Source organism: Balaenoptera ricei, chromosome 1 (genome assembly GCF_028023285.1).
Source record: "Balaenoptera ricei isolate mBalRic1 chromosome 1, mBalRic1.hap2, whole genome shotgun sequence".
Taxonomy (NCBI): domain Eukaryota; kingdom Metazoa; phylum Chordata; class Mammalia; order Artiodactyla; family Balaenopteridae; genus Balaenoptera; species Balaenoptera ricei.
In genome coordinates this window covers 7,198,978-7,259,925 of record NC_082639.1, presented here as the reverse complement: position 1 = coordinate 7,259,925, position 60,948 = coordinate 7,198,978, and the positions used below count along the sequence as shown (strand labels likewise).

The window sequence follows — 60,948 nt, the reverse complement described above, 5'->3', positions numbered from 1 at the left end:
TACCTGCCTTCTGTCTTATTATCTTTCTGTCCTTTATTAAATTTCCTTTACAAATGAGGGGGGGTTTACAACGCTGGTGATTTCTCGTTTCTAGGATTTTTTTTTTTAACCTTAAATTCTAGAGTATTTAAACACCACCAATGCCTCCTGTCAGAATAAAAGAGCACTCCCCTAGGGGTGGGCAGTCAACGGTGCTCCCCGCCCCTCTTCTCCAGTGGTGGAGCCCCGAGAACAGGGCTGCAGACGTGCCACGTTCCACACTCACAGCTGACTCAGGAGGCTGCCCTCCGACACTCTCACAATGGACCTGGGCTTGACTAGGCTGAACTGGGGGACGTACATCCAGGGGCAAGTTAGTTGGTAAACCATTCTTTAAAGCTCTTGCCTTTGGTTCAAACTGGGGATAGAGGATAACTTCTGGAAAAGGTTTATAGTTTAAAATATTTAGTGTCAGGAAGCTGTACTTATTTTTTTAAACTCAGCAGCCGGAAAGCTTAAATGATCAATCTGTGGAAGGTCTGGAGACTAGCTGGGAAGTCTGTCCTGGTCTGCCCTGTGCCATCAAGATGTGGCACTTCCTACCTGTCCCACAGTGCAGGATCTTACAGTCAGATGAGAAAACAACTGTACCTTGACTTGATAGTTTTTCTCTGCGTTTCTAGGCTTATGCTTCACTGAAGTCCTTAGCTACGGTTTACCCTATGGCGGACATAAAAGAGGACACAAAACAAATTTATACTTAAATACCATGATTTAATTTACTGGCTGCTTAATCCTGAATTCTCTTAAGTTAAAACAAAACAAAACAAAAAAACCAACCAAAAGTTGTAATTAACTGTTAACGTTAATGAATTTAAACCTTCCAGAAAGCATGAATCCAAAAGGAAATGTCCAACAGGTGATACAAGCCAGATATTCTACGGCCTTTCCTGTTTCAGTCTCAAACATTCTACACATCAATGGAAAAAAAAAAAATTCTCTAGAGTTTCTCAGTTTTATTCTTCTAGAGCACAATTTTCGGGCCTGTTACTGAGCATGGTCTTCTAACAGGTACACAATTAACTCATAGGTAGACAACACAATGGCAGTATTTGGTATCTGCCGGATGAGCTGGGCAAAGAGTCCTCTATAAAAGGCCAGGTAGCCTTCTTCCCGGAAGACCAGCCGAGCAGTCTGGACAAAAGACTTGTACTTGGTGCCCTCCTCCCGGAGCCGTGTCCTTATGACTTCTGCAGAGAGAAACACACATTTCAGGCTACAGATGAACTGTACTTCCAAGCAATATGTGCCGAGAACGCGAAGCACACAGCTTTATAAACGTTAATGTACAGCTATGGCTCTTTGCCATCTCGGCTCTATTTGGTTGGGGTAGTCACAGAGAGACAATGAAAAGTTCTTTTCAGAACATTTTCTGACTCTGGGAATTGGTCAGTTGTCCCAAGACTGATGTATACATACAAAAGTACCAAATAACTTCTAAGGGTTTAAAAAATAAGCTTAGTTTGAATGGGACTCAATTTTAAGATAGTTTATGGTTTTCTACTCTCAATGAAGTAAACACTGTCATTTCCCTGGAGGTGTATTTGTATTACGTATGGTGACATCTCCAACAAAACTTTCTTCCCATGTACTCCCCAACTTTCTCCCCCCACCAGGATCCTTCTCCACTCCGTCCAGCCTGCTCCTTTTTCAGACCCTTGCCCACCTGGCCCTGCCTCACCCTGGCACGCACAGCATGGCACTTGTGACTGCCTGTCGAGCGGACTTCAGGGCACATGACCCGGGAAGCATCCAACTCCCTCTCTGCAAGCCCGTGGGGCTGCTCGGTGCCCCAGCACATGACGGGGACTCAATGACCTGTGAGAAGTTGACCGTGTGCATTTGTCACAGCTGACAGTGCAGCGGGTGTTTGAAAACAAAACCTGTTTTTCATGGCACAATAAAATAAGCTGTTTTTTTTTTCTTTTTAAAGTAGTTCAGTAGAACATTAGGTCTATTATTAATTCCTTAAAAAGTACACTTACCCAAAGTAGTTTTCCTCAGCACTCCATTCAAAATGGAAGCTGAAATTTTTTTTAAAGCTTGGCTCCTACATAATTTTTTTAAATTGAGGGATTTTAAATAAAATCCAGATTTTTGGCTTCTTTGGAAACATCAGAAGTTCCACAACCCAGGGCCCACATTCCACACAGCCAAGTTTTGGCCACAATCTGCTGGAGCCAAGTAAAGCGGAGTTCCCACTGCCCGCGTGAGCTGCACACATGAGCTGCAGCCAGCTGAGCTGGGCTCAGCTCCCCTGTCACCTGCAGGGCCTTGCACGTCCACCTGAGCTACGGAGGTCGGGATATACTGACACAAACTGATGGCTATTTTCCTGCTCCGGAAGGAAAAGCAAAACCTACCATGGGGGTAAGCGACACAGGAAGCACACCCCTTGGAAAGAGCAGCAGCTGCCATAAGTCCAAAAAAATTTGTGGAATTTTTCTCAGTCCCATTTGTAGAAGAGGCCAAGGGAGCTTCTTTCAGATACTTCTTTAAACTTTCATAAATAGCAAAACAGATGATGGTTTCTGAAATTCCAGCGTACGAGGCAGTTAGTCCCCTGTAGAAACCACGAATGCCTTCCGTCTGGTAAACATAGCGAGCACACTGGAGCGTGTTCATCTGCTTGGAGCCTCTCACTCTGCACAAAGGAGACCAACGAGAGGCCGTTACGACAACACGCTAAGGAGCCCGCCTGCTGCACCGAGTCACAAAGATTAGCTAAAGAGAAATCGCATGGTGGGCGCCACAGTCTTCCCTGGTCTGTGGTTGGCTGAGCCCGGCCTGCTGTGAAGCCAGGCCCATCAGCCCGGACACCCGACAGGCCCACAGGGTGGGACGTGCACCTGTACTGAGTCACAGACTCGTGCTCAGGGTCTTCGATCTACTTCTGGAAAGAGCTATATGGAAGGTGTGCATCACAGAGGAAAATACGACTGCAACAGAATCAAAACAATCCCAATGTCTACACCTGGGGATAGATACGTAAACCGTGGTACATATACTAGATTAAAACAGTTGTGAAGGCAGTCAGATACGGGGAAGTGCTTAAAGTGGAGAGCCGGACAAAATTACACGTAAAGGATAATTGCGATTACTGTACAAATATGCTTTAAGAAAATACTGAAGGAAAACTCCCCAACGTTCCGACAGGGTGGTGAGTGTGAGTATTCTTTCTTACCGTTCTAGTCTCCAAATGGTGTATTTTGATTCCATTATTTCTACATTTGTGAAATTATAAGCACAGAATGGACTACACAGTAACTAAAAAGCCTTGGGCTTGGATGCTCCTACCCCACGACAGGGAGTTTTCATAAACCGCCGGGATGCAAACAGAGTCCCAGGACTGGATAGCGTTCACCCGATGCACGTGGGAGACCCTCCCGTGGGGCAGCAGACCAGGGTTCTGGGTCGCCCCAGCCCCACTCCCTACCTGGAGTGACCTTTGTAACACAAACGCCAAGCACGTCACTCCCCTGCTTAACATCCTCTCATGCAGGGCTTCTCAACCTCGGCACCATCGATATTTGGGGCCAGATCATTCTCCGCTGGGGGCGGTCCTATGCGTTGTAAGATATCTAGCAGCAGCCCTGGCCTCCACCCACTAGATGCCACCTAAGTCGTGAGAGATAAAGACATCTCCAGACATTGCCAAATATCCTCTGATGGAGGACAGACAGGCCCCCTGAACCACTGCTCTAACGGCTCTCTGCTGCCTCAAAATAAAGCCGAGTCCAAACGCCCATTCCTCCCCAGGGCTTTTAAGGATGTGGCCCTCTCTTTTGGCTTCTCCCATCTTATCTCCCTGCACCTCCCTCCTTCTCCAGCACATCTGCATGCAGGACACACCCCTTCTTTCTGCTGCTCAGAATGAACAACGCTTTCTTGCCTCCAGATTTTCTGCACAGCAGATTCCCTGACTGAGGAACCTTCGCACCTGCCGCTGCCCATCGGCTATTCTGTAGATGGGAGGGTGGATGCCACAAGAGTCCCTCCCTGGCTGCACGTCCTGCCCAGACTGCATTAGGGACCCTCCAGGGTCTTGGAGCACCTCAGGCCTCTTATCCCACCAGCCTAGAATTCTCTTTATTTATTTTCTGAAGCTGTGAGCTTCTGGAAGGCAGGGCCCATGTCTTATTCCCTGCTGTTTCTGCTGTGACTAGTTGCACAGGAAGCATGCAACAAATACTCATTGTTGAGGGCTATGTTAACACAGCCCACGCAAACACAGCTTTCAAATGTCCTAAGCACGGGTCATTACCAGCCAGATTTAAAAGAATGCATATAAAGGAAGGCTCTCAGCTGACTCGTGCATTTATCCGCTGCTAAACAGAAGTGACGTTAGGACACTGTGTGCACACCTGGAATTGGGAGTGATTGCCAGAGGTTTCCAGGAGAGGACGCTGGTCTGGAGCTTGCAGGACAAGAAGGGGAAATGGGATTCCTGGCGAGGGGACGGCAGATTCAGGGAGACGGAAGCACGAGAGCACAGGACATTTTTAGAAAATCGCAAAGGACCTTGAACGTTAAGCCGAGGAGTGAGGATTTGACCCTGAGAGTAACTGACATTCATCGAAGGATTCTGAGCAAGCAATCTATTCAAAATGATTAGACCGGATGCATTTTAGAAGGTTCTTTCAGACAGAACGGACTAGGGGGAACACAGAATCAAACACCAATTCAGAGGCTATGGGGGTCATTCAAGAGAAAAACAAGCTAAGGCTGACCCCACCTCCACTTCCAGGGGGCGCTCTTGCTCGCTCTCTCCCGTGCTTTCTTTACTGGGTAGCTTAAGGTTAGACTGGACTAGCTGGAAGTTTCCAGCGCCCCACACAACACTTCTAGGCAACCTAGTAACAGAAGGGTTCTTAGAATCCTATCACAAGGCATCGTTTACCATCTTCACTAACTTGAAATTACAGTAGTTACCAGGATGCTCTTTGATCTTATTTAATGTGTTAAAGAATTATATTACTATATTGCAATTAAAAAAAAAACCCACTGATAATTGTATTTCAATAATCGGTTTTCACTGCTTTTAAAAATATTGTTCTAAAAAGCACCTGTAGGCTTCACCAGAGACTGCCAAGAGAACCCACAGCATGAAAAATCTCAAGAATCCCTGGCTAGTTTCAGCGCAGGAATCTCAGATATCTGCGGGCCTTGGAGATTAGAATGCCCCTTCTGAGACTAGGGGCATTTGCTATTCTGCCCTTCCTGGCATCTTCCCACTTGAAAGAGAGGCCACCTGGAGGAGAGCCCGCAGCACTCCAACTTGGGGGCGGTGGGGTCATCCAGGAGCAGAGACCCACCGACCACCCTGTAGATCAGGGGCCACAACTGAGCGAACTTCCGACACCCCCTTGTGTGTTATTTCTGTTGGCCTTTGTCTCCCCACAAGGCTTGGCAGTATCACCCTCAAGACAATAGGAGTTTCTACATATGCTTATATTCAGGCAAAACAAGGATGGGGATGGCTAAGGACGCGCTACACATCTCACTCCACAGCTGGAACTGGTGGAAGAAAAAAAGCCCTAAGAATTCTGATATTAAGGAAGGAACAATTAACAACTTACTTCCGTTCTAGCTGCATCCGGGTTTTAACCATCCATATAGGATTCATTAAGGAATTTGTGACAAAAGCTGGAAGAAAAAAAGAATAGAAAATGTTATCAGTGAACAGAGTCAATGCTTATTAAAGTTGTCTATTCCATGTGATAAACTTTGAAATCAGGCTTTCAATGGCTTAATAATAAAAACGGACGGTAGGAAGCAGTTATATTTCCATACTACAGATGGAAGCTATAGTCCCCTAAAATGTAACATCTACTGGTATGTAGGACCTAACATATATCTCTCAATTTTCTAGAGCCCTGTCTAGTCCATTCAGCCGCTAGGTGGTGCTGTTGACATTCCTGTCAATGTGATTCCATTGGTAACTATTCTAAAACTCAATGGAAAGGTTCAGGTTCAGAAATAATTTGTTTTAAAAAGTTGCTGATCTAATCCAAAAGGGTACCTGATATATAACTTAAAATAGAAGAAACTAAATCTCCATTTACCTGAATCCAAACTTTGACATTTTAATACCCGACCATTTTAGGAAATCAAAGTTTTAAGACTGATCTGCCTATAGTAACCATTTTTAAAGTAAGTCTTCTCCATCTTAATATTGTTAATCATTCCAGACCAACCAAAAAAGCAGTACTGACCTGACACACAGTGAGTCCTCTGGAATACCTCATCCACAGTCTAAGTAGATTGATTAGATAATAGGACCCTAGATAATGGTTTAAAAATCTCCCTCCACAGATGAACAACAAGGACCTACTGTACAGCACAGGGAACTATATTCAATATCTTATAATGAACCATAATGGAAAAGAAGCTGAAAAAGAATATATATGTGTGTGTGTATATACATAAGAAAGTGAATCACTCTGCTGTACACCTGAAAGTAACAAAACTTTGTAAATCAGCTATACTAGAATTACAAAAAACCCAAAAAGCTGAATGTTACCAGGAAGGAGGAAAAAAAACAAAACAAAAAACAATGACAGAAACATTAGCTCCTTAAAACAGCAAATTAAAGACTTCACTAAAAAAAAAAAAAAATCTCCCTCCAGGTCTGTTTTATCTACCAAGGTTCCTCTAAGTTAATTTTGCAAAAGTTACAAAACTGGGGCACAGCTTTTCGCGTATCGCTAACGCCCTATCGGCCTCGGCAGTGAAGCCTGACCTCCTCTGAACACCACGCACTCCTCTCAGAGCTCCATATTCTGTAAAACACCTTTCTTGTTGTGAAGCAGCTCTGCTAATGTCATTTCCCATTTGGGGTCCAGAAATTATTATCTGTAACTATTCAGATGGATTACTAGTACTTTCATTTGGAGTAACAGGGACAAAACTGATATGTACAACCTGGAGGGTAGAAAGTTTTCATAAAATGCCAATTTAATTCTCTAAAATACCCTTCTATTTAAATAGACATAAAAGTTGCATCGAAAAAGACATAGCCTTCTCTCAGAAATCTACATGTCCATGTTTTTGCCAAGTATTTCCTGGGGAAAAAATCCTTTTGTGAATTTTCTATGGTAGGTGGAATGATTCCCTCAAAAAAGAACAGAAGCTACCTAATCTATCACTGATCCTACTCCAAGAATCCCGCTACAAGCCCTGAGCCCTCATCATACAATCCAACTGTTAAGGACAGAAGTGCCAACTGTACTCAGGGTAGGCTGGACACCGTCGGGAGCCACAGAAAAAGCAGCTCGAATTTTAGAAAATAATGTAATAAAAAGGCATGAAAATACATTAATATTCCTTTAAAAGATACATCACACTAACCAGTAGCATGCATGAGAACATGTCAATTTTGAGGGAGAATAAAAAGCTTCAGGGGTAAAAGAAAACGGAAGCAAGTTATAAACCGCTCTCAAACACTCATGTTTTATCACTTCTAACATAAAGCTTTAGGAAAATGATTTTAGATGCAAACGAAGCAGAGACCTAATTTCTAATTCCTGGAGAAAGCTGTTTGGTACAACACATGCTTTAGGAAAGTGAGCAACTCATCTCCACTCACTACGGTAACATACCTGCAGAGCCAGCTGAGAAAATGTGCACAGTATTGCTATTAGGCACGAAAATGCCATTGAACTGCTCTTTGGCTTTGGAGTAGCATGCAAAGTACACAGCCCTGTTAGAACAAAGAGAGAATGCTATCAAGACGCTGGTTCGACGCTATACAATACGTATGTCCTTCCACAACCCCTGACAAATTTAGCAATGTGGGAAAGAAGTTAACATGTAACCGAAAGCTTGACCTTATCTGTGCTAAAACCAAAACCTGCTGCAGGCATCTTCCGGAAGCTCCTGATTGTCCCTCCAGAAAGTACTCAATGATGATGGACGTGCCCAAAATAACTGAGGAAAATGAGGTTTTGGTAATATACATACAAAGTCCATTTACAGTCTTCATCCTGGATGAATGCCAATCCTTTTAAGCACCAACATATACTATAACTGTTAAAATTTATAATACATTTCTAAAACATACCACACTTGTCCTGCCTTACACCAAAATGAGTATGTCAGATGTACTGTGAACGTTTTTCCTGATGACGCAGGATCACGTAGGAACACGTACGGTGGCACATGCGTTTTCATCACGTGCGCCCTCCACTGACGTGCTCCCAGCCCCAGAAAGGGACTGCTGGGGGTGGCGGGACCCCCACCTTGGCTCTCCGGTCTTCTCTTCTCCGCCTCTGCCTGCTTCCCCACTTCTGTCTCCTCTCCTGTTGGGGCTGGAGAGCAGAGCCTGGCTGTGATTTTCCCTGCTTCTTCACCAGCAATGTCAGGGAAAATGCTTTTTTTCAGCTGGCCCGTGGATCAATTACAGAATGTATTTTTCAACTTAGGATCCTGACTACGTATCATGAATGTGTTATAAAACAGTCTTTCGTTTTTTTCTAGGTCCCAACTGTTCTAAATGGGTGTGGTGGCCAGGACTCTATATCAGACTGACAGAAATTAGCACTGTCCACAAGTAGATCTGACTCCATTTTAAAAATTTACTACATATATGCAGTATGTTTGCCTTCTCTTAATAATGCATACCTCATATAACCTCACAGACTAGTACTTTCTATATCTTCAATAGATTATACACATAAGCTACGGAATTCCAAAGGAACAAAAGGATTTAGTAAGAATCTGCATTTTTTTTTATTGGCGTATAATTGCTTTACAATGTTGTGTTAGTTTCTGCTGTACAATGAAGTAAATCAGCTATATGTATACCTATATCCCCTCCCTCTTGGACCTCTGCATTTTTACAACATCCTCAGGAAATCTGTGTATAAACTGGGGCACTGATATGCAAGTATTCTAGAAGCTTTTAGTCTTCAGTTTGTATAAAACAAAATTCTCATTTTTGTTATAAAGATTAATTTTGCTTAAAGTCTATTCAAGTACTATGTGGATTCACGTAAGTGACCCTTGTCACTGAGCTCCCCCTCCCAGGAGGCAATTTCTAGAAGCAGTTTCTTACCTACTTTTCAGAGATACGCTGCTATGCGCGCGCGCGCGCACACACACACACACACACACACACGCAGACGTTCACTTTCATATCCGCACACGCCTATCCTCTGTATCAGCACTGTCGAAAAAAACTTTCTGCAGAGATGGAAATGTACTATACCTATGATCTCCAACACAGGAGCCACTAGCTACATATGAATGCTAAGTAACTTGAAATGTGGCTGGTGAGACCAAGGAACTGAATTTTTAATTTTAATTGATTTAAGTAGCCCCACATGACCAGGGGCTACTGCACTGGGACAATGCAGCTTGATATATTCAAATAAGCTTTAAAGAGAATTAAACCTTGTAACACAAATAAGAATTTTTTAAATAAAGTAAGCTTGGAAGCCTTTAAAATTGCTTTAGATCAGCGCTTCCAAGTGCATATGAATCACCTGTGGGTCTTGGCAGAATGCAAATTCTGATGTAGGTCTGGGGTGTGGTCTGAGATCGCGTAGTGTTAACAAGCTCCTAGGTGATGCCAATGCTGCTGACCGCACGCCATACTGAGAGCAGCAAACACCCAGAGAGGACACCACGTGACGGGAGCAGAATCATTCTCAACTTAAGAACAAAATAACTAAGAATCTCTTTCTCACGCACACACTGAAAGACACGCCAACAGTTATCACCATTTCTATATGTCAGATGCACTCTGGCAAATCCTCCACAGAAAAAGAAACTAGACATCTAGCGGCATTGCCCCTCGAGTAAGAAAGGACTCAGTGTATTAGATACTGTATGCAGTGAGCTAGCCGAAAGGTTAATGCTTACCTTGATGGTGCAACTCCAACCAAATTTGGACCCAAGCCTCTAAAAAGTGACTTTGGTCCCTCCTTCTCCAAGATCGACCTGAATAACGAGAAAAGATGTAGCTTTAAAATCCTTAGGCAAGGCCTGTGCAAAATGATAAGGGGTCAGCCTTCACATTAGCTCCCTGAATAAAGAACAGAATGTTTACAAAACCCCAGGGTCTTATCTGATTATATTACAATACAAAATCAGAAAACTGATGAATACTGCTTTCATTACTACAGTGAAAAAACATGCTTCAAAATCTCCCTTGTTCAGGCAGGAGCAAGGTGTTCAGGGTTTGCACTACCCACCGACATCCTAGGAAGGCAGAGAGCAGCAAAGGGTCTGAAACAGGAAATGATGTCCTTGTTATGACAAGATTCACTGAGAAACAGGTTGAGAAATTTCCTCGGATGGTATTTCTTTTGGATTTATTCCTTATTTCTAATAATCCTATCTTCTAGATCTTTACCTATTATAGGAGAGCCCTAAACAGGGAAATGAGGGATAGAAAAATCCAGTAATTTTCATGGGACGGATGATTGCTCTTTAAAGCCAAAGCTTAGTATATCAAGTTCAAAGAGAATACTCTGCCTGCTTTTTCTTTAAAAACTTTTAGCTGTGGTAACATATACATAAATTTTCACCATTTTCCATTTTTAAGTGTATAGTTCAGTGGCAAAAAGTACATTCACACTGTTGTACAACCATCACCAGCATCCATCTCCAGAACTTTTTCATCTTCTCAAATAGATTCCAGAGATAGCCTCATCCACTAGAGGGCAGACAGCAGAAGCAAGAACTAAAATCCTGCAGCCTGTGGAACAAAAACCACATTCACAGAAAGATAGACAAGATGAAAAGGCAGAGGGCTATGTACCAGATGAAGGAACAAGATAAAACCCCAGATAAACAACTAAATGAAGTGGAGATAGGCACCCTTCCAGAAAAAGAATTCAGAATAATGATAGTGAAGATGATCCAGGACCTTGGAAAAAGAATGGAGGCGAAGATCGAGAAGATGCAAGAAATGTTTAACAGAGACCTAAAAGAATTAAAGAACAAACAAACAGAGATGAACAGTACAATAACTGAAATGAAAAATACACTAGAAGGAATCAATAGCAGAATAACTGAGGCAGAAGAACGGATAAGTGACCTGGAAGACAGAATGGTGGAATTCACTGCTGCGGAATAGGATAAAGAAAAAAGAATGAAAAGAAATGAAGACAGCCTAAGAGACCTCTGGGACATTAAACACAACAACATTCGCATTATAGGGGTCCCAGAAGGAGAAGAGAGAGAGAGAGGGGCCGGAGAAAATACTTGAAGAGATTATAGTGGAAAACTTCCCTAACATGGGAAAGGAAATAGCCACCCAAGTCCAGGAAGCACAGAGTCCTGTACAGGAGAAACCCAAGGAGAAACACACTGAGACACATAGTAATCAAATTGGCAAAAATTAAAGACAAAGAAAAATTATTGAAAGCAGCCAGGGAAAAACGACAAATAACATACAAGGGAACTCCCATAGGTTAACAGCTGATTTCTCAGCAGAAACTCTACAGGCCAGAAGGGAGTGGCATGACATATTTACAGTGATGAAAGGGAAGAACCTACAACCAAGATTACTCTACCCGGCAAGGATCTCATTCAGATTCGATGAGGAAATCAAAAGCTTTACAGACAAGCAAAAGCTAAAAGAATTCAGCACCACCAAACCAGCTCTACAACAAATGCTAAAGGAACTTCTCTAAGTGGGAAACACAAGAGAAGAAAAGGACCTACAAAAACAAACCCAAAACAATTAAGAAAATGGTAATAGGAACATACATATTGATAATTACCTTAAACGTGAATGGATTAAATGCTCCAACCAAAAGACACAGGCTTGCTGAATGGATACAAAAACAAGACCCATCTATATGCTGAAAAGACAGTCTCTTCAGTAAGTGGTGCTGGGAGAACTGGACAGCCACATGTGAAAGAATGAAATTAGAACACTCCCTAACACCATACACAAAAATAAACTCAAAATGGATTAGAGACCTAAATGTAAGACCAGACACTATAAAACTCTTAGAGGAAAACAGGAAGAACACTCTTTGACATAAATCACAGCAAGATCTTTTTTGATCCACCTCCTAGAGTAATGGAAATAAAAACTAAAATAAACAAGTGGGACCTAATGAAACATAAAAGTTTTGCACAACAAAGGAAACTACAAACAAGACGAAAGGACAACCCTCAGAATGGGAGAATGGGAGAAAATATTTGCAAACGAATCAACGGACAAAGGATTAATCTCCAAAATATATAAACAGCTCATGCAGCTCAATATTAAAAAAACAAACAACCCAATCCAAAAATGGGCAGAAGACCTAAATAGACATATCTCCAAAGAAGACATACAGATGGCCAAGAAGCACATGAAAAGCTGCTCAACATCACTAATTATTAGAGAAATGCAAATCAAAACTACAGTGAGGTATCACCTCACACCAGTTAGAATGGGCATCATCAGAAAATCTACAAACAGCAAATGCTGGAGAGGGTGTAGAGAAAAGGGAACCCTCTTGCACTGTTGGTGGGAATGTAAATTGATACAGCCACTATGGAGAACAGTACGGAGGTTCCTTTAAAAACTAAAAATAGAATTACCATATGACCCAGCAATCCCACTACTGGGCATATACCCAGAGAAAACCATAATTGAAAAAGACACCTGCACCCCAATGTTCACTGCAGCACTATTTACAATAGCCAGGTCATGGAAGCAACCTAAATGTCCATCAACAGACGAATGGATAAAGAAGATGTGGCACATATATACAATGGAATATTACTCAGCCATAGAAAGGAACGACACTGGGTCATTTGTAGAGACGTGGATGGATCTAGAGACTGTCACACAGAGTGAAGTAAGTCAGAAAGAGAAAAACAAATATCGTATATTAACGCATATATGTGGAACCTAGAAAAATGGTACAGATGAACCGGTTTGCAGGGCAGAAATTGAGACACAGATGTAGAGAACAAACGTATGGACACCAAGGGAGGAAAGTGGCGGGGGTGTGATGAATTGGGAGATTGGGATTGACATGTATACACTAATATGTATAAAATGGATAACTAATGAGAACCTGCTGTATTAAAAAAATAAATAAAATAAAATTCAAAAATTCAAACAGATTCCATACCCAGTAACACTAACACTCCATCCCCCCACCCCAGCCCTGGCAACCACCCTTCTACTTTCTGTCTCTACGAATTTGACTGCTCTAGGGATCTCATACAAGTAGAATCCTACAGTATTTGTCCTTTTGTGACTGGCTTCTTTCACTCAGCACAGTGTCATTAAGGTTCATCTATGTTATAGCATGTGTCAGAATTTCCTTCTTTTTAAGGCTAAATTATAAACCCATTATATGGATGCCCCACATGTTGTTCACCCATTTATCCATGGATGGACACTTGGGCTGCTTCTGCCTTTTGGCTACTATGAACGTGAGTGTCCAAATATCTGTTCAGGTCCCAGGGCAACTAAGCCCATGCACCACAACTACTGAGCTGGCGCGCCTCAACTAGAGAGCCTGCATGACACAAACTACAGAGCCCACATGCTCTGGAACCTGCGCGCCACAACTAGAGAGGAGAAAACCCACACGCCACAACTAGAGAGAAGCCCGCGCACCACAACGAAGATCCGGCGTGCCGCAATTAAGACCCGACGCAGCCAAAAAATAAATAAAATAAATAATAAATAAATCTTAAAAAAAAAAAAAAAGTAGGCTAAGTGAAAGGAGCTGGACACAAAAGGCCATATGCTGTACGATTTCATTTAGATGAAATATCCAGGAGACAATCTATATAGACAGAAGGAAGATTAGTACTTGGTTGTCTAGCGCTGGGGGCCTGGGGATGGGGAGTGACTGCAAACAGGTTAGGGGATTCTTGTAGTGGGGATGAAAACGTTCTAGAATTGTTGTGATGGGAGCACAAAACTCTGAACATACTACAACAGGAGAACTGTGTGCTCTAAGTGGGCAAATTGCATGGCATGTGGATTACATCTTAATAAAGCAGTTAAAGAAACAATAAAAACCCAGAAAGCCTCACTGAAAAAGTTTTTGAAAACAGAAGTCATATTGGTAGGAACAGAGTTTTAAAACAAAATTTAACCCTTGTGCTAAATCAATCGCTTAACAATAGATAAATGATAAAACTGGAATATAGACTGTAGATTAGTTAAAAAGCAGTACATCAATATTAAATTTCCTGAATTTGAAAACTGTACTGTGGTTTTAAGAGAATATCCTTTTCGTAGGAAATAAATGCTAAAGAATTAAGGGTAAAAGGACATAACGCATGTAACCTATTTTCAAATGGTTCAGAAAAAAAAAAAAAACTGTATGTATATAGAGCAAAAACAAATAAGCAAATGTGGCAAAATATTAAAAACAAGTGACCTGAGGTAGAGTGTATAAGCAAGTTATTTGTACTGTTCCTGTAACTTTTCTGTAAGTTAGAAATTATTAAAAAAAAAGTTCTTAAAAAAAAGCTATAGGTCATAGGTTATAAAAATACTGAACTCATGTTTGTAGCCCACAAAGTCGCGAAGCAAGGGTTGGGGTAAAGACAATTCGTGGGTTTCTGTAAACCTAACGCTCCAAATGAAGGACACGGAGTTCCAGTGCATTTTCACACTGGCCAAAACCAAGCCATCTGGTCCTTAATACAGGCATCAGAGTTTAGTGTTTTCAACTTTAAATACTTTACTGTTACTCTTTCTCAAAACAGGATTGGGCTTTTAAAAAGCCAGGCTCTCTCATCCAAAACTTCTCTCAAATAACACCCTGAAGTGACCTACACCTTATAGTATAGCATGTAAAAGATTTCAAACGGTCAATATATTCAACATTTTTTAAAGTTCAGACTCCATCTTTGGTCCCCATGAATGTCCACCGTGCAGCCGGCCCAGGGGTCACCTACACACAATTAAGGGAATCTCTGGCTCCAGGGAGCTGGGAGCCGCTCATCTATAATGCAGTAGGGAATGCATGTCCTCAAGTGACTCAGGCCTTTTAAGAACTCCAGAAAGGCTGTCTCCATAGTTACGCATATTAACAGTGGGCAAAAAGTCAAATCTGTTACATAATTCAAACTGCTAACCTAGCTGGATGTTTACAAAACTTTTCTGGAACAATCAAGTTCCTACTATAAATGGTACTCCTCAGCTTGTTAGGACCCAGACTAATTTTCCCACAGTCACAGAAACTTTCATTTAGGAAAGAAATGCAGAAAGAAATTAGGGTCCTGTTTGGAGCGCTTCATTCTCTTCACTATTTTAGATCATACTATGCATACCACAGACCAACCCAGGACAAAGCTCTCATCTGAACCCATCAGTTTTTAAAAGAGCAATGACCTCACTAGCATACTACTTTTCAGATTAAAGAGGTACTTCAAAAAACAAAAATAAAGTACCTGAAGTAGTTTAAAGAACAGGAGTTCTGATTAGGAAAAAAAAAAAAAGATTAAGTCATAAGACTTTTTAAGGCAGATACCTGAATAAAAGGATTATTAATTACCCCTTGGTAAATTTAATAGTGAGAGCCTAATTGTTTTAACATCTTGCCTTTTTTCTTTTTAAGTAACTATATTCAAAATATAAAGGTAATTGATGCTCCACTGGAGAATATTTTTGCTCTAATAGGTTAACCTAACACGAGACACAAGCAAACACTGATCTGTACTTTGAAAAATAAACTTCCTGTACTCAAATTCTGTTGTCTGTTAAGTCTTTAAATGCAGTACTTCTTGGGCTTCCCTGGTGGCACAGTGGTTAAGAATCCGTCTGCCAATGCAGGGGACACGGGTTTGAGCCCTGGTCCGGGAAGATCCCACATGCCGCAGAGCAACTAAGCCCGTGCACCACAACTGCTGAGCCTGAACTCTAGAACCCGTGAGCCACAGCTACTGAGCTCATGAGCTACAACTACTGAGCCTGCGTGCCACAACTACTGAAGCCCACGTGCCTAGAGCCCATGCTCCACAACAAGAGAAGCCCGCACACCACAACAAAGAGTAGCCCCCGCTCGCCACAACTGGAGAAAGCCCGCATGCGGCAATGAAGACCCAACGCAGCCAAAAATAAAAATAAATAAAATAAATAAACAAATAAAAACAAGTAAAAAAAAAAAAGATAAATGCAGTACTTCTTGGAAGAGTAAGACTAATAATAAGCAGCTTAGTTTTAAATGAATAATCATCTGATAAACCCAATGGCTTCTAAAACTGTGAAGGGACAACCCTGATGGGCTTTGTGGCATAGAGAAAAGGCCTGGATCTCTGTCCTCGGTTTACTATTTCCTGGATAAAGAGCCCGCTCTGAAGACCATCATCACTGCCCTAGCCTAGGGGTGATTAATGGAAGAATCAGAAAGCAGTCCAATGATCCAGATGAGCCAGGAGGGTGGTGGTAAAGTGAAAAGTAGTCAGCTTCCATTAAAGCATCCTAAAAGATATGCTTCTTATGCTGGTACACTGTCTGATGTAAGTACTGGGTAACAGACTACTTTCAGAACTTATTAATAGGAAATGACATACATCTGCCCCGAAGAGCAAGTGTGCTTTCTCCAGAGGAGAATTATGTAGGATGAGAGTCCCCTTTTTGCCTTGGCTACCAAGAAACTCAGTTATAATTCTTATGTTTCAAAAGTACAAAAAGTATGTATTATGCTAGCAGCTAATATTTATTATTTACATGGTGGGGGGAGCAGTGTGTGTCAAGCTCTTTATATTCAGTGTCTTACTGATGTGCCACATTCTATTTGTCCTGAATTCTTGCTGTGTGACAGGCAGCATTCTCAGTGCTTGGGGATACCTCGGTGGTCAAAACAAACCGAAGTCCCTGCCTCTGACGTACTTCCGTTCTGGTGGGGGCAGGAAGAGAAAAGAAACAATATAAATAAGTAAACTACACTGTGTGTTGGATAGAGATGAGTGCTGTGGATAGAAATAAAGCAGGACGGAGGCACAGGGCATGATGGAAGGGCTCAGTTTTCAACAGCATGGTCACTGCAAGGTCTTCCTGCAAAAGTGACAACTGAGGGCCAGCCATACAGATAATGTCCAGTAGAAAAGCCCTGCTGTGGAATGTTCCAGAGTTCCCGGTCTTTTAAAAGGACAGCAGGAGGCTGGTGTAGCCAAAAGGGTTTGGGAGGGGAAATACGAGGAGAGGAAGTCAGGGAGGTAATGGGAGGGGTGGGTGACAGGGGTGCTGAGACCAGCAGTCCCCGGAGGTAGCTTTGGCTTTTACTGGGGGGTGGGGCATGGGCCTTGGAGGCATCTGGGCAGAAGTTTCTCCGCTGCTCCCGAGGATGGAGCAGGGGGCAAGGTCTCTCGCCAGACCACTTAGGAAAACGGGTTGTCTTGCGTGCGGTGTGGGCACTGTTCATGTGTTTTAAAAGATGGAGAGGCTTTTCTTCCCCTTTGGTTTACGTTTTAGTAAACAATTGTCCTAATTGGGGAAAAACATACATGGAGAGAGATTTACTGGCGATAGAGAGACAGAGTTACTGGGGGCGCAGAACACGCATCCTGAAATACTTGAACTAGAGAAGCAGTCCCATTTACCTTACGGGCTTGGCCCCGGTGACACCCTCAACTTCCGGCCAGGAGTTTCGCAGTTACAGTAAGTAGATGAATCCACTAGTCATGCGTTGTTGGCAAGCATGTAAGAGGAAGTTCACCTTGGATGTTAGCAGAGTTGGCAAACTACCTGTTTCACTAGGTCCAAAGCACTTTAAGTTTCTCAGAAGAAAGGTGTCATTTGAGACACTGCTAGTGACTACACTTATAAAAAGGCGAACTGAGATAGGGTGTCTTCAGAGCCACGTTTTTGGAGGAAACGGGCTTGTCTCTCTCCTTACTGAGAGCAAAGCGTGCCTCCTGTCTCTGTGCTTCCGCCTTCCCTGTGCCTGCCCCTAACTTTCTGCCTTTTGTGCCTCCCCAACCCTTCTCAGCGTTCAATTAAAAAAAAAAAAAAAAAAAAGAGATTCTCCTCGAGTCTTGGGTACCAGCCGCCTCTTCCCCTAGTTGGGTTTCTGATTCTCCCACTTGGGACCTTGCCCTCGGCAGCTGGTCCTGCTGCCCAGTTTTGCCCGAGCTTGGATGCACCCTCGTACGTGTGTTTGGCATGGGTGCCTGAGTGACTCAGAAGTCGGCTTTACAAACAAAACGTACCTAAAAATAAGTTAAGTGCTTTCCAATCCATTCTACCTTATCTAAAACGTGACGGAACTCTGCCCAAAGTGCGAAGTGTTGTGGTTATTAAGACAGAGCATTTCCATTTTACTGCATCTTTTTCTAACACTTCCCAATTAAACATGCACACTGATACACAGCTGTGTCTCTTTTGAACCCATGCTCTCCCAATGATCAGTGCTAGAGTTCTGAATATCAGTGTAGTCAAATTCAACTATCATTTACTGAACATCTCTTTTAAAGCACAAGGCCCCAAGCTAAAACGCAGACATTGCCAAGCGCTCTTCTGAATTACTGATTTTGCCTTACGCATAGAGACTGATAAGCCAACTTTGACCTAAGAATATTTAGCTACTTTGTAAACAAATGAGATATTTTAATGCAGTAAAAATAATAAATTAGGCAGACAGCCTAGGTATGAAACAAAAATTTTAAAGACCATTTTACTAAATATATACTTCAACTTTTCTATAAATGTAAAATTATTTCCAAATAAAAAGTAAAAAAATTGCAACATTTTATTTCCATATTACTTCCTCTTAAAATAGTCACAACCCTCCTCCTGTGTAATTTAAAACATTTTAATTTCATTCTGCCACCTCAGAGCTTCTCGCTGGCCCTCAGAAGATTTGGGGCAAGAGCAACACTTTGATGCAACAGTTTAAACACGGGTGTTGGGTTTGCTTTGTTAGGTTTACTTTAACTGTCCTTGGACGATGATCACGTGCACACCGGGAGCCCTCAGGCCAAGAGAGCAAGGTCAAAGTTCAAAGGTATTGGTACAGAAACCTAATTCTTAAATTTGGACAAAGCCTGTACAAACAGAACATTCCATCTGATGGGCCTGATGAACATTCTGCATTGACACTGGGGGCGGGGGTGGGGGTGGGGGTGGGGGGGCTGGGGGCAGGAGTTGGAACCGGGACTGAACTTACTTCAGAACCTGTAAGAGTCCAGGCGTCACTGACGTTGGTCTCACCATCCCAGCTCCGCTGATGGTCCCCAGATGAACCTGAGGATAATAGACTGTCCGAAGAGCTAATCTTGAAGACTGCAACCTCGTCTTAATGACTTCTAGTGGACAAGTGAAAATAGCACCAACCGTGCCTCCACACCTGTAAGAGAAGAAATCACAACAGGATCAGAAAAGCTATACTGTTCTGTACACAGATGAAACGGGAAACTGAACTTTTCTCTGTTAAAAAATGAAATTTCTAAAAATCTTATATTTGTATTTGTATGGAAATATGTATGGAAATATGTTAATATAAATGTTTCAGACATTACATGAAATTTCTAAAAATCTTATATGTTCTGGTATAATGTTATAAGTAATAATCCTAGTTATTACTTTAAAATGTATATCTCAGAAATAACTAATTTTCTTGTCAACTGCATTATTATGAACTTTCATCAAATCTTTAACAGTGGTCATTTTTAAGTCTTTTGTCATTTACAGACAGTTCTGGGTGTACTCTGATGCTTTTGCAAATATGTTCCTATAAAAGGCTTTCATCTTCAAGAAATTCATGGAAAAGACTCTGACAAGTACAGGTTTCTGGTAACTGACTGTACTGCTGAACTGAATGAATAAGCATTTTCAGAACTCTAATGAAAAACTGATGAACTCATAAAAGTGCTAACAAAAGATCAAGATAAAAAAAAATCAATTACATGGGACTGAGTGAACTGATGAGGATGAGTATAATTTTTGTGACTTTCTGTCTGAATTAAAAAAAAAAAAATCCCACAAGGACTCAGAGGCAAAGAATATACAAATCAATTTTCACTGCAAAGTAAAGGAGCTGTTACAGTGGAGGATTGCTGGACTGAATGTCAATATTATGACATAGTATGAGTGTGTTTCATGTTTGGTAATTGCAATCATTGTTGCTTTTGTTGTGGTCATCCATGTACAATGCTTGGTGTCAGTCTATTTATCTCTTGTAAAAATAAAATACAGTGTGTGTGTGTGAAAAAAAAAAAAAAAAAAAAAAAGAGCAAAAAAAAAAAATATTCCTTTACGTGCTAAGTGGTATCTAGAGAGTGGGATAGGTTTAATAAATACGCTAACCCTAACGTGTACCCTAACCCTAACCCCTACACTAACCCTAACACGTACCCCAATCCTAACCCGTACCATAAACCGAGCCCTAAACCTAAAACTAACCCTAACCCTAACCCATACCCTACGCCGTGCCCGAACCCGGACCCTAAGCCATACCCTAACCCTAACCCTAACCCTAACCCTAACCCTAACCCTAACCCTAACCCTAAGCTACCCTTGACTGCTTCTGCCTCCCATAGATTTCCTAAGCACTAGTGTTTTAAGGAACAGGTTAAAAAGAGAATCCTAATGTGATTTCTTTATAATGGGTGTGTTCCTTATCTTATCCTAGTGTCTAAACTCTTCTCCATGGCTGGACGCCAAATAATATTCCTTTACGTGCTAAGTGGTATCTAGAGAGTGGGATAGGTTTAATAAATACCCTAACCCTAACGCGTACCCTAATCCTAACCCCTACCCTAACGCTAACACGTACCCTAATCCTAACCCGTACCCTAAACCGAGCCCTAACCCTAAAACTAACCCTAACCCTAACCCATACCCTACGCCGTACCCGAACCCCTACCCTAAGCCGTACCCTAACCCTAACCCTAACCCTAAGCTACCCTTGACTGCTTCTGCCTCCAATAAAAAAAAAAAAAAAGGTACCTATGTTCATCTCATAATTAGAGCATACCAAGAGTTTAAAAAAAAATTAGTTGAAATCCCAGCAGCTTAAAAAGATAACCACTGTTAACACGTTAGTACATCCTTTAGGGTTTTTCATTAGTGGCTTTTCAATCTCACATTTTTTTCTTCGTATCTAGATATCGTGAATGTCTTTCCATGTCAATGTACACCTACACTACCATTTGTAATGGTTGCATACTATTCCTCTCTATCAGTGTATAATATTTTAACCTATTTCCTACCGTTAGACGTTCATGTCATTTCCAATTTCACTCTCATGTTGCAATGAATATTCTAGAGAATGCATCTTTTCACAGTGAAACAAAATAGTTATTCAGGTAATGCTACTGTTTTGAAAATCAGTGTTTATTACAACCCAGATTTTCATTGAAATCTGATTAATTTGGACTCCGCTGAAAATCAAACTAAAGCTTACTTTTTAATCATTAAGTCCTTGTGTTTCCCTCAGTCAAAACTAATCAATTCATCCTCTGGGATTTCATTAGATGCACTGTCTCTGTGGGTCAGCGTTCCCCAAACTACCCTTTACAATTTGTTCATGCTGAAATATTACCTGAACTTAAAATTTAAATATTTTTCACCTATTTATCCTAGAATACCTACTTTCATCTTTTCTTAAACAATAATATCCATGAAACTGCACGTCTGATGGGCTGGTTCTAGGTAACAATGTCCTGTACCATCTAAAGCCACCCCCATACCACCAGCGACACAGGTTCTACTCTTTGGAAAACACTGAAGATCAGGACCTGCGTTGTATTCATCTTTGTATCCCTGGTATTAAAATGCACAGGTTCGGGACTTCTCTAGTGGTTAAGATTCCGCACTCCCGATGCAGAGGGCCTGAGTTCGATCCCTGGCCAGGGAACTAGATCCCACATGCATGCCACAACTAAGAGTTTGCATGCCACAACTAAGAAGCCCACGTGCCGCAACTAAAGAGCCCACCTGCCACAACTAACACCCAGTGCAACCAAATAAATAAATATTTTTAAAAGAGCCATGTGCTTGAAAAACAGTATAACATTTTAAACATTGGAAAACTTACAAGCTCCAGAGTAAGATAAAGAAATATCTGAAGTCAGTAACCTGACTCCATGTCGCTGAAAAAAAAAAATAAATAAAATAAATAGAGCTTTCGGTAAATTCTTTCATCAGAAAGTCAACAAGTTCCAATACGACACGGGTCAACCACCTTTGGTGTGCCCCCAGGTCAGCAGTGCTCCTTACCTCGACCAGCTGTCATCCACACCAATGCCACCGATCAGAGGATGGCCTGCCGGACGGTGCCTGCTAACAGAGCGAATGCCCACCGAAGGTGAGCTGGGCACCTCCTGGCGATGGCGGGCCACACTCACTCCACAGCCACCGTTCTACACATTACACACCGTGCCCAGGGCAGGGGTGGGGCGGTGAAAAGGTCCTGGCCTCCTTCAGGGCAAGCTGAGGCTCTCCAGGTGCCTCTCCCACGAGAGGGATGAGGCAGCCTCGCAGCATCACGGGGAACAACTAAAAACTGGGAAAGCACTGCCAACTGTCAACTCAGTAGCTAAGCCCTTCCTCATCTACCAGGAAAAAAAATCTTTGATGAAAAATACCCAAAGGACTGTTGTTTTTTTTCTTGGCTGCACAGCTTGGCATGCGGGATCTTAGTTCCCTGACCAGGGATCGAACCCATGCTCCCCGCAGTGGGAGTGCGGAGTCTTAACCACTGGACTGCCAGGGAAGTCCCCCCAAAGGATATTGTAAATCATTAAGCTGTGTTGGATACAAATTCACTAAAATACTCTTAATTAGAAGACAAGTTCTGACATTAAACTAAATTGTCCAAAGAAGATTCTTCCTGAAATTTAAGACATTTCACAGCAGAATTTTAAAAGTTAATCTTTCAGTTCAACTGCTTTTTCTTTCTTCATGAACCACACGTCCTGGACATTCATCAGTCTGAGGAGATAACATCATATGAATCAAAACACTGCCTTCCCTAGATTGGCTTTCTAAATTTTCTAAAGATATTTAGTCAAGTTGGGTCCAAAGCACTTCAGGGTACAACAAATTATATTCCTTGTAGGAAAAAAAGGTCCTGTCAATTCTCAATTCTTCAATGCAAGGACCTTCAATATTAGTCTGGCTCCTCACCCGGTCAACTAGCTGGGATGAAGCCCCACCCACCGCGACTCTGCAGAAGGCATTCAAGGAGCCCTTCAGGAATCTCCATCCAGAGACGGTGCAGACCTCAGCTCTGTCTGCCGGTCCTCCCTGGCACTGCTTTTCAGCTGTGCTCCACCGAATCCTGCCTCTCCTGTCCTTGCAGCTGTTCAAATTCAGTCTCGTGAACACATTGAGGGGACTTGGTCTGCTCTTTCGCCTTTTTTTTCTTCCCTTCCTTTTAGGGCTCTCTGGGCACGAGGACTGGGAGAGAAGCAGTCTTATGTAAATGGTCCAGGTCTAGCTGTGGGTCCACCTGGCCATGTGTTACGTATATTGGTGGCCTCGGTGAATGTTATGAGTCAGTGTAAATGGTGCGCAGGCCTCCCTGGGGTGGTGCTCAATCTCCCCAAGAGCCCCGACACTGAGAACCCCTGTATTCGGCCCACCAGCAGTCCATTCCCCAATCTCCTTTTGGCCTAACTTGGCCTGGGAACCTTGCAGGCAGCACTAGGTGTCCCCATGCTCCTTGACACCAAGCTGATGGAGCCCACTAGTGTCCTTCCACACCCACCACGAAGCAACAAGACTGGCACTGGGTAGGAAGTCAGCCCTATGTCCTTCCCAAGCACACCACACTGCCCCTTCTCATCCTGCTGGCGTGGGCCGATAATGCAGCAGCCTCCCGCCTTCAGGAAGCCTCTGGACACAGAGCAAGGTGCCCATCTCTCAGCCTCACAACCTCCCTCAACCTACAGACCAGTAGGGGCTGGTGACAGGGAAGGGGACAGTGACGGGAAAAGCCTCTCTCAACACTCCAAACGCCACAATGCTGACAACTATAACCTTTCTGCTCTGCATATACAGCCTGGGGTGCAGCGGTCAATGGCAGTCAGCCAAATTCTGCCACCTCCTTCTAAGTCTTAGAGTAGGTTCAGCTGGGGGCCCTGGTAGCCAATGCTCAGAAGGCAGGAAAAGTCACATTCGACATTGAGTTTCACGGTGACGCAGTCCTGGCATCACACAGTCAAGAAACTGACTAATTCTGATTGGATACCCATATCTTAGACCACTAAACTACGCTGAGTACTCTCCTGAATCACCATCCTGCCACGTTGCTGCTTGTTCAGCAGGTAAATTACACATGTCTCAAAGCAGCCACAAGAGGTAGTTGTTCTCTGAAACCTATTTGCCTAATTTTCTAGAAAAAAACAACCTATTACCTGTGTTTTTCTGCACCTTTTTCATCTTTTACTACTTGTTCCTTCCCCTTCCCCTCATTCTCTACCTTCTCTCATTCTTCCTGCCCAGAACTGAAGTCTTGTGTTTCTGACATAAAGATGTGTTTAACTGTTTACCTTCACCCACACAGGCCTTGCTTGTTTTCTCCACCTGTGGATTAGGCGCCTCCCCTCCACTTTATAGCAGAACAAACAGGACTATTACTACCACAATATATACACTGCATTTATCTACAATCTTTATGTGATCAGAGACAAAATTTTTAAATTATGTACACAAATTTTTACCTTTTAACTCTGAGTTTCAAGCAACAAGGAGGATTTTAAAACCTAGATGTTTTCAACAAGAAGCTGTTTTCTATACACTCACTCATTTCAGACACTAAAGCCAAGACCAAGATGCTCTTTATTATAAGTGCTACCCAACTGATAGTAAACTGGTTTCCAGACTCACAGCTTATACATTAACTACAATATGGATTCTACTAACTAATAATACGGCCAGACACCCTGTGATCCCAATCTTTGGAGCTTTTGGTAATTTCCTCCTTTCATCTGCTACCTCTATGGTCACTACTTGAAAAAAAAGAGTGCCTCTTTATACATAATTTTCTGGAATGTTTTATTTGAATCCCTAGCATAGGGCTTAGAAGATTTTGATTATGCAAATTCTGTATTCACTCAGTAAAAGCAAAACGCATATTTTTTGATGCAGCTAACTATCCTTTAGAAAAAAAAATCTGAAACAGCACCCGAATAAAAAAACTCTGCAGGCTTCCCTGGTGGCGCAGTGGTTAAGAATCCGCCTGCCAATGCAGGGGACATGGGTTTGAGCCCTGGTCCGGGAAGATCTCACATGCCATGGAGCAAGTAAGCCCATGGGCCACAACTACTGAGCCTGTCCTCTAGAGCCTGCAAGCCACAACTACTGAGCCCACGAGCCACAACTACTGAGCCCTGTGCCACAACTACTGAGCCTGCATGCCATAACCACTGAGCCCACGCGCCTAGAGCCCGTGCTCTGCAACAAGAGAAGCCACCGCAATGAGAAGCCCGCACACTGCAATGAAGCGTAGCCCCCGCTCTCTGCAACTAGAGAAAGCCCTCGTGCAGCAATGAAGACCCAACACAGTCAAAAATAAATAAATAAAATAAATAAATTTATTGAAAAAAACCTCTACAGTACCTGCTGAATCTGAAAAGAATCATTATCTTTCACAAATACACAAATCCAAAATAATATTACCTTATGCCAATTCAGTTTCAGCAAATCTTACTACAGAACCATGTTCATAATTCGCAAATAAAGTACTGCTTTTCTTTATTTGGGACAATTTAACAGGCCACATCAGTTAGTTACTCATTAAACAAGTATCAGTGAAGTATCTCTAACATGTGGGGTGGGCACTGTACTTAGGATGGACCAGTGAAGAAAACAGACATGGGTGCTACCCTCATGAAGCTTAAATTCTAGCAGGAATCTTTCATCCAAACACAATACATTTTTAAAAAATGTCACATATATAAAATACACTGGATGAAATCAAAGTCAATTTATAGCCTTAATACATTTATATAAGCCTTATATAAGATAAATGGGCACACTATATCAAAACTTCTTTCATCATTGCAAATAAATCTTGCATCTTCTCTACATCGTTCCTTAGCAGATATATTAACATGTGCCTAACACTTCAAAACTAACCATTAGCTGATACAGATTAAATCTGTAGGGACAAGGACAGTACAGGAGTACGCCAGGTGACAGCTGTCCGTAATGGGGGGAAATACTGAATTATGAACATTGTCTTAGGTTACATATTTTAAAAACCTTAAAGACATACCATATCCCCATTAAAATACATTTTAAAGGCTATGTAAGTACATTTAATGACAAAACCATGCCATAAAAATAAGACTTAATGCATATTATCGAGGCCATCAACCTCTAATCTAAGGGCAGCTTAGCACAGCTATTTCAGGTGCTGAGTACTCTCCTGAATCGCCACCCTGCCACGTTGTTGCTTGTTCAGCAGGCGAAGGACATCACCAACACTACACGCACAACCAGAATCCCCAAGTCATTTGATAGGGGAAGTTTAAGAAGAGATTTTTCTCAACAGACATAAGGCCTAGACACAGAAGGGCCACTTCGGAGGATTTCAGTGGTTCTCTTAATGGTCTGGTTTAAACAGTAGAAAAGGAATGATAGGTTTACAATAAAATTTGTTTAGGTTTTTGGTCTTGACAACAATACTACCCAGATTTGGGGATAGGAGGAGAGAAAGCAGAAAACAGCAGAATCCCTAAAAATACTAAAAATCGACATCAAATGAATGAGGTTCCCTCACACAGAAGCAAACCACCCTAACAGATGGCTTATGAAGATGCTGGTAGCTATCAAAAGCCTTAAAAATGTGTTTTGACTCAGCAATTGTACTTCTAATGGTTTATCCTAAGGAACTAATCAGACAACTACACAGGTACACATAAGGATGTCCAGTTTATAACGGCAAAAAATTAGCAATGAAAGATCAGAAAGAAATTATGTAATCAGAATAAATTAGGTAGCCCTGTCATAAATCACTATAAGAGCCTCCCTGAATTCCTGTCACTGGGCTTGGAAACTGTGTTTACCTTCTTCACTGCAACCACAGAACAGTAACAACTGATTAGGAGTACATTCAGAGAATTCACTACCATGCTGCCATCAAAACCCAACATATTTCTAAGGAGGAAGCAATGTATAAAGAATGGGAGCCTATTTTAAAATTAACTATGAAATTACATTTGGTGCACATATACACACAAAGACCTGATTCTAAAGTGCTTATTTCTAGGTGTTGGTTTGTGGGTGTTTCTCCTCCAGTTCTCTTCTTTCTTAAAGGGCAACACTATATTAAAAAGATGACTATTACAGGTTAACTTCGGAGTATTTTTGCCTTGTGAAGAACACACAAAACTGCTTAAAAATTTTTTTAAGAAATTTAAAAGACAGCGAGTTATTTTGGGTGTAGTTTTTACTTTCCAGGATCTAAAATTAATTTTCAACTATTCATAAGCCTGTTATACCTGATAAAAATATTTACTCAGTATCATTAATTAGTTATAGCATTAAACTTGTTTGATGTTAGTTTCCAATGGCTATTCAATAATCAGGAGAAATGTCACAGAGCCCCCCTTAAAAAGCAGGGGCTCTGACTCCTTTTCAAAGAAAGTACTCAGTTCTTTGGAAAGAGGCCAGCTTAACAGTGGAAACTAGTTACTTGGAGTAAAGCAGCACAGACTTCCACCACACAGGGGGGGACCACTGCACTGACTGATTTTAACTGCATGATACATCCATTGGATACTTAGCTCCTTTAATGATCTTCCCTAAAAGAAATGGAAGTAGTATATTTTAGGCTAGTGGGAATGAGTAGAAATCCAATTAGTTACTCTGAAAGCATCCTTTTCGAAGATTTATTTTCTTTCTTGCATATCTGCAAGGAATCCCGAGAACTGCTAATGAAGGAAAGGAAACCTATTAAATACAATAGCCCCAGGCACCACTCTAATAAACTCCACGTTTCAATCAGTCCAGAGCTGTGCTGGCTATTGCAGTTTTCCTCCATCACAAGCTAAGAGGCTGGTGCTCCGGGAGGAGAATCAGCAGCCAGAGGGCACTGTGAAGGGCGTGTAGGGAGATTCATGTCGACAGGGGAATCAATTACCAAGCAAGCCTCACAGAGGCTGCTCCAGAGCAAGTAACTCTCCCAGTTCGGAATACAAGAATTTTTTAAAAGACCACCTCACTTAAAAACTGTAAATCAAAATCACTGAGTATAAAATCATTAAAAAAAAAAAGATTAGCTATCCTTCTTAGCTTGAGAAATGACTTAAATAACATGGTCAACTTGTTTAAAATTCCCCACAATGACAAATTAATGTACTCTTAATTTAGGAATCCCTCCCCAAACCTTGTGTTACTCTCAAAGTAAGTATCAAGGGGGAGATGAAGCAAAAGGAGGGGGATTGATAGGGAAGAGCTGAATGAGAAATCGTTCCTGTGTATGAAGAACAACCAATTTTCTGACCGGAGAAACAACGTAACTGGGTAATCCACTACGATAAAAAGTACAGAGCGCTCAGGAACACTTTCATCATGGTCATTTTTGCAAATAAATTCTCAACCATTACTTGTTTGTAATAAGGAACATATCTGGGTAGTAACTGAAACACTAAGCTGCAACTAAAATACACAAATCAAGATAATAATCCAGGATAAATTCTACTTTATGCAGGATGTCCTACACTTAAAAATGGCTGTGCCAGGCCTGTGAGGTCCTCAAATAAGACTCCAAACATCTAGAAGACTCCAAAAGGACCCAAAGACTGCATTAAAAGAAAACAAATTACTAATACAAAACATTTTTACTTTTATTTTCTGAAAAAAACAAAAACACCAGCTCCCTTCCTAACCCCCTACCACCCCACCTCCCTAAAAATACGTTGCCTCCATTGAAAAAATACAAGGTGCCATGACGATCAAACTAATGATACTTTCAAAACAGGGCACATCTTAGATTTAATGTTGTTTCTGACGTTGGACGCTTCAACCAGCAGGTGAGAAGCATTTCAGCACACCTTCCCAACTGCTCTCCCACAGGTTGTTGACCGCAGCATCACGGTTCACTAGCACTTTCCAGGCCCCTGCTGATTCCCAATACCGGCAGCCCTCTCGACCATCTGAACTCGCCCCTGCGCTACCCTGAGGGACTCCCGGGCCAAACGGAGCATCCCCAAGACCGCCCAGAGCCTTCGGGAAAAGGCCCAGGAGGAGAATCTAGGCAGAGGGTCGTTAAGCGCAGCGTGGCCAGGCAGGACGGCCCCCGAGTGACACTCGTCAGACCAGCCACTAACTGTTTAAAAGGAGAAAAAGCTGGAGATGCCGTGGGGATGGGGGTGGGCGTGGGCGCGGCGCACGCGGCGTAAAATCACCCTCCGGGGATGCGGCCAGGAGGTGGGACAGGCCCTTCTCCCCCCGACGCTTCCCACCACCCCCACGCCGGGACTTCCTCTTTCGGGAGGCGGAGCTTCAGCCCCGAGAGGGCCGGTAACCGGCCCCGGCGCACCGAGGGCGCGGGGCGGGGGCGCGGAGTCGGGCCGGGACACTCACCCGCCGGCGAAGAGGTGAAGCAACGTGTTCTCCTTCTGCTGACTGCCCGTCGCCATGGCCGCGCCGGCTCCGCGGCCCGCAGCCGCCGGGTGCCGCGGGCTCGAGGCGGCTTGACGGATGCACGAGGTGGCCGCTCCGCTCTCCCGGCTGTCCTCAGGAGGCCGCCGGCACCGCCTCCATGCGCGCGCGCCCCCACGACTGGCTCCCTCGGCCCGCGCCCTCTGCCGCGTGGCCACAGGCGCCTCACCTGCCTCTGCGGCGCGAGCGCGGCAGCCAGCGGGAGCCCAGCAGCCAGCCGGAGCCCGGCGCGCGGCTGTCACGTGCGGGGGCCGGGCTGTGACGTCACTCGGCGGCGCGGGCCCGGGGCGGTGCGCGGCGGGGGTGTGGACCCGGATCCCGCACGCCCATTGGCTGGCGGGCGGACATGGGCGGGGCGACTGCCTGAGCCAATGCGCGTGAAGCGAGAACCGGCCAAGGCTGCCTGGTCCCTGATGAGGGAGGTACAGAAACGGGGCTTCGTTGAGCTTAGTGAGACGCTGCGCCTGTCCTTTTTTCCTTTTTTTAGTCCAGTTTACTTTGTGATACGCTGTGTAAAAAAGTATTTAAATTACATATGACATCTCACACCTCTGTACTCATCACCCAGTTTAGGGGAAAAACAAGATCCAAATAGCCTTAACCCCCAGTGTACCCGTGGTATCATTTTGTGTATCTTTGATTTTTCTAGAAATAGCATTATATGCTGCGATACGGTTTTTGGCCTTTTTTCTGATCATCTCCAGCCCAGATTTCTGAGCTTCTCTATCCGAGCTGCTTCTCTGCTTGTATGTCCTTGGGTCACCGTCAGACTCAGCCTGGCAACTTCTTAACTCCAAGTCTGGACACACAGGCCTTCCTTGGCCCCCCTTGCAGCACACTCAACCACACGACTCTGCTTAATTTCCTCACACAGGCTTCTGCAGTTACTTTGTTCTTTTATTTGTGTAAAAACTGTCCTTCCGCCCCTGAAGTGTAAGCTTCAGGAGTGCAGGGACTTTGTTTCTTTTGTTCACGGTGTTTCCTGACAAGGTATCTGCCACTAGTAATGCCCAAGAAACGAATGAATAAATGTCCTGAACAGAACTCGAGACATAATTCTTCCCCTCCCCCAAACCTGTCTGCTTCTTGTATTTCCTGTCTTGGAAGATGGTGACACCACCATCTGCACAGTCACCAACGCCAGAAACTTTCCTGTTACTTTGGACTCCTCTCTCTATCTCTCCCCTACCTCCCCCCACAAGTCCACCTGGCACTTCTGTTTCCTGGAATTCTCCCAAAGTATCCCCCTCTCTGTGCTCCTTTCACTGCTGCTGCTGGTTTCAAGTCTTCGTCTCTTGTAACAAAAGTCTTCTACCTGCTCTCACAGGCCACCCCTTCAACCCTTTAGTCTGTCGTCCTCCACTCTCACCCCTCTCCAGAGGCACCAGGTACAGAATATACCAACACTTTGTTTTCAGTCTCCCAGAGCTGCTAAAAGCAGTACCTTGATCAGACCAAGCTGCTAGATGTCCTGTGTGTAAACACAACAAGAGCTTGAGCAGAAGGGAAATTGTGTGCAAACACAGGAGCTAGGTATTTGATTGCTGGGAGGACTCTTTAAAAACAACTCTTAGGAGCAGTCATCCAAAACGCAAATACAGTGAATGCTGTATATTAAAGCCATTACTCCCCCGGGAAGGGGGAAAGCCATACTAGTGCTCCATATTTGGGGAAAAAGAAGGAAGGAAGGAAATGAGGGAGGCAGGGAAAAAAGAAAGGTTTTTCTTCATGCTTCCTGGATCTCCCAAATCCCTTGATTCAATTGCTCAGAAAGTCAGTGCTGGTTTTAGCTGAAGACGATTTATGAGGCATGAGTAGAAACAGGAGAGAGTAATGCAACCCTATTAACCAGGAGGGAGCTGTTCCCATCTGGGTGGGATTCTAAACCCAAGGAGATTCCATCCTTGGATCACAGCCCTCCATCTTGGCTGCTCTCCCATAGAGGTGTCTGAGACTGGGACCCAGGCTTCTCACACCACCGCAGCACCCTGCCCCCTCCTTCTTTCCCTAAGGACTGTCAGTCTAGGCTGTGCTGGACACATAAACAGGCTTCCCCATCCCCTTGTTAATAGTAATGCTGCCTTCATGTTAAGAGTTTTTGCAAGGTCTTTCATGTAGTTATCTCATTGGATACTCACACTCTTTGGCAGCCCTGTTGTTTTCCTTCCCTTTTTAAGGATAAGCAGAATAGATTTGCCCAAGGCCACACATCTAGTTAGTGGCTGATGCAACAATCTTTCATGCCTCCCTGCCTTGGAACATGCTGTTGCTTAGGATGTCCCCTTCCTCCATTGGCCAGACTCCTCTGGACCTTTTCTGAGACCAGCTCAGAAGTCACCTTCTCTGTGAAGCTGCCCCCTGCTTGCCTGGGGGAAATGGAGTGCTTTTTTCTCCTGTCCCTCATGGCTCAGCCAAGGGACTGTGGCTGTGGTTACCAGGCCATGTTGCTGTGCCATGTGGCAATGAGCTGGACCAGCATTCATTCCCTGATGTATGTGTTGGTGGGAGAGAAGACTGGGACATTTTCAGAGACAAGTCTGGACATTTCTGACAAAATGTTGAAAAGCATACATTGAGCCCCATATCAAGGAAGCTATCTGATTCATTCATTCAAGACATCTTTATTGAGTATCGACTCTATTCAGAAAAAGCATTTGACAACACAGGATACCCATTCCTGAAAAGAGTTCTTAGCAAACTGGAGCAAGGAATTCCTCTACCTGCTGAAGGGTGTCACAATAAACCTACAGCTGACATCATAATTAATGGCATAAGACTGCATGCTTGCCCCCCTAAGATTGGCAACAAGGAAAGATGTCTGCTCTTGCCATTTATTCAACATGGTACTAGAGGTCGTAGTCAGTGCAATGAGGCAAGAAAAAGAAATAAAAGGCATAAAGATTGGAAAGGAAGAAGTATAACTGTCTTTAGTCATAGATGATGTAATAGTTTACCAGGAAATCCTAAGGAATCTATATAACAACTGCTAGAACTAATTAGTAAATTTAGCAAGCTCAAAGGAGACAAGGTCAATATACAAAAAAAGAAATACTTCTTTTGCTAGCTGCAAACAGTGTGAATATGAAGTTTAAAAAATTTTTATTTACAATAGCATCAGAAAACCCCAACAATAACAACAAAGAAGCCAGATATAAAGGAGTACATGATTCTATATATGAAATTCTAGAAAAGGCAAAACTAGTCTACAGTGACAGAGAACATATCAGTAGATGCCTGGGGCTGGGGCTGAGCCTGGGGCTGGGAAGGGGATTAACTACGAAGAGACCAGAGGAACTTCTTGGGGTGATGAAAGTGTTCTGTATTCTGGTCAGGGTATACACACTTGTCAAAACTCATTAAAACTTACTCTTAAAATGGGTGCATTTTATTGTATGTAAATTATATCTCAATAATACTCATTAAAAAGAAAAAAGTAAGGCAGACTACATAAATGCATATGTGTACATCATATCAAGTTTAGAAACGTGGAAGGGCACAGACAGATAGTTACACCCGGAGATCCACTTAGGCATTGCTTAGTTTCAGACGTGGACTGCTCCCAGACTTGGTGGGGTCTGGAGGAGAGACTTGCTTGGGTTTTTGGTAACCAAACCTGAGGTTTTGGTTTTGAAGGTCCTGAGGCTTCCTGCTGACCTGTTACCAGTTTCTTTTTGCTTTCTTCTTCTGACAGTTGGCTGTCAAACCTTTAATTGCTTCTTTAATCCTTGTTTTTCTGCAAAAGGGACACTCTAGGGAAAACATCCCACCACCCATCCCACCCCCAGGACCTGGGATTTCATTTCTTTGCAGAGATTCGTAAGGAGCATTTCAGTTTTGCAGAGTCTAAGGCTGGGGCAGGGACAAGTCTCTCCTGAGGGGTCCCACATCTCAGGAGATGCTGAAAGGCCTGTGCCCGCCTGGGGGCTGGAGGGAAGCAGGGGCAGGTGGTGTGACTGGGGGCAAAGGACACAGGCCAGCAGCCTCTCTCCCTCCTTTCCTTTCTCTTTACCAGACCCAGCCTGAGCCGGGTTTCTGGTTACAATGCTAATGAGGCTCCGCAAGCCAAGCCTTCTCACTAATGAAAGGCCGTGTTGTTCTGGCTCCTGCAAGGATAAGCCACTGCCAGTGGGTCTCCCTCTCCTTGTCCACAGGCTGGAACCTGTTTTTCCAAATGATTTGTGAGCTCATTATTCCCGACCCCACGTTTTCCTGACCGTTTCTTAAAAGGAAAGCGCCTTCAGTAAAATGTAAATTCTAGGAGGCCCAGACTTGTGCTTCTGACACATTTTGAATAAAGCTTGGGACTTGACTGGACAGTCTGTCCGGCTGGGCAGGCACTGCCGGGGTGGATAATGCCCTTTTTCTTCCCTCCTCCCTCCCTCCCTCCCACTCTTCCCTTTGTCCTGAACTTCTGAGAGGCAGTAGAATATAGCACTGTGTCGCCCAACTGCCAAGTTACTTAGTCTCCCCATGCCTCAGTCACCCCACTTGTTCAACCAGGCTAGTTATGGTATGTACTTCAAAGTGAAGATTAATAATAATAATTCTGCTAACACTGAGTATGTGCTACATGCTGTTCTTAGTCCTTCTAGGACACTTTCAGTTGGAACTATGACTGTATCCCCATTTACTATGTCATGGGGTGGGGGGGAGGTCATCACACAGCAGGCCTTGCTAATAAGTGACAGAGCTGGGATTTAAACAAAGGGAATGCACTTCTTAACCACCCAGCTGCGTGGTCTGAGGTAGGACACATGAAGAGCTTAGAGCCCTACCCATGATCAATACTGAATACACAGTAGTTATGACCAGGATTCTCACCAAGTATCTATTTGCATCCATTGAAATGCACAAGAACTCTCATTTCCAATTTAAAAGAGCAGAGCAGGCTGGAGAGAGGGGCTAAGGACATGTATAACCCTAAAAGAAGAGAGAACGGTTATTTACTGATCACCTGCTATATGCCAGCCTTGTGCAGAGGATGCTGTAAACACAGCCCCTTATCCAAAACCCTGGGGTGTGTGTCACAAGTCAGAGCTATTCTGATGATTTTAGAAACACTGGACAGTGCATATACTGCATGCTAGATGACACCCCAGGCCCAGGGCAGCACTCCATCAGCAAGCACAGAACAGTTCTGGATAGTCACACCGTGTGGGATTAAAATACACCATGTAAATAGCCTCATGATCCAGCAAGGTCAGAGTTTGCCGCCGCGTGAGGTGGCTCCAGGTCAGGTTCTGCTGCCGAGGGAGTTAGCCTCCAATTTTCGGGGCTTTCTGGATTTTAGGATGGTGGATGAGGGATTGTGGAGCAGTGGTTCACTTCATCCTCCCATCAAGCCTGGGAGGTGGGTATTATCCCACCCGAGCGGCCAGGCTGAGGACTTTGCCTGAGGTCACAGAGCCCTGAGAGAGACAATGGCAAGAGCATTCACGCTAGCCAGGTCCAGTGCTATCTCATTTAATCCTCCCAACAAACCACGACCTCTTATTATACCCATTTTGCAGCTGGGCAAACTGAGCTTAGGTGAGGTTAAGCAAGCTACCCTGCCTGCAGAATGGGAGTGCTTTACCACCAAGTGGCCACAAAGGTTAACCATACCCACCTAGAGTCAGGCCGTGTGGGTTCAAGTTCCAGAACTTTGGGCAAGTCACTTAACCTCTCTGAGCATCTGTTCCCCTACTATAAAGAGGAGATAGATACTAATAGTGCTTGCCTCTCGGGGTTGTGGAGAGGATTACATAAGCTAATTGTGCCTTGGCCAGAGAAACTGCCAGTAAACATAAGCCTCATTATTATCATGCTTTTGGCTCCCCAGCCCCTTGATGTGGGTTTAAGCTACATTGATTGGGGAGGGGGCTGCTGCTGGCAGTTGGCAAGGCTGTTGGGTGAGAGACTTTGAGAAACGGGGTCTGGGTTCTTGTCCACAGGGTGGGGCCTTGAACTGGGGAGACGCCCCTTGTTCTCCTCAACCTGGTACCCAGTGCCGACTGTGCTGACCTCTGAGGGATGCTGGGTCAGGAGCATCAGGTGGATGCAGCCATCCCACAGGGAGAGGCAACGGTGTCTAGACCCAAAGCAGCTTCCAACCACTGAGGCGGACAGGGCTGAGCAGGAGAGAGAAACAGGGCAGACACTTCTCATTCATTCGTCCATGCATTCATGCAACAAATACTGATTTGCCCGCTTCTCTGTTGCAAACCTGAGCCTGGCACAGGGCATCCTTAGTGGATGAATTTTATAGGGTCCTGCATGCCTGGGGCTTCAGTCTCTTGGAGACCTGAAGATTGACCTGGAATGAACCAGGCTAAAAGGAGAGGGGAGAATGGCCCATGGAGGAAGAGCAGCAGGGGCAAAGGGCCTGAGGCCTGGAGAGAGAACAAGTCCCATGGGGCCGGAGAATGGCAGGGAGAAAGGGCAGCCAGGTCAGACCAATAAGGCCCAGGATTTTGCACTTTATCCCGGGGGGAATGGGAAGCCACTGAAGGGTGGTGGTTTCAAAAGGGCACTGGTACGACCTGAGAAGACTTCTGAAGAAGATGCTTCTGGCTGCTGTGTGGTCAAAGAATTGGTTGGTGGAAGATTAGAATCAGAGAGATGTTTGAATGGTGCAGACAAGAAAAGAGTGGTAGCCTAGAGCAGGGTCAGAACATAGGGGGCAGAGGAAAGGGCTGTGCATTTATTTAGATGACAGACTGTGTGAGGGATGGGTGAGAGGTGGGGATACAGACCGCGGTCCCTGTGGCAGACAGCTGGTTTTCTGAGCCCACGTATAATGGATTGGGGGGCACTCCTGTTACAGCCTTCGGCTGGCGGGGGCATGGCTTCCTCTACCTTCTTCCCCCAAATTGCTGACTGTCACGCTGGGCTCTCCTGGCCTAGCCTGGACCAGTTATGATTTTAAAGCGTGGGCCCAGGGACTTCCCTGGTGGTCCAGTGGTTAGGACTCAGCACTTTCATTGCTGTGGCCCCGGGGTTCTATCCCTGGTCGGGGAACTAAGATCCTGCAAGCCGCGCGGCAGGGCCAAAAAAAAAAAAATGTGTGGGCCCAACATAGATGACCTAGAGCCAGGGTGCTCGTCCCAACTCCAACGCTGATGACGGTGGATGTCAGAGCCCAGTGACGACCCCAGTGTTCCCTTTCACCCTGCTCCGAAAACCACCCACCCGTGTAAGCAAAACAGGAGAAATGCACTGAGGATCTGCCTTGGGGAAGCTGGGTGGAGAAGGGCTCTTTTTCTTGGGGCAGCTTCAGCTCAGCTGTACGTGACAGAACTGGGGGAAATTACAGCTCTCTCTGGCTTCCTGTAGGACCACAGGGGAGTTGGTAGACAGGGGACATGAGAGTAGGGCTGGAGTCCCAGTGGGTCCCTGCAGACGTGCAGGAGGGCACAGGTGCCTGTGTATCCTGGGACTGTCCTTCAGGCTCCGACGGCTGACTTCTCAATGGGCTTTTTTCCTGGGCTGCCTGGCCCAGGGAGGGGGAACCAGGGCACCAGGGTTTGAAGGCTTCATTAGCTCCTGGAAATTATCCCCCATTTGCTGTCCTCCCATGGGGAGCTGGCTCTGGTTGCAGGCCTGGCAGCCCCACAGTCTAAGTGGGGCAGAGCGGGGCTGCTGTTACCCTGGGCCCAGGTCAAGGGAGGGGGCAGGTGTACAAAAGGGAGCCAGAATCCTAGTAGCCTTTATAGAGCACCTGTGCCTGTATTAACTCACTCAACTGTCCCAACAACCCCATGAGGTGGAGAATGTTATTCTTGTCCCCATTTTACAGATGAGGAGACTGAGGCACAGAGGCTTTGAACCAGTGTGGTTGGGCTGCAGACTCTATGTTCCAACCTCCCAGGACTGGATTAGGGGCTCTCAGCAGAATGCATAGTTATTCTTTCTCCCTGATCTGTAAGCCACCTTGCCATCGATCACCACTCTTTGTGCTGATTCGTAAATCTATTACCAGTGAAGGGAGAAGAAGGCAGGGGTAGGGAAAGAAGACAAGCTGGGTTCTCATTACCAGAGGGCTTTGGCTACCATGGCCATGGCCATGAGCATCAAAGCTAATGATAGCCGAGCATGTCACTGTGTGCTCTGCCACTTATGGGCTGTGTGACCTGGAGTGAACCTGACTTTCCTCTTTTATAAAAAGATGCTTAAAATGCTTACTTCACCTGGGTGTTCAGAATCTCCCCAACACACACCCTCTCTCAGAGTTAGAAGTGACCCCTCCTGCTTCCTTGGGACTCAGCCCACTCCTTCCTTGTAGCTCTCCCACTAAACTGTGGGGTCCAGGACAGGGACAGGTCGTTCCCAACACCAGCATGTGCGGGCACTGGGGGAGTGTAGTTGGATTATTGATAAATAAAGTAAGTTATGTGTCCCACAGTAATTTTACAGATGGGGAAACTGAGGCTTGGAGACGGTGCATCTCGGTAGCTCTACAGATCATAAGGGACAAAAATAACAGGAGACCTGAGTCTTATCATTCCCGATTCCATGGGATCCCGATGCCCATCACCGAAGGCTACGTGCTGGGTGGTTGACAAAGTGTTTTAAATGTGGTCCCTACCGCTCAAAGACAGCCAAGCCACCCAATGCTGTGATTGGGGGCCAAACCCTCTCTCTAGGTGATGTCATCAAGTCCCAAGACTTAAAAAACCATCCATATGGTTCCAAGACTTAAAAAACAACATCCATTTGTGTTGACTCCCAATTTCTATCTGCAGCTCCACCCTTTCCCTGGATTTGTTCTGGAATATCCACCGACTTGACACTTCCAGATGGGGATTGAATAGGCAGGTGGGGACGAACATTGACAAAGCCCGTCTACTGATTCCTCAGCCCATCCTCCCCAGCCCACCTCATCTGCCCCATTGGGTGGTCACCATCAGAAGGACATCGCCACCCACGTGTTGCTTTCTAGGCCTGGAACCAGTTCAGGACTTAATGGAGTCACTGAATCATGAAAAGTCTGATTTTTTTTTTTCTTTTTTCACAGCTTCTAGCTGAATTCCTTCTGATCTGGGCACTAGGGACTCAGGTAAGAACAAGAAGTGGTCCCCACCCGTCACGGAGCTCAAATTCCATTAGGCAAGACTGTCAATAAACAAAGGAACAAATGGTACAATAAACTATTACCTCGTGTCCAATGCCACGAAGGAAGTAAGTGGGGCACTGTGATGGTAAATGCTTTAAGTATCTAACATTCCCTTTGGAGAGGGTGGTCAGGGAAGGCCTGTCTGCAGAAGTGGCATTAGGCTAGATGTGGAGCATGCAAAGGAGCTAGACATGTAAGGACCTGGAGTGAGTGTCCCCACCAGAGACATAGCAGGTGCAAAGGCCCTGAGGTGGGAGTGAGCTTGGATTGTGTGAGAAACTGGAAGAAGGAGGCCTGTGTGGCTGGGGGCTGGTGAGCAGGGGAGGGGAGATGCCAGGGGACGGAGAGGTAGGTCCTCACCAGGCCAGGCAGGCTGTGTGCACAGACACGGACTCCAACCTTCAGGAGCTGTTTTTACCCCACCCCCACCCCCTCCCCCTGAGTCTGGGGATTGTCTTGCAGCAACTTACATTCTGAATACATCCTAGTTCATATGCCGAAACTTCACCGATTCGAGCCCCGTGAGTCTGTAGCAGTACAGACATGGCTGAATCACACGGTCAGGGAGAAACAGGCTCGCAAAGCAGACCAACCGTGTTTACAAGTTTGTGAAGGGGATGGTGACAGGGGTGCTGAGGGACCTTCAAGGCCCTTCACTCCTTCGTCCCAGAGCCTCTGTTTCTGGAAATACGGCTGATTTGAGGTCCCGAAAACACCCTTTGCTACAAAACTCCTCCAAATCTAAGATGAGACACAAAGAACGTTTAAAACACAAAACCAAGTTATTCTCTGATTTATTTATTTATTTTTAATCGTAGTAATATAGACATCACATGATTTACCATTTTAACCTTTTTCAAGAATACAGTTCAGTGGCGTTAAATACATTCACCTTGTTGTACAACCACCGCCCTCATCCATATCTAGAACTATTTCATCCTCCCAAACAGAAATTCTGTCCTCACTAAACATTATCTTTCCATTCCCCCCCAGAGCCCCTGGCAACCACCCTTCTACTTTCTGTCTATGGATTTGCCTGCTCTAAGTACTTCCTATACGTGGAATCCTACACTATTTGTCTTTTTGTGACTGGCTTATTTCACTCAGCATCATGTCCTCAGGGTTTGTCCATGTTGTTTTTGTTGGTCCTTCCTTTTTTTTTTTTTAAAGATTTATTTATTGTTTATTTATTTATTTTAGGCTGCGTCGGGTCTTAGTTGTGGCACGCAGGATCTTTCATTGTGGCGCGTGGGCTTCTCTCTAGTTGTGGCGTGAGGGTTTTCTCTCTCTAGTTTTAGCGCGGGCTCCAGAGCGCGTGGGCTCTGTAGTTTGAGGCACGCAGGCTCTAGTTGTGACGCGAGCTCAGTAGTTGTGGTGTGCGGGCTTAGTTGCCCCGTGGCATGTGGGATCTTAGTTCCCTGACCAGGGATCGAACCCGTGTCCCCTGCATCGGAAGGTGGATTCTTTACCACTGGACCACCAGGGCAGTCCCAGTCCTTCCTTTTTAAGGCTGAACAATATGGTACCATATTTTGTTTACCCATTTATGCGTTGATGGTCACCTGGGTTGCTTCCACCCTTTGGCTTTTGTGAATAAGACGGTTCTGAATGTGGTGTATAAATAAATGTCTGTTTAGGATTGCAGACAGCTTTCAGTTCTTTTGGGTATTCCACAGAAGTGGAGTTGCTGGATCACGTGGTTGTTCTATTTTTAATTATTTGAGGAACTGCCATATTGTCTTCCATAAAACTTCGAGAAATTACTCCAGGGGGTCTATGGAGAGGGAATCACGACTACCCTTCAGTTGTTGGCTGAACTTTGTAGCCAGGATGTTTGGCATGAGGAGACTGAAGGAATAATGGTGCAGGGGACCCTCCAGGGCCCAGAGCCTCTGTGAAGGTGGATTTTAACATAACTGCCAGCAAAGACAGGTGAAGAAACGTGTCTGTCCATCTGGACTCAGGAGGAAAGAAAAAAAAAGCTCCTCTGAAAATTTGTGGACTTCCCTGGTGGCGCAGTGGTTAAGAATCCACCTGCCAATGCAGGCGACACGGGTTCGAGCCCTGGTCAGGGAACTAAGATGCTGAGGAGCAACTAAGCCCGTGAGCCACAACTACTGAGCCTGCGCTCTAGAGCCCGTGCGCCACAACTACTGAGCCTGCGCTCTAGAGCCCGTGCGCCACAACTACTGAGCCTGCGCTCTAGAGCCTGTGCGCCACAACTACTGAGCCTGCGTTCTAGAGCCCGTGCGCCACAACTACTGAAGCCCGCGAGCCACAACTACTGAGCCTGCGCTCTAGAGCCCATGAGCCACAACTACTGAAGCCCGCACTCCTAGAGCCCATGCTCTGCAACAAGAGAAGCCACCGCAATGAGAAGCCCGCGCACCACAATGAAGAGTAGCCCCCGCTCACCGCAACTAGAGAAAAGCCCGCGAGCAGCAACAAAGACCCAATGTAGCTAAAAATAAATAAATAAATAAACTTATTTAAGAAAAAGAAAAAAAAAAAAAGACAATTTGTGCCCACAGGCCCGCCTTCATGTGGGTCTGGGCTTTGAAGTTATACCGCCTTGGTGACCCAGAAAGACCCCAGGACCTGTGAGAAAGCCTGGCTGTGGGCAGCTGGTGGGGGACATGGTCCCAGGCTGGGCAGGGAGGTGAGCGGAGGGAGGGAGGGTAAGCGGGTGCCAACGAGCTGTTACCACCGCGGGGATGTGGAGCCAGACCCCACGGGGCCCCAGGGAGGCTGAGTGGCACGCAGCTCAGGACGTCCCCGAGGGGGCTGGGGGCTGGACGTCTCTCCCTCAGATTTGCTGCTGGGCGACCAGCTCCTGGTTCCCTCCGACCGTGTGTGTCCCCGGCCCGGGCATGTCCTCCTGGAGGATTCGGGAAGCCGCTGGGGCTTGCGTGGGAAGTGTCCACCATGACTCTGGGGCTGGCTGAGGGGATGCAGGTGGATGCCTGAAACCATTTAATCCATTAAGTTAAATAGTCCGGGGAGCGGGGTTGGGGGTGTCTAGCAGAAGGCCTACACCCTCAACCATGGCTCTGCAGGATTCCCATCCTAAGGCGCAAGCTGAGTGTGAACTCAAAACCACCGTTTCAAAGCACAATCAGGACTTCCCTGGCCGTCCAGTGGTTAAGACTCCGTGCTTCCACCGCAGGGGGCGCGGGTTCGATCCCTGCTGGGGGAACTAAGATCCTGCGTGCCCTGCATTGCGGCCAAAAAAAAAGCACAATTTACCCCGGGAGTGTTCCCAGATTCTTCTGCCACGTGACACTCTTCCATGCCCCCATGCCTTTGTATATGCTGTACCCTCAGCCTGGGACTCTTTCCCCTTTCCCCGCTGTAGGTTTACCTTCTCCCTGACCCAAGCATTCTTCCTTCTGCACCCCTAGGACACCTCAGCCAGATGTCCCATTTGTTTACATTTGTCTTTCCTGCCTTAGTGTTTACTGCCCAGCTGGTGGCCAGCCCAGGAAGTACACACGAAGTGAGTAGATAACAGAGTGGTGAAAGGTACTGCCCTGCCAAGACCTCCCTCTCATCCCCTTGTCAAGGGTGAGCCTTGCTATGGAAAAGTTGGTCAACTTAGTTTCAATAACCCTGTGTCCGTGAAAATAATAACACTTAATTCTTTAAAACAGTCTGTGAATTTTAGACCAGGTCTCCCTTTAAAGTGTGGGTATCTATGTTTTTGTCTTTGTTTTAAATTGAGGTGAGATTCACCTCCCGTTCAGTGTAGAGTGAGGTTTGTTTTGTTTTTTTAAATTTATCTTATTGAAGTATAGTTGGTTTACAATGTTGTGTTAATTTCTGCTGTACGGCAAAATGATTCAGTTATACATATATATATATATACATTCTTTTCCATATTCTTTTCCATTATGGTTTATCACTGGATATTGAATATAGTTCTCTGTACTATACAGTAGGGCCTTGTTGTTTATGCATAGAGTGAGGTTTTAAATGTGTCTCTTGGTTTGGGGCATGCACTGGCCGACTTGGTGCTGCTTCCTTTCCTTCTCTGTTTGTCCATCCCTGGGAGACCAGCTGGTCCTGGCAGTGGTCCCGGGAACTTGCTGTACTGTGAGGCTGGAGATGTTTCCTTCCTCCGGCTCTGCCCTCTCACTCCAAAGGCCTTCCCCTGGGGGAGGAGAGGGGGCTCAGCTGATGCTCTAGGATAAGCCTGGGGTTGCCAGCGTTTCTTAGGCAACCACAGGTCCAGGCCAGTCTTCCAACCAAGGGGCAGAGCTGGCACTTCAACCCTGGTTGTTAGGGACACCGTGCAGGGACTTGGCCCCCATCTGTGCCCTCACAAGGGACCCCACAGTCATGGATCACATTTCCATCCCCAGAATTTTAGAAGCAGATTGGTCACAAGTCACAAGTCTTGAGTGAGGAGTGAACTGGGAAAGTGAAGTTAAGTGAATGCTTTCATTCCAGAATCAACTTCCCAGGAGGAGGTGGAGGTGGGGGTACCTATCCTGCAGAAACACTCCTATCTTTTTTTTTTTTCTTTCTTTTTTTTTTTGGCCATGCTGTGCAGCATGTGGGATCCTAGTTCCCCGACCAGTGTCCCCTGCAGTGGAAGCGCGGAGACCTAACCACTGGACCGCTAGGGAAGTCCCGCCATCTTTTTCTTTTTTAACTGACATATGGTTGATTTACAAAGTTGTGTTAGTTTCTGCTGTACAGCAAAGTGATTCTTTTATATATATGTATATATATATATATATATATATATATATATATATATACACATTCTTTTTTTAATGTTCTTTTCCATTATGGTTTATCAAAGGATATTGAATATAGTTCCCTGTGCTATATAGTAGGACCTTGTTGTTTATCCATTCTCTATATAATAGTTTGCATCCGCTAATCCCAAACTCTCAATCCATCCCTCCCTCCTCCTCCCTCCTCCTCGGCAACCACAAGTCTGCTCTCTATGTCTGTGAGTCTGTTTCTGTTTCGTAGACAAGTTCATTTGTGTCATATTTTAGATTCCACATATAAGTGATATCATATGGTATTTGTTTTTCTCTTTCTGACTTACTTCACTTTGTGTGATAATCTCTAGTTGCATCCATGTTGCTGCAAATGACATTATTTCATTCTTTTGTATGGCTGAGTAGTATTCCATTGTATCTGTATGTCACATGTTCTTTATACATTCATCTGTCGATGGACATTTAGGCTGTTTCCATGTCTTGGCGATTGTGAATAGTAGAAACAGCCCCACCTTAACTTTGATTTTTGTAGCTCAGATATGACATCAAGAATCATATCCATCAACAAGGACTGAAACAGAGGAACCCTGATGAATCAGTTAGACTCGGGGTCATCTTATTATACATCTGGCTTGATGAATTTTTTTTTTTTTAAATTAGAATAAGGGTCCTCGGGCTTCCCTGGTGGTGCAGTGGTTGAGAGTCTGCCTGCCGATGCAGGGGACACGGGTTCGAGCCCTGGTCTGGGAGGATCCCACGTGCCGCGCAGCAACTAGGCCCGTGAGCCACAACTACTGAGCCTGTGCGTCTGGAGCCTGTGCTCCGCAACAAGAGAGGCCATGATAGTGAGAGGCCCGCGCACCGCGATGAAGAGCGGCTCCCGCTTGCCGCAACTGGAGAAAGCCCTCGCACAGAAACGAAGACCCAACACAGCCAAAAATAAATAAATAAATAAATAATAATTAAAAATGAATATCTGCTAAAAAAAAAAAAAAGAATAAGGGTCCTCAAACTACAGCCTGTAGGTCTGTTTTTGTATGGCTTGGAAGTTAAGAATGGTTTTTACATTTTTTTTTATTTATTAAGAAATAAATAAATTTTTTGGTCATGCCATGTGGGGTATTAGTTCCCTGACCAGGGATTGAACCCGTGCCCCCTGCACTGGGAACGTGGAGTCTGAACCACTGGACCATCAGGGAAAGCCCTGGTTTTTACATTTTTAAAGGATTGGGAAAGAAGCACCAGAAGAATAATATTTCGTGACAGGTGAAAACTATAGAAATTTAAATTTCTGTGTTCTTAAAGTTTTGGTGGGTCACAGCCATGCCCATTCATTTACATATTGCTTGTGGCAGCTTTCCCTACAAAGGCAGAGCCATGTAATAGAGACATAGATGGGATGGCTGCAAAGCTGAAGTTACTCTTTGGCACTTTGCAGAAAGTTCACTGAGCCTTGGGTTGGGATATTGGTGATAAAGGAGTTAATGATGCCGCTGCACCTGGTAAAACGCCCCGCTACACTGAGCATTCCTTGCATATCGAAGGACAGAAGGCAGGAATGGATGGAGTGAGTGAGCAAGGTCACCCGGTCTCACGTGGAGACCAGTGCTCTCGTTCCCAGATCCAGCTTGCACCAGTGTCAAGGCCTGAAAGAGGATGTGGTGGTCATGGCCCCCTGGAAACCCACACACTTCTGGAGAATGAGGGTTAATGCCAACGTGATGAGACTCAGGGCATCAGGAGACTGCCCCCTGGCCAGCCACCCAGGAACCCACCCACTCTACTCAGGAATTCTCCCCTCCCATCCAAGTGGGTGTCAATGCCACTCCCTCTTCTCAAATGTCAGATTACCTAATGTCTTAGTCTGCTTGGGCTGCCGGAACAAAGTACCAGACTGGGTGGCTTCAACCACAGAAATTAATGTTCTCATAGTTCTGAAGGCTGGAAGTCCAAGATCAAGGTGCTGGAGGTTCGGTTTCTCCTGAGGCCTCTCTCCTTGGCTTGCAGACAGCTGCCATCTCCCTGCGTCCTCCCTCACCTGGTTTTCCCTCCCTGGTGTCTTCCTCTCTTCTTAGGAAGACACCAGTCCCATTGGATGAGAGCCCATCCGTATGACCTCACTCAATCTTAATCACATCTTTAAAGGCCCTGACTGCAAATGCAGTCACATTCTGAGGTCCTAGGAGTTAGGACTTCTGAAAGCGAGACCATCTCAAACCGAGCTCTCCTGCCAAGTTTATGATTAACCTCTTTTTCCAAAACTTTATTCTCTTTCTCGTCCTGTCCCCTGTCCCCCTCAGGATTGAGGAGCATCTAAGAAAAGGGGGATTGAAAGCAAGCAGGACCCTCTGGGGTCCTCCTGGGTACAAAAGCCCATCCGTGTCCCCTGTTTCTTTTTTGTAGAAAAAAGACTTGTCTCCCAGGCTTCCCCGGAGTTCCAAAGAGCAGATCCAGCAGTTAATGATTAGAACAATACAGTTACAGCAGGACTCCTAGTTCCTCTTGAAGAGACAGATATAACAATCTGATGCATATCTTTGAGTTCTTCTGCAGAAACTAAGACACCGCCCCCCCCACCCCACCCCCCACCCCCACCGAGTGGGGGATGAGGATGACATGCTGACCGCAAGCACTAGACCCCAGACTGGTTGGACCCAGAGGTTGATGACTGAGATTCTGGAAACATCACCCTATTACCTCACCACCAACCAGTCAGAAGAAGATGCGTGAGCTGATCAGGCAACCTACCCCCTAACTCTGTCTTTAAAAACCCTTGCCTATAAGCCATTAGAGAGTTTGAGTCTTTTAATCATGAACTGCCCCTTCTCCTTGGTGCCCTGCAAATAAACCTTTCTTTGCTTCAAACTCTCTGACATTTTTGTTTGTTTGGTCCCACTGTTAGTCAGGCACATGGATTCGGGTTCGACAATAACTTCAACATATGAATTTTGGGGGGACACAGTTGACTCCATGACACTTTATTTTCTTCTTCTTTTTTTTAATGGTAGCATGCCGTACTTATTCTTTTTTTAAAAAATTAATTAATTTATTTTATTTGGCTGCATCGGGTCTTAGTTTTGGCATGCAGGACCTTCCGCTGTGGCGCGTGGGCTCTAGAGCGCTTGGGCTCAATAGTTGTGACGCGTGGGCTTAGTTGCCCCACGGCATGTGGGGTCTTAGTTCCCTGACCAGGGATTGAACCCCCGTCCCCTGCATTGGAAGGCGGATTCTTAACCACTGGACCACCAGGGAAGTCCCTGGACACTTAATTTTCTTTAAATCAAAGTGTATCTGCTCTGGGGCTGGGTCATGCGGCACGGAAGGGAAATTCATTATCAGGCTTTACTGAGGCTCTGCCCTCCTGCTTTCCCACCTTCGGAGATGCTGAGGGTCCTCTCAGGCCATTGAGACGTTGGGGCAGGACCCTCGGAACTTCTGGCCTCATTGGTCGCTGCTGCTCTGCCCTCCATCCTAGCTGCCCTCCTCTGGATGAAGCTGGGAGGTCCAGTCCCACCTGGTCCCCACATCCTCCAGGTGGCTTTCCACTTGGGCCCCCAAGGACACAGGCCGGCCCTCAGTCTGCCCTTTCCCTGCCTGCCACTCCCTCAGCCCCCGGCTGCAGACAATTCAACTCTTTTTGGAGACTAAAAAAACCTCTGAACTTTGTCCCAGAGCAGAGAATTCTGAGTGTCCAGCCCCAGAGCCCAGTCGGTATGTCTTAAGGTGGCAAAAGGGAGAGAGTCACAGATAGTTGCGTTTTTTTCTCTTCCAAGAGTAGGGAGGCAAAATGCTCGTATTCCATAGTTTAGTAGATGACGCTAGCACAGTCAAGCTCTCTGCCCTCCGCTGGGTGCTCTCCCAGCAATGGGCCTCTGCAAACCTCCTCTTTGCTCAGACTCCACCCACCCCCTTCCCGGCCCCTAAAAGACGCCAGCTTGTCTGCAAAGGGAAAACAGATGACAGGCTGCTGCCTTGAACTCCCGTGGCTTCCTGCCAGGGACCCATGCACACGGCACCATCCTTTCTCCCCTCCTTCCTGGGAGGTGGAAGGGGGTCCTCCCTGCCCTCCCTTCCTGGGAGGTGGAAGGGGGTGGGGGCCAAAGCTCCCACAGCCCCTTCAGCTCCATCCCGGTCCCCTCTTATACATTGTGGCTTTGTTTTCAAATACACCTTTTATGTTTAGAATCGTTTATGATTTACAGGAAAGTATACAGAGAGTCCCCGTACAGAGCCCTCCCACCCAGTTATATATTATTATTAACTAAACTCCATACTCTATTCAGATTTCCTTAGTTTTTACCTAATGTCCTTCTTCTGTTCCAGGATCCCACCCAGGGCATCACATGACATTTTGCTGTCATGCCTCCTTAGGCTGCTCCTGGCTGTGACAGTTTCTCAGACTTTCCTTGTCTTTGATAATCTTGACAGTTTTTGGAAGTACGGGTCAGGTGTTTCTGTAGACTACCCCTCGTTTTGGGTTTGCGTGGTGGTTTTTGTTTTTTCCTCATGACTAGACTGGTGTTTATGGGCTCTTGGGAGGAAGACCACAGAGGCAAAATGCCATTCTCGTCACGTCATATCAAGGGTGTCTGCTGCCACCGCGGATGCCGACCTTAATCACCTGGCTGAGGTGTGTCTGTGAACTTCTTCCTTGTCCTCCTTCCATACTGTGCTCCTTGGGAGAAGTCACTAGGTGTAGCCCCTACTTAGTGGGTGGGGAGTCAGGCTTCACACCCTTGAGGGAGTCGATATATATATTTTTTAATTGGAGTATAGTTGCTTTACAATGTTGTGTTAGTTTCTGCTGTACAGCAAAATGAATCAGCTATACGTGTACATATCTCCCCTCTATTTTGGATTTCCTTCCCATTTAGGTCACCACAGAGCACTGAGTAGAGTTCCCTGTGCTATAAGGAGGTTCTCATTAGTTATCTGTTTTACTCATAGTATCAATAGTGTATATACGTCAATCCCAGTCTCCCAATTCATCCCATCCCCTGAAGGGTCAATATTTACTTCAATTATTTAGAATTTTCCTGTACGGGAGATTTCTCTCCCCCATTTATTTGCTTATTCAATCATTTATTTGTATCAGTGTAGACTCACAGATATTTATTTTATTCTTTGGGTTGTTATCAAATACATTAGTTTTTGTTCAAATTGTTCCAACGTTTGCCACTGGGGGCTCTTTTGTTGGCTTTGTGTTCCTTTGACGTAGCCCCATCACTTTATTTTGGGAGCACTTCCTTCCTTACTTCCTGGCTTTACAAGATGCTCCCGGCTCCTCCCCTAGGCTAGAATCAGCCAGTTCTCCAAGGAGCCCTGGTGTCTGTTACTGAGGAACGGGCTTAGGAATCCAGGTCTGGGTGCTGTGTGTGCTCCTTGCTACGTGGGTGTCATTGCTTCCAGCCCTCTCACGGGACAAAACTGGAAATGTACGTGTAAATATAAGAAACCTGTGTATAGACACGTACTTAGGATTTCTGTGTGTAGGCATCTATATTTATATAAGCTAAACATGAGTCCCTACTGATACCTCCAGCCTAGTACCACGTGGTTCATTCTAGCCTCCCCCTGGCTTATCTGTAACTTCCCTCTCTGACAGGGAGAGACCAGGCTCCCACCACCCGTCATCCCTTTACTTGTTTATTTATTCATGAGGTTCAGGATTGTTAGCCTGTTTACCACGAGAAACGACTCTATCAGCAAGAGCACAGTGCTACGTGCAGCCCCTTTTGTCTGAAGACTGTGTCTAAAGTCTTACGGTTGCCACTCATTCCCAAAGTTGCTTAGGTAACTTTAGATGAGCACCTCTTCTCCCCCACCTCCTTCAGGGAGGTTATGTCACTTTTCTAACGCAGTTAGATTCTCTTCTCACAGTCTGCATTCCGTGCTGGCATCCCCCAACCTCCTAACTGAGTTTTTAAAAATTTGCCTCCATTAAGGTACTCTGTGCTGGGGGCTTGACAATGGGCAATGTCACACATCCACCATCACAGTATCATACAGAACAGTTTCACACCGCCCCCCCCGCCCAGCAAATCCCCTGTGCTTCACCTATTCAGCCCTCCCTCCTACCCTTGGCAAGCACTGATCAGTTTTCCATCTCCATCTTCTGCATTTTATTTATTTATTTTATGTTATTGTCTTTTCATGGCTTTATAGCTCATTTTCTTTTTTAAAAAATTTTTTATTGGAGTATAGTTGATTTACAATGTTGTGTTAGTTTCCGGTATACAGCAAAGTGAATCATATATATATATATCTCCACTCGCTTTTAGATTCTTTTCCCGTATAGGTCATAGGTCATTACAGAGTGTTGAGTAGAGTTCCCTGTGCTATACAGTAGGTCCTTATTAGTTATCTATTTTATATATAGTAGTGTGTTTATGTCCATCCCAATCTCCCAATTTATCCCTCCCTCCCTTACCCCCTGGTAACCATAACTTTGTTTTCTACATCTGTAACTCTATTTCTGTTTTGTAGATAAGTTCATTTGTACCCCTGTTTTAGAGTCTACATATAAGTGATATCATATGATATTTGTCTCTCTGTCTGACTTACTTCACTCAGTATGACAATCTCTAGGTCCATCCATGTTGCTGCAAATGGCACTATTTTGTTCTTTTTTCCATCTTCTGCATTTTAACTGAACTCGATTTTCTCCATGGGCTCCTGCCCACCAGCATTTAGCATCTTTGAAAACCCTTCTCTCCGATCACCTTGGGTATCTCCCACTACGGCATCGCTTGTCATCTCCCTTTCACAGCCAAACTCTGTATTTGCCCTTAGCCTGACTTCTCTCTTCGCTACTGAAACTCCTCCTGCCAAGGTCCCCAATGGCTTCCTTGTTGCTAAACCCAGAGGGCCCTGCATCTCCTCTGTGGTCACCTCCTGGGGCTGGAAGCCCGGGCCTGCCCTTCTCACTCTTTGGTGTCTCTCCCTGGTGACTCATTCCCTCTCTGGGTGTTAATAAGCTTCCAAGTGGACCCCTCCCGCCCGAACTTGTTGGAACATCAGCTCCTTCTAATCTGCACCGGACCTCCCGCTAAGATGTCCTCACAGGTGCCTCTAGCACAGCAGGACTCTGCTGCCCTCCATGAGACAAGAAGAAATCATCACAAAGTGGGGAACAGACAAAAAAATGAAAATCAATCCAGAAAACAAAATTATGATTATTATTATTTTTAAACCTATGGTTTTAAATGACATTCTATTTTATTTATTTTATTTTATTTTTGGCTGTGTTGGGTCTTCGTTTCTGTGCGAGGGCTTTCTCTAGTTGCAGCAAGCGGGGGCCACTCTCCATCGCGGTGCGCGGGCCTCTCACTATCGCGGCCTCTCTTGTTGCGGAGCACAGGCTCCAGACGCGCAGGCTCAGTAGTTGTGGCTCACGGGCCCAGTTGCTCCGTGGCATGTGGGATCTTCCCAGACCAGGACTCGAACCCGTGTCCCCTGCATTAGCAGGCAGATTCTCAACCACTGCACCACCAGGGAAGCCCACAAAATTATTTTTTATTTTATTTAAAAAAATTTTATTTATTTATTTATTTATTTATTTATTTATTTATTTGGCTACGCGGCCTGCGGGATCTTAGTTCTCCGACCAAGGATTGAACCCGTGCCCCCTGCACTGGAAGCTCGGAATCCTAAACACTGGTCCGCCAGGGAGTTCCCAACATTAAAAAATTAACCAGCAGGACTTCCCTGGTGGTCCAGTGGTGAAGAATCCGCCTTCCAACGCAGGGGATGCGGGTCTGATCCCTGGTCGGGGAACTAAGATACCACATGCCGCAGGGCAACTAAGCCCGCATGCCACAACTAGAGACAAGCCCTCGCGCTGCAATGAAGAGCCCGCGTGCTGCAACTAAGACCCGACGCAGCCAAAAAAAAAAAAAAAGAATAAATATTAAAAAAAAAAATTAACCAGCTGCCCAGGAGGCAGTCTCCTAGTGCTCTTTCCCCCACATTTGGCTGCAGGCTCTCTGACCTTGCACCGCTGTCGCTGTGGGAGACGTGGGAGCAGTGGAGGCATTTCTGGAAGACTTTTCTACAATAATTTCACATATACCGACTTGACCATAAGCCGTATCAATATGCTCCACCAAACCCAACTCACCTTCCCCTGACCAGATCCCCAAACATGGTTTGCAGCCACTGTAATGTCCCCTGACAGGAGGGGTGGAGAGTTGGAGGGAAAGTCTGAATGGAAAGAAGCAATGTTTAACTAATTGCAGTTAAATATCTCACTTTTGCAAATATTTGACCACAAGAGGATCATTGCTAGGGTCCTTGATGCTTAAGTCACATCCACCTCTGTGTCAAGCCACTGAAGATTTTTTTTTCCTTTTAATTAATTAATTAATTAATTTTTATTTATTTATGGCTGTGTTGGGTCTTCGTTTCTGTGCGAGGGCTTTCTCTAGTTGCGGCAAGTGGGGGCCACTCTTCATCGTGGTGCGCGGGCCTCTCACTATCGCGGCCTCTCCCGTTGCGGAGCACAGGCTCCAGATGCGCAGGCTCAGTAATTGTGGCTCACGGGCCCAGTTGCTCCGTGGCATGTGGGATCTTCCCAGACCAGGGCTCGAACCCGTGTCCCCTGTATTGGCAGGCGGATTCTCAACCACTGCGCCACCAGGGAAGCCCCATTGAAGGATTTATAACCCACGCTTTCCTAGTGCTGCAGGCTAGACAGTGCATGTGGCTCTCTTAAGGGCATTGGTACATCTTCTGGCTGGTGATTTCAAAGGAAAGCAACATTTAAAAAACTTGCATACATGAATATTCATAGCAGCATATTCATAATAGCCAAACAGCATAAAAATCTAAATGTCCATCAACTGATGAATGGATAAACGAAATGTGGTCCATCCACACAATGGAATGTTACTCAGCATAAAAAGGAATGAAGTGCTGATACAGACTACAGCATGAATGAACCTTGAAAACATTAAGCTATGGGAAAGAAACCAGACACAAAAGGCCACGTATTCTATGATTCCATTTATATGAAATGTCCAGAATAGGCAAATCTATAGACAGAAGGAAAAGACTAGTGGTTGTCACGGGCTGAGGGGAGGGAGAATTAGGGGGTGATGGCTAAGGGGTAAGGGGTGATGAATACATTCTAAAGTTGATTGTGGTGATGATTGCAGAAGTCTGTGAATATACTAAAAACCATTGGATTGTACACTTTAGATGGGTGAATTGTATGCTATGTGAACTACAGTTTAATGAAGCTGTTACAAAACAAAACAAACAAAACCATACCCTTATCGATTGCTTTAAGGTGATATCCACTGAGATTAGTCACACTCACGGTGAATTCTCAGGCTGACTCATTGTTACTTTCATGACAGCGCCAATTTCGGCTTCAGGCTGACTCAGGACCTGCCAAGGAGGCTTATTCAAAGGTGCCAGAGCTGCCCTTACACAGGAGCTGGCCATGCACACCTGTGTAGTGTCTTAGGTTGTGGGTCCCAGAGATGGAGAAGGTCGTGCACAAAGAAAACAGTCGCGGTCGTTTCACCTTTGGACCCTCGTCTCCCTCTGCTCTGAGACGCGAATTGGGATTGGAACGGGGGACAATTTTGCAAGTGACAGAATTTTAGCCCCGTCTGCAGGACTGTGGCCCTGTCTCGGGGCAGGGACCACTTTCTGATGCCAGATCAAACGTGGATGTGATTACAGCAGCAGGGTTAGGAAATAGCAAAGCAGCCAAAGAAATCAGTTCCAGAAGCTAATCTGAGAGGGAGTGTCACATGTACAGAGTCACACGCATCTGTTCTCAATGAGAGTGACCTGTCACGGGGGAAGCAGGGGGAGGCCAGGTGGCTTTTCAGAGCAATTACGAAGAATTCGCTCTCCCTCCATTTCCAGCTCTACCTGCAGACCTGTTGGCCTTGCTTGTAGCCTCTCAGCACGTCGGTGTGGCATCTGGACGCTCCGTGTTTCCTGGTGCCCGGTTCTCCCCATCCACCACCGGCGGGCATTGAAGGAGCTGGTTTATCTTCCCTTTCACCATGAACTCATGTGGGGTGTTAGGCCCCGTGGTGGGTTGAATGGTGCCCTCCCCTCCCAAAAAATAGGTCCACCCAGAACCTGTGGACGTGACCTTATCTGGAAAAAAAGGGTCTTTGCAGATGTAATTAAGAATCTCTACTTGAGATCATCCTGGATTATCTGTCATTGGCCCTAAATCTAATAACTGGTGTTCTCACAAAAGACAGTAGGAGGAGAAGGTCGTGAGGAACAGAGGCAGAGACTGGGGTGGGGCAGCCACAAGGCAAGGAAGGCCTGGAGCCACCGGACGCTGTTAGAGGCCAGGAAGTTTCCTCCCCTAGAGCCTTCGGAGGGAGCCAGGTCCTGCCGACACCTTGATTTCAGACTCTGCCTCTGGAACTGTGAGAGAGTACACTTCTGTTGTTTTACACCACCCAGTTGGTGGAAATTTGTTATGGCCGTCCCAGGAAATTAATACAGTCCTGCGTCTCTGTTCTTCATCTGTAAGGTGTATTAAGATAAAGCAGCATTCGCCATGCGTCAGGGACTATGTAGGCTAAGCCTTAACCTACTTACACCATCTAATCCCTGGAATAACCTGCGCGGTGGACACTAGTATTCCGCTTTGCCCATGTGGGAGGGAGATGCAGTGGGAGGTTGTGATCGGGCCGTGGCCAGGCAGGGACCTGCTGTGCGGTCAGCTCCCCCAGGGCTCTTGCCCTTGGCTCCCTAATACTCAAAAGAGCACTGGGAATCTAATTCAGATAGCCTCTGGCCTGGCCTCTCCCCGAGATCTTCCATTCTGTGCACCAGCTAGCACTGCAGGAACCTGAGGGGCCGCGGGACGGGGTGGGGGGCTGGGGGGGGTTAAAGGGTTAAACCCGAACCTCAGTGGCCAGGCTTTGGAAGTGGTCCTGGGGGTTGTCTATTGCCCTGCCCACAAGGTCCTCTCCTCGCAAGCTCTTCCCACCCCTGCCGACCCCTAAAGTACCCTAGTCAGGAGAGGGATGCTTCGTCAGGCTGGGAACCAGAGGTCAGACCCGGAAGTGGCCCCAGAGAGCATCCCCTCTTTGTACAGGGAGACACTGAGTCTAACCTAGATGGTGACAGGCAGGTTGGCCTGTTGCTTCCTTTTGGTGTGCGTAAGCGGGAGTGATGGCAAGATGTTGACAGCTTGGCAGGGCACAGCCAGGCCCCGTGAGAAGGGACAGTGGTCACAGACAGTGCCCATGGGACAATGGGCTCATCGAGACCCCCCAAGGGTGGCGACCCCTTGTCCCTGCACACAGCCACAGCTTCTAAGCCCGATGGCTCTTAGGGGGCTGCCCACGTGCACCCCTCCTCTCGCATCCTTTCGCCCCAGAAGAAAGCAGCATGGGCTGTTAAAACACATTTCATAATAAACACGTTCGGGTCCCAGGCTGCGGGGCTCTGAGGGACAGTCGTTCAAAAGGCCAGTAACATTAGCCCCGTGACCTTTCCCACGCTGGCCGGCTGCGAGCCTGTCTACCTGTGGGACCAGAGCAAGTGCACCCATGAAAGTCACCCGAGCCGCCTTCTGCCACTCCCTCCTTCTCTAGCAGCAAATAGCAGCTCGTTGATGCCACGGGTGCCAGCCGAGGCCCAGGCGGGACGGCCTGTACGCGCTGGCTCCAGGGCTGGGGCCACGCCACGGTTATTTATAAGCTCTGGCAGCTGCCAGCCCTCCTGGATCAGAGCGGTTTGTTTGAGTCTCTGGTGCCAAGTGTTTTCCTGTTTCTCTTTCTCCAATGAGGCTCTGAACCTGAACATCGCCAGGGAAACCCAGAATCAAATCACTGGATCAATACTTTCTGTCACCCACTGTCAAGGCCTCAAAGGTACAGATGTGTGGTTTGTCTTCCACTCTCCCTCAGGACAGCAGTGGGGCTGTGGGCATGGTGGGGGGCCCCAAGAGCATCTGCCTAGAATTTGTCCTCCACTGTGTCCTTTTCAGAGCTTCGTTGTTATTTGCAAAGTGGACTGACATCCCCGAAGAACGGGCGTCCAGAACGTTCGCACACTCAGGGGCTCAGGGCTGTGCTGTGACTTCCACGGGCCCTGAGAACTTCTGCTTTCCTGGGTCCCTTCCTTCATTAAAAATTTTTAAAGATATATTTTATAACTGCATTGGTATAAAGACAAACATAATTCAGGCTGGATTTGCCGCTATACATTCATTACTAATATATTCATTTTTTTTTCTTCTGATTTTGTAAAGTAATTAAAACAGGTTTGCGGTCTCCTAAAGGTCCCAGAGCCCGGTGCCTCCTGCTGGGCCTCCCTCCCACTGCTGTTTTATTCTCTGATGGTCACCCGTATCCAGGTTTATGTGCTGAGCGATTTACACGCAAAGTCCTATTTCTACTCCGCAAAAGGCCCGTGGGGTGGGTGGGTAGCCTCGCTGCCCCAAACCCACAGATGCGGAAGCTGAGAGATGAGGTAACTTGTCCAAGGTCACGCACAGCTGCGGAAGCTGAGAGATGAGGTAACTTGTCCAAGGTCACCCACAGCTGCGGAAGCTGAGAGATGAGGTAACTTGTCCAAGGTCACGTACAGCTGGGGCTGAGCGCGCTGCTCGCCACACCCACAGCCTTGTTCTCCATCTCCATGCTAGATGCCTCTTCACCCACACTTGACTTTGAAAAGTTCACGCGCCCACAGTTCATGGTAAAAGCCGCACACAGCTGCCTGGAGGCCTCCGTTAATCGGTAGCCACTTGTACCTGGCCCAGGGGGAGCCACCAGGAGCAGAAAGTCCAGAACAGGGGGAAGCCCGGGGCTGAGGCTGCGTCTGGAGCCGTGCTCTCTGCTCCCCCTCCTTCCCTCGACTTCCCTGGGCCCAGCGTCCTCAGTGTTGTTCAGCACCCGAGGCAGCTGGCTTCCTCCAGCCTCGGCTACCTCAGGCCCAGGGCCGTTGCCCTGTGAAAATTCGTAAAAGGCAGCCCTTCCTCAAGACCCTTGATTGTCAGGAAACTGGTGCACTAAACATACAAATCTATGATGTCTAGCGTGCCCGTGATGTGAATGGTACCCCCTTTGATGTGCGATGTGCACATCCTGCCCGACCATACAGGGTGGCCCTGTCCAGGCTCCCAATGCCCAGTGCCACTGTGCGCTTTCAAGGATGCTTTAAATGATGCTATTCTAGTCTTGGGAGAAGGCTGGAGATTAAAGTGCTTGCGGCAGAAAGGAGGGGGACTGGGGAAGGTCTCATGCTGGCACCAGAGGGAGAATTGGGGGGATGCAGTTGGAGCTGAAAGCAGAAGCCCAGGCTGCCTGGTGGGACATGGTGGCCACATAGGGACCAGCACTACACTCTCCTAGGGAGTTGTACTTGGGGTCAGGAATATTCAGTGTAGCGTAAACCAAAGGTGGGCCTTGGAGCACGCATCAAATGCTATAAAAGCAAAGACAAAGGGGCAGTTAAGTCTGCCTGAGCAGAAAGGACAACCAAGAAACGATTCATGGGGCTTCCCTGGTGGCGCAGTGGTTGAGGGTCTGCCTGCCAGTGCAGGGGACACGGGTTCGAGCCCTGGTCTGGGAAGATCCCACATGCCGCGGAGCTACTGGGCCCGTGAGCCACAATTACTGAGCCTGCGCGTCTGGAGCCTGTGCTCCGGAACAAGAGAGGCCGCGATAGTGAGAGGCCCGCGCACCGCGATGAAGAGTGGCCCCCGCTTGCCACAACTAGAGAAAGCCCTCGCACAGAAACGAAGACCCAACACATCATAAATAAAAAAAAAAAAAAAAAAAAAAAAAAAAGAAACGATTCATGAAAGAGAAAACATTTGAGCTGGGTTTTGCAGGATGAATAGGAGTTTGCTGCACCAAGAATCCAGGAAGAATTTTTTTTTTTTTGCCTGTGGCTCGTGGGATTTTAGTTCCCCAACAGGGACTGAACCTGGCTACAGCAGTGAAAGCGCCGAGTCCTAACCACTGGACCGCCAGGGAATTCCCCAGGAAGAACATTTTAAAAAGGTGAGTAGAAGAGAAGGAACAGAGAGACTGGAGACTGCAGAGCTTCCAGAGACCCCTGTGTCACCCTCGTTCTGGCACTGACTCCCCAACTGTGTTACAGGGGTTGGTTTACTCACATCTCTTTCCCACTGCACTGAAGGCTCCTGAGAGCAGGGACTGGGTCTAGTTTGCCTTGTTTTGCAGAAACAAGCTTAGGGCCTGGCATAAAGGGGCTCTTGGTAATTATGTGCAGGATGAATGCACCACCTGTTGATTTATTGTCTGTTGTAGCCAGGGTTTAAGGGGCCAGGAACTGGAGTGGGGAGGTAAGAGGAAGCAAGGCTGGAAAGGCCAGCTGGGGACATTGTGTGGGCCTAGGGGCTCGGCCACGGAGCCTGTGTTTCACCATGTAGGGGATGTAGAGTCAACAGAAGGGTGATCCAGACCTGCTAGGCCCCTGATCTGTTGCGTAAAGTTTGGGGTGGCTTCCAGTTCAAGTGGGCAGAGCCCTGAGAGAGCAGAGGAGAGAGGAGGAAAATGTCAGGATTGTGGGCTCCTGGCCACATCTACTTGCTCTAAAAAGTTGGAAACTGAGGGAAGGAAGGAGTTCTCCAAATCAGAGGCATGAGTCAGGACGAGCATTGCAATCTCATGCATCAACTTTGTTGGGGTGGGCGGGTGTGGTAGCGCTTGGGATGCATAACTTGTCACATGGCTAGTGCATAAAATTATTCACTCAACACCATGACCAAGTGGGATTTATGCCAGGTATGTAAGGTTGATTCTACATTCAAATATCAGTGAATGTAACCTATCATATCAACAGCCTAAAGAAGAAAAATCACATGATCATATCAATAGATGCAGAAAAAGCATTTGACAAAATCCAACACTCATTCATGATTAAAACTCTCAGCAAACTAGGAAGAGGGGAACTTCTTCAACTTCATAAAAAGATCTACAAAAAAACTACAGCTAACATCATACTTTTTTAAAATGTATTTTTAAAAATTTATTTTTGGCTGCATTGGGTCTTTGTTGCTGCACGCGGGCTTTCTCTAGTTGCGGCGAGCAGGGGCTACTCTTCGTTGCGGTGTGCGGGGCTTCTCACTGCAGTGGCTTCTCCTGTTGCGGAGCACGGGCTCTAGGCACGTGAGCTTCAGTAGTTGTGGCACACGGGCTCAGCAGTTGTGGTGCACGGGCTTAGTTGCTCCGCAGCATGTGGGATCTTCCCTGACCAGGGATTGAACCTGTGTCCCCTGCACTGGCAGACAGATTCTTAACCCCTGCGCCACCAGGGAAGTCCCAAGACTATGGGAAACTTAAATGTATGTTACTAAGTGACAGAAGCCAATCTGAAAAGGCTACATACTTTATGATTCCAACTACATATATGACATTCTGGAAAAAGGCAAAACTATGGAGATGGTAAAGGATCAGTGGTTGCCAGGGGATGGGGGGAGAGAGGGATTAATAGGAGGAGCACAGAGGATTTCTAGGCAGTCAAACTGCTCTGTATGACACTCCAATGATGGATACCTGTCCTTATACATTCCTCAAAACCCATAGAATGTACAACACCAAGAATAAACCGCACAGTCAAGTATGAACTTTGGGTGATGATGTGTCAACGTAGGTTCATTGACTGTAGCCACAGTACCACTTGGTGGTGGATGGTGGTAGTGGAGGAGGCTGTGAGTATGAGGGGGCAAATGGGAAATCTCTGAACTTTCCCCTCAATTTTGCTGTGAATCTAAACCTGTTCTGAAACACAAAGTCCATTAAAAAATTATTCACTGAGCCAAAAACCCCTCACCCTGGTCATCAGCCCCTGAGCTGGGAGTGGAAGGAAGCCTGGGGCTCACAGGAGAAGGGCCCCCACGAGAGGCTGTCTAGAGAGGCGAAGGACCGCAGTTGTCCCGCATCCAGGCCTGCCCGGGTCATCCTCATCTCCCCAGGCCTCATCAGCCTTGCAGGGGACACTTGAGGTGCCAACGGTGACTGTAAAACAGGGGCTGGGTGGGGACTTCCCTGGCGGTCCAGTGGTTAACACTCCGCGCGTCTACTGCAGGGGGCGCGGGTTCGATCTCTGGTCGGGGAACTAAGATCCCACATGCCCCGCAGCCAACAACAGCAGCAACAGCAGCAAAAATAAAAAACAAGGGCTGTGGGGTCTCCCACCTGTGGGCAGACTGCGTCTGGGCTCCAGTCCTGCTTCACCACTTTTCAGCGGGGAAACTTGCCAAGTCTGTGGCTGTCTGTAACATGGCGATGGCGCCTCCCGTGGGCGTCGGTGAAGATTACCGAGGTGACACGGGTGGATGGCCCGGGGTTGACAGCTGGACAGCAGTGGTAGCCGGGGGGGGGGGAGGGAATTGTCAGTTCCCCGAGGTCCTGCTGGCACCGCTGCGCCCCCTGGTGGCCGCTTCGAGAGAGCGGCCTCTCTGGCCGTCTCTTGGCCACACTCGCCCCTGCAGCTGCCTGCAGCTTGCTTTGCCAGCGGTTTATGACACACTAATCAAGGTCCCCAAAGGTGGCCATGCTGAGTTTTCTCCCAGCTTCCTCTTCTCGGGTCCTGTGGTCGCCATCCCCAGGACAGGACTGGTGGATGCTTGCAGGATTGTGCTCTAAACCCTTTCACACACCCATAACCAAATCTACCTGGGATGGAGACCCTACCCCTGGTCCTCTATCTCCCCCTACCCCATGCCCCTTGGGGTCTCCCAGGACACATCCCCAGAGGTGGAAGGAGACAACCCCTTCCCCTCTGGAAAGCCCACACCAGCCCTGGACAGCCCACCCCACTAAGGCGGGCTGCTAGGGCCGGGTATACAGACAGGTTCTCCCTTGGGACCCTCCCTCAAGGGGCAGGAAGTCCAGGGAAGGGTCCTGCCACCTGGTTTTTGAGGGACGCTGAGCGCCAGCACTTGGAGGGGATTTATCCACTCCCATCTTCTCCAGCAACCACAAATAAGGATAAAAAAATTGGCAAAGTATGTGTTTCAAATTCCCAAATTGATGGGACTGCTGGTTAACTCATGAAAGGAAGAAATTAAGAGAAAACGGTAATGTACTGGTGAAGTAATTGATCGGTCATTAGGGGAAAATTCTAGATTCCACTTAAAAAAACCCTATTAGGTAACGTGTTTGTAAGGAAAAGTATTTATTTATTTATTTAAACACTTATTAAAAATTTTTTAAATGTTATTATTTTTTTAATTAAATTTATTTTTGGCTGCATTGGGTCTTCGCTGCTGCGCATGGACTTTCTCTAGTTGCGGTGAGCGGGGGCTGCTCTTCATTGCGGTGCTCGAGCTTCTCATTGCGGTGGCTTCTCTTGTTGCGGAGCACGGGCTCTAGGTGCGTAGGCTTCAGTAGTTGTGGCGCGCAGGCTCAGTAGTTGTGGCTCACGTACTCTAGAGCGCAGGCTCAGTAGTTGTGGTGCACAGGCTTAGTTGTTCCGCGGCATATGGGATCTTCCCGGACCAGGGCTCGAACCCGTGTTCCCTGCATCGGCAGGCGGATTTTTAACCACTGCGCCACCAGGGAAGTCCCAGAAAAGTA

General features: G+C 46.1%; 1 protein-coding gene across 1 annotated transcript; it reads right to left on the bottom strand.

Annotated features, from left to right (window-relative positions):
* Positions 1 to 732: 732 nt before the first annotated feature.
* Positions 733 to 29,796, bottom strand: SLC25A33 (solute carrier family 25 member 33). Its single transcript, XM_059912307.1, has 7 exons — positions 29,498 to 29,796; positions 19,128 to 19,307; positions 9,904 to 9,981; positions 7,641 to 7,741; positions 5,619 to 5,685; positions 2,403 to 2,683; positions 733 to 1,229 (listed from the first exon to the last, which is right to left on the bottom strand). The coding sequence occupies exons 1-7, from the start codon at positions 29,551 to 29,553 to the stop codon at positions 1,027 to 1,029; spliced, it is 966 nt and encodes a 321-aa protein (XP_059768290.1). The 5' UTR covers positions 29,554 to 29,796; the 3' UTR covers positions 733 to 1,026.
* Positions 29,797 to 60,948: the final 31,152 nt, after the last annotated feature.

Excerpts from the sequence above, each read along its gene's own strand:
- SLC25A33 (XM_059912307.1), bottom strand. The coding sequence starts at position 29,553 with ATGGCGACGGGCAGTCAGCAGAAGGAGAACACGTTGCTTCACCTCTTC. Across the intron at positions 7,742-9,903 it reads GTTGGAGTTGCACCATCAAG|GGCTGTGTACTTTGCATGCT; the intron begins GTAAGCATTAAC and ends TTGTTCTAACAG. Across the intron at positions 5,686-7,640 it reads TTTCTCAGCTGGCTCTGCAG|CTTTTGTCACAAATTCCTTA; the intron begins GTATGTTACCGT and ends TTTTTCTTCCAG.